This window comes from Lepisma saccharinum, chromosome 5, assembly GCF_977018435.1.
Source record: "Lepisma saccharinum chromosome 5, izLepSacc3.1, whole genome shotgun sequence".
Classification (NCBI taxonomy): Eukaryota; Metazoa; Arthropoda; class Insecta; order Zygentoma; family Lepismatidae; genus Lepisma; species Lepisma saccharinum.
Window position 1 is genome coordinate 51,313,941 of NC_139233.1, and position 72,089 is coordinate 51,386,029.

The window sequence follows — 72,089 nt, forward strand, 5'->3', positions numbered from 1 at the left end:
CCTTATCCCTCCTGAATCAACTAAACAGGCTGGAGACAGCTTTCATGATCACTATTTGGAAGGATATACTGCAGAGATTCCAGAGTGGCACCGTGAAATTACAAAGTGTCAACATAGATTTAACAATAGTAAAAAAAAAAGTAAAGTGCTCCTCTGTGCTTAGCACAACGCCATGAAGGTGTATAGGGGGTGTGGGGGTAACGCCCCACACTTTCTTGATCCGGTCGTGAGTGGGGGTGATGTGATCAGCATCACGCCCCTGACCGCCTTTACGCACCAGGGTTTCCCCCAGGTACCCATGTTATTCGACGCTGGGTGGGCGCCGGGGCCGCTTCCATCGTTAGAAAAGTTCCCGGATTTGAACCGGCCTACATGATTTATTTGAATCACTTGTGAACTTTATAACTTCTCTTAGTGACATGTTCGACACTTATGAGCAAAAATCCATGGAGAAAACTGATATGGATTACGAGTGTAGTTATAAAAGGTTTAGAAAACGTAATATTCAAGCCGATGAAGCAAGAGACAATGAGGTTGTTCTAACAGGAAGAGCAAAATTTAAAGTTGAGGTGTTTCTTCCTATTCTTGATAAATTGCACGCTGAATTAATTAGAAGAAAAGAAAGCTATAAATTAATGTCTGACAACTTCATGATTTTCAGTAAGTTTCTGCAAAGTTCTTCTTGTGTCATTTCTGAACGCGCAGCTAACCTTCAGGCTGCATATGAAACTGATCTGAAATCAACCTTTCCAAACGAATGTGTGCATTTTGCGGGGCTTCTGAAGACCAGAGGAATCTGTGACTCGCCAGCAGAAATGTTAGCCTTTATACGGAAAGAAAAGTTGCAGTCTGTGTTTCCAAATGTGGACATTGCATTAAGAATATTTGTGTGTACTGCTGTAACAAACTGTTCAGCTGAACGTTCGTTTTCGGCTCTAAAAAGACTGAAGACTTATCTCCTTTCAACCATGTGTAATAAAAGACTGAACGAGTTATTTATTCTCCACATCGAAGCAGACATCTTGACTGATGGACACATCAACTTTGAAGAACTTATACACGAGTTTACAGCAACCAAAGTGAGGTGGAAGCGGCTTCATTTATGACTGGTGAGTGGTGAATTTAATTTCTCAATACATAATTTTGGGTATAGCAGGTACAGAAAATGAATTGTTTGTTATTGATTTTTATCCTTTGTTTTTTATTTCAGTATGTTCACTAATTTTTATATTAGCCTGTAAAAATACTGCAAATAAGTTACTACTTTTCTTTTGAGAGGTCGCACATTAAGTTTGTGCCTAGGGCCGGCGAGGAAGCTTAATCCGCCACTGCATGGGACTACAACAAAAGAACCTGCGCAGAACAGCGTGTCTTTTGCATCGTACTCGTGCGTGGAGGGGAAGGGTATAGTGGACAGCACGTGGTGGACAGGCTTCTCCGTGGTCCGAGCCGAACAGATGAAGGGGAAGATGCACGAAGACTTCTCGCCGAAGGTTCTTTTGTTCGTGCCCCACCGCCACAGAGTTTGTACAATCTGTCACTTTTCCCGACGAAAGGATGACTTTGACGTCATCGCCTGTGTGGGTTCATTCATAATAAAGTTATTGGGCAATTCTTTTTTAATAAAGCAACCGTCACATCAAATGTGCATCTGGATACCTTGCAGTTGATTCTTGTTCCTCAGTTGCAAAAGTATAGTGGTTTTTAAACAAGATGGAGCACCACCGCATTGGGCTTTGGAAGTCCGTAATATCTTCATGCAACGTTCCCAACATTGGTCGGAACACCTTGGCCTCCTCGTTCTCCTGACATAACACTGCTGGACTTTTTCTGTGGGGTTACGTAAAGGACACCGTGCATACACATTTCCCGTGCCAGATATTGACAGGACATCTGCTTCAATTGCATCGATCCTTTAGAGATGTTGGTTAACACATCAGCAGAAGTGGAAATTCGCTTAGATGTGCTTCGTGCAACTAAACATGCTCACGTTGAGGTTTGTTTACTCATGACAGGCACGTATCTAGAAATATGTTTCGGGGGCGGGGATTCGAACCAAGTGTCTCAGGAATAATAAAATATAATAATAATGTTTAAATTAAAGTAATTATATTAAATCAAATTAATGATTGATTGATTTACTTTATTTTACTTCGCGTTTTGTGCCACTTGGCTAATTTGCGAAGATGGGGATGAGTGATGAAATTGATGAATGGACATTCACAAACAACCGAGCCCGAACGGGATTCGAACCCGGGACCTTGGCGTCGCAGCGCTATGTGCTAACCACTCGGCCACAGGGTCCGGCTAAATCAAATTAAATTAATACTAATTACAATACATAAATTAAAATTATATTGTAAGGAGTGCACTCACGGTCCCCGAAATGACGTGTCAATCATACCCCGGCACGGGGCCAAACGTCGTTATGTGTACGGGAAACCGGTCGTGACTCACGGTCCAGTTATCAAGTTCGGTACTGAGACGGTCGTTTATTGTCATACTATTGCGAAGCGGAGATTAATACCTTAAAAAGTTACACTGTTTTGTTTACCTTTGATTTGTAGATTCGAACAATCATAAAACACTAATAGCATAATATCTGGTACCTGAAAAACGTCAAATAACAACACTGACGAACGGTAAAAAAGTGAATATATATTGTAACAACAAAAATTATTGCAATCAACAACTGTTTACAAAGCCTCCTCACTCTCACAACATTCACTCTATCTCTCTTTCACACACATGAGGTATTTTTACATGTGAAGTATAGATACAAATCACGGATCTCATTAACACATCATTTCTCTTTAGTTTTAAACCTTAATGTGAATTTAGGGCATTTGCCTGCCAGCTCCTGTGCTCTTTTAAACTAACTTAAGTGCCAGCCCTCGGAAAGCGGTTAACTAAGACAATTGGGTCGGCGTGGTTAAATCTTTCGTTCGAATGAACGTGTGCATCGAGTCGTAAGCACGACATTATACAAGTTTCTCGGACGGGGGTATTACACATAAGCCTCTCTCGTCCAATGAGAACAACTACACAATTACATAGGGATGCAAAAACTTAATTGGCTCCAGCTGCCGGAATACACTAATCAATCGTCGGCGCGAGCAAAAATTGCCTTAAAAACCACTATGCAACAAATAATACTACGTCATGCGCACGACCTTGCAATAAAATTTACACTTTCCACAATTAAAAGGGACTCATCAGTCAAGTATTGGCAAATCAAATGGCGCGACGGGGCGGTCGGTTACACAAAAAATGGAGGACACATTGACAATTTATACTAAATATTAAAGAAATGAAATGGAGCTTCTAACCCTGAATGCAGACAATTAAATTAGCACATCTGAACATGAAAATATTATTATCACACGATTAGTTAAAAAGACTGTATAAGAATAGAGATATAACAGCGCATATACATTACGTAGCTGGGGCCTCCCCCATGGCGCAGTGGTAGCGTCATTGCCTTGTAATCAAGGGGTCCCGGGTTCGATACCCGGTGGAGGCATAAGTGGTTCGGATTCCACTTTAAACTGTAGGTTCCGTGCCGATTAGCATTACTTTGCGTAAAGTGGACTAAAAACAGTAACTCATTACGTAGCTTACCTGTAGTTAAGATCGGTATAACTTACATAAAAACAAGTGCCCTGGCAATGAAATTAATGTCAAATAGATGAATAATTGAATATTTATCGAATAACAAAATGATGTTACAGGTAGTTGGAGAAAAATAAGTTTCTGATTAAAATTTTATGCATATTATTTTGAGTAATAGTGTACATAAATAATCTATGTAATGTCATTCAAAGCCGTATGGTCCCGGGTTCGATACCCGATGGATGCACATAGTGGTTCGGATCGCACTTTAAACTGTAGGTCCAGTCCCGATTAGCTTTTACTGTGCATAAAGTGGACTAAAACACCAAATCAATCAATCAATCAAATCAAAGCCGTATGATCCCAATATAATCCTGGTCTTACATAAAATTCAGATGAATTTATATAACAACGGCTAAACTAATATATTTTTCATTATTTAATTTTAGTACTTGATAAATCTTTCGGGGGGGTCCAGACCCCCTGGACCCCCCTAAATACGTCCTTGACTTATGATGTTCAAAAAAGTTGGTGAGTTTCCCCGTACTTTGCAATAAGTTTCACTTCTCTATATTATAAACTTTAGATGGTACAAATGTTATTAATCGGGGGAACCTTGTTGAACCCTTTACATTATCCCCATTTACCATCCAATAACACAAATAGACTGCACGTACCAAAATGTACAGGCCAAGAAACGGTTTATAATGACTATGTTCTCTGGCAAGTCGTCTGGAATCAGCAGCAGCAAAATACACGGAGAGAAACTTACGAATTAGGGCTGAGCCGATACCGATGCCGATACTCTCAAAGATATCGATGACGATACTTGGATAATTCCAATTTAAAATAACAAAGGCTATTATTTATATATATATATATATATATATATATATATATATGTGTGTGTGTGTGTGTGTGTGTGTGTGTGTGTGTGTGTGTGTGTGCTCTGTTGCAACGATGCATCTCAAGTTTACAGTCTTTTCTAGATCAGTGACAATCGATCAGATGTTTCAAATATGAGGGAAATATCATAAGAAGCTAAGAGCGAGATAATCGTGTCGTCGTGCCCCACCCCCAATGTTGAAAAATAAGATCATGCATCTTAACCTCCTCTAAAACTAAGGGATCACTCTTCCGAAACTAACATTAAATTATCTGTGAACACAAGAATAATTAGCGATTTACCAGCCCCGGCTGGACACGACGTCTAACACTAACAGTACAGCTGTAATGTAAAATCCTTTAACAACAAGAATAAAAATTTGTAAACGAAATGTAAGGAGATAATGATAACTAACCAGTCTCTTGCTTCTGTATCAGGCGATTGACTTCAGTACAGTGATATTCCCACGTGACTTTGCTTTCGACATATATACTTTCGGCAAATTATTTCTAAAAAAAAAGTAATTGCATCACAGTTCTATCCATTGACGTGGAGAAAAATCCACCCATCACTACACGTTCCAGAAAGTACCTGCCATCATCTGTCATTTAAAAAACTTTATTCCCCTGCCGCTTCTCTGAGACGAAACACCCCTGCTGAAACCCAGTTATCCAGATCGGGACAAACAAAATTCTAAAGTTGGAAAGGAAAGGGTTAGCCCAGGTATTTGAATTTCCAGAAATATGCTATGTACTATGTCTGAGACACGTCCACCACGTGGACGATGACTGTTTTGACTGCGGGACAGTGTTGCCAATCACATTTCGGCAATGTCCCTACAGACGTAGTCAAAATGTCTCTACAACTGACCAAATGTCCCTACGCTAAGTAAGGCCACTAAAAAAAACAACAGCTCATGAGGCATGCAAAACAGAAGATAAAATATACACATTTACGATTTACTTATCAAATCTTTCTGCTCGATGCTTCCACAATTTATGAATAACGTTGAGTCGTTTATTGTTGATTATGTTTTGAAGTCATACATGCTGCTGCTGTGAAGAGATAGATGTTGGTTGGTGATGCTGTATTTCCTGTAGTCTTCTTCACGTGCCTCAAGGAAAGAATTTATCACTAGCGAAGAATTTAACAATTCTGGTCCCATTTTATTTCTCTTTTCTGTAAATATTATTTCCGTTTCCGCGTTAGAATGTGGTAATGTTATCACTATTTTTGCGAGAGTGGAAATGTTTTAAAAAAAGAACTTGCCTTCAAAGTTCTTGCCCAGTCAACAAGGTAATGTTACCAAAACGTTGTGGCAACATATACTGAACATTATGTAGCAACGTTAGGTATGTAAGGGGTTAACGTTGCCACAACTTTTTTGCAACATTACCTTGCTGCCTGTGTAATTTACGAATATAACAACAATGTATATTTAAGATATGGTTATTTCGCATGGTAAGCTATTAGCAATCTTGCCAAGGCATTTTTGTATATAATACATATGAGTCACAGTTTCTCTTTGCAGTTTATAAAAATTTTTCCTGCTCCACCAAAATAGACAATAGTTAGTCTGGAGATTTCGATGAATTAACCAATCTCTAACTTCACCCTGGTAATCAGTTTCTTTTTGCACTACTTAGCTCCTGATTATATAGTCTGGGATAAAAAAAATATCATGGGAGTTTCACTTGTATTCACATTCCATTTTCTGATCTTCCTTACAACTTCAATATTCACACATCTTTCGAAGGATAATGAAACACAGTTTTTCACTAATTACAATCGAAGTTATCTTTATTTGTGTTACTAAGACTTAAGTTTGTTTTGCATTTAAGTCGCACTGCCATCTAGTGTACGCTGTAGGAAATATAAGCTTTGGTGGACAGTGCACACATAAATTCCGATTAAACAAACACTCCGATCTGACGATTGTGGCGCTCATGGTGGTGACCCTCCAAACTAAAGCGCATTCAGTGGAATGTTTTCTTTGTAACGTTGGTGCAACGTTATCACAAAGTTGTTCCCCTACATACAACATTCATCATAAATACAACATGCACACAACGTTGTGGCAACGTTAGTGTGTTGACTGGGTGGTAACCGATAACATGTTCCTAAATTCTGATGAAAATGTATTAGTTAGTTCTTTGCACCTTTGCATAATAAAATGTTATTTTCCAACATTGAAAAAAGTTCCTACGTTTTCCCTCATTTGGCAAAATCTGTCCCTACGCGGGCAAGACATAGTGAAAAGTCCCTGTGCGTATGTCCCTACGATTGGCATCACTGCTGCGGAAGGTCTCTAAGGAGAGAGATGTCCAGGTGCCTTGTTGGCACCGGGACCTTATTGGGATTATTGTTACACGAGACCGCATCTGTGCGAACAAAGCCTGGTAGACTTTGAAGGTACTCCTATGGGGATAATTTTACGTTTCTAAGTGGGCTTAGAAACAAACTAACAAAATCGTATTCTGGATACTTCGTGACAAAACTTTTCTCTTTACTTCAGCTGCATCTACAGATTCTGTCGACATTTTCGGCTGATTCGTGTGGCAAAATTTATGTGTCGAACGAGGATTTCTAAATATGATAAGCCAGTCATTAGCAATTGAATAATTCTGTAGCTTTTTCCATACATAACTGGTTTATTAAAATTTATTCACTTCGGTATTGTAGTGATTATTGTGATTCGTTCTTATTAGTAGAACGAATATAAAATTGATATTTCGCATACCATAATGATATTTGAAGATGACAGGTATATAAAAATTGTAATGAAATAAATAAAAGGACATTTCTGGAATTTCAATGCAGAGCTAATTAAAACTATACTATACTCTCTAGCATACTTAAAGCCGAAGGTTTATGGCTGCAGCAACACAAGCCTTCCATCTGTTTCTATCCGAGGCAAGATCGATCCAATCTTTCCCATCCTTACCGATTTCTTTTAGGTCCATCTCAACGATATCCGTCCATCTTCGTCTTGGCCTTCCTACTGGTCTCTTACCATCAGGTTTCCCAACAAGAATCCTGTAAACTATTCTTTCCTCTGCCATTCGTGTCACATGGCCTGCCCATCTAGGTCTTCTTGATTAAATTATTCTAATAATAATAATTATTATAATTGAAAAGTCGAAATAATTTATTGTGTTGCTGGAGGAAGTAACGCTAAGATGATGTTTTTATTTGTTTATTTGGAGATTATTTTAACCTTTCGCAGGCCGGGATTTATATATACGTATGTGGAGGCACCAAGACCTCATTCGAATCCCCTCTACAGAGTTTCAGTTCTTTTAGTTAGAACTTCTCGCCAAGTTATATGGTGTGGTTTGTTATTATATTTTTACCACATCCAAAGTACCTAATTTTTTCATTATGTGGTACTTTCCAAAGCAGTCTTTCCCAGTGAAGGCCCGGAGTGTAGTCCTCAAGATCACCCTAAATTCTGATCTAATCTTGATCATACCCTGCATAATTTTGAGCTTCCTAAGCCTACTAGCTGTTTCTAATCATGATCACAGTTTTTGTTTCAATAGCTCTAGTAATTACTTTCACTTTCTAATGACAAAATTGGCTTTATTTGGGATGGTAATATGTGAACATTTCTAGCATGGATAATATTCACAAGTAAAATGTACATGTTATGAACACCAGAATACACGTATTTATTGAATCATTCATATATCCCCAAGTACAAGTGTACTTATTGAATTTGATTGGGTGGGCAATCGGGAGGGCACAGACATTTTTGGGTGGGCGCTTGCCCACCCGTGCCCACCCCTGTCGCCGTCCCTGCTTCAATTTCTTATATAACTTTTCCTAATTGTGTTATTGTCCATCTAATGCTACTTTTTTGTAAATTACTTTCGGTCATTTCTTTTATCTTGTACACACTACATACATTTTTAATGTAATCGTATAGCGTAATTCTTATACAGTTCGATATAAATATAAAGTTTATAAGGGAATAATAATAATGATGACAATAATGATACATTTTATGAAACAATAGCATGGGTACAATTGCAGGCCGCCATTGTCGATCGTTAAGGAAACATATAGTAAATGATCCTCGGGACTTTCGTTAGCAAGACACTAAGGTAAGACAGATATAGACCTAGGCCTACTGTTGAAATCAGAAATTTTTCCAAGGATAATATTATAACATTCTACCTTGTGATTTCCTTTACTTAGATGATTCTAAAAATACATATTTTGCTTTTTCTTTACATTTTTACCGTGCCTACGAACCTATTACAATTTAGTCTACATTCCATGTTTGATCCTTCAGTTATTAAATTTGCTTTCAGGTTTAGTTTAAGTTCTTCTCTTGGGCAGGGGCGGATCCAGGATTCAGTTTTTTTGGGGGGATCACCAATTTCCAAATATTAATGAAGATTGCAGTACTACTTTAAATTAAAGTTTACCATGGTGAAACAAGTCTTTTATATTTTAATATTTCTTTAAGTACTGATTCCAGTCATCTGTACATGCGGCCAAGTTATTAAGAACAAATATATTTCAAAATTACATTGTAAAAAAAAAACAATATATTAAAAATAGCGTATTCCTCGCGAACACAGAAACGCACAAGTTACAGAAGTATTTTCATATTATAAAGAGTCTGTTTTACTTCCTTTCTTAATTCTTTTTTGCTCTATAGTTAGCTTAATGTAGCACCTGAGTTCTTTTCAGTAACATGCATGATACATGATAAAGCTGCTAGTAATTTGGACACCAGTTTAACTTTTCAATCGTCAAATAATTGGAACTTACTAAAGACATTTAACTCACCCTACAAATACTGTAGCTGTAGTGTTCGTGAATGTTTCCTTGCAAATATGTCAATAACATCCTCTGGTTTCACTTGGTATTTGTCTTTATGGATGTTCAGGAGAGCCAAACCATTCTATCATTCATTACCCATTGTAGATCTAAGATAGGTCTTGATTTTTCGCAGATTGAAGAATGAACGCTCAGCTGTAGTCATTGTGACTGGAATCACACATAACAGGTGAAGCAAACTTCTAATGTTGGTATACAAGGAAGAAAATTTGTACGGCTCTGCTGGATAATATGGGGTAGATTTTTCCAATAACCAGAATTGTCTCCATAACTTGAGTTCCCCTTCTAATGCTAAAATAAACTGCACATCATCTTCATAAAATTTTGCTGCCTCAATTATATCTTTAGCTGGGTTATCTTCTTCAACACTGAATTTCGGAATTACTTTCTGTAGAGTGCTTAAGACTTCAATCTGGTTTCTTTGAAAAATATAATCAAATTCAGATATTAAATAATCCAGAAAAGAGATTACACAACACATCTGAAATAATGGATGACATTCTTTGAGGGAATATTTAACCTATGTCTTTGATTCTGTGCAATTCTTGGGATTTTTATATAAACATTCAGCTCTTCAGCAAGTGCTTTACTTTCCTGAAAGACTTTATCAAACACTTGAGCACTGTTCTTTCTTATATCCAATAGAGATGAGTAAACAAGCTGAACCAAGTTAAATCCATTTGCTTGCTCTGTAGTTGGATTGACAAAGGAAGAGTAAAGAACAGGAATTTTGCTAATACTTTCAAACTGATCAGAAACTCGAAATTTGAAATAGACTGGGCTAAAGAATGAGCTGTAGATGTTACCTTAGTGCTTCTTGCTTTGAAGTTTAGTTCATCAAGGACACAAAGCAAAGAAGGTAGTACTTCAAGGAAATGTAGTACCGCACATGGGCGTCCGGAAGGGGGGGCCATGCCCCCCCTGGAAAATGAAAGTCAACCAAAAATTATATATTTGTCACATATAATTTCATTACAGCCACAATAATGTGTGTTAATTATTGCATGAATATGATAAATTCAAATTTAAGCATTGTTTTTTGAGGGAACAACACTATTATTGAGGAAAATGTGACTTGTTTGCCCCCCCTGGAAATAAACACCTTCCTTGCCCCTCCCTGGAAAAAATCCTGCGGACGTCCATGGTACCGCATCATGGCGTTCTACCAGCGGGTTTCACACAAAGTCTTAATTGTTGTACTTTTAGTGCCAGGAAACATTTCTTCTATCGTTTGTTTTAAGAAATGAGTTCTTCCTGAAGATTCCCGTAGAAACTTAGGGATAATTGAAATAGCTTCCACAGCATTTTACCTCCCTTGTCCCCTCGACCCCCGCTGCAATGGTTGAAAGCCCAGGCTTTCAGGTCCCCCAGTATATCTCCTATAGACCAGATAGAGGATTGGTTTCTCATAGATTTTTTGTAAATCCTCTAAAGAACTCGGGGTAAAATTTTCTGCAGTACTTATGTTCTCTGTATTTACACAACCTTTTACACGTTGTACAATATGTATGTATAATATGGGTTGTAGTATTATTATTTATAAAATGGGAACGTGTTATGTGCAGACAATAATGTTATGCTTTCTTTCTTCTTCTTTTTCAAATATGGAATATATAATGATTAAATTACAAATATGTGCTCAGGCTCTCTCTGACTCTCGTTTTAGTAGTGTTTTATTTCAATATACTACTGTTGGCCTCTAACAGTCATAAATACTGATGTATTTATTTGGGCAAGAGAATGAGTGTTCATATTGTTGTTGGTTTGGTTTATTTTACTGTGCTTTTCTGCCAAATTTCGATATCGCGAAAATGAGGATGAGTGATGATATGATGAAATTGATGAAGGGACCTCATATGAACAATCCAGGCGAGGATTCGAACCCTTGATGAGTGCACATTCTTGTCCTATGTGTTGTACTCTGCAGTGAATAATGAAATAATTTGGAATGAAAATGTATCTCAGAACTCAAAAAGCCAAATGAATATTATTGAAGAAACTACAAAAAAAGTGTGTTTTGTTACCTGTTTTGTTTCTGTGCGTAAAGTGTACTTAAAACACCAAATCAACCAACCGTGGGGGAGTGGTTATCACAGCACGCTACGACACCAGGAGTTCCGAGTTCGAACCCCGACCTGGGCATGGGTGTTCTTTGTGTTTGTCCCTTCATTAATTTTATCGTATCATCTTCGCAATTAACCAAATGTGACAAAAAAGCGACGCTAAGTAACAAAAATGAAAACAAATAATTGTTTGATTGCTTGATTTGGTTTATTTTACTTCGTTTTTCCGCCACTTTTGGCTAATCGCGAAGATGATACGATAAAATTGATGAAGGGGGACAAAAAGAATACCCTTGGATCTCTGGCTTAGTAGTCAAATCAAATCGTTTTTTATTTTCGAATGTGGGTGGGTGTTACGTGTGCTTTTTGTTTAGTACTCATTCATCATTTTGCAATCTTTTCTTGTTATTGACATTCTTTTTTTAGGAATACTAGGCCCTAAAGGGGGAATGGTGTGCCCCCCCCTTGAGCATGCCACTGACTGCTACCCCAAGTGTCGACGTCACTGCACGTCACTGCATTTGGAATGCTACAAGCCTTGGTCAGAATTAAATTAAGTCTATGATTGGCACAATGTGTATACAGTGCTATTGGTTGTACTTGAAGAATACGAGCCTGAACACCCTTATAGATTCCGCTCATATTGGAACCTCCGTCATAATCTTGACCTCTGAGAAAAGCAATGTCTAAATTCAAATGTTTCATCTTCTCTATAATTGTCTGAGCTAGTCCTTCCACACTCAGATCTGTAACCTCTAGCCAAGGAAATCTTCCTCAACTCTACATTCACCTGTATTAAAGTAGCGAACACAAAACGTCAGCTGTTCTTTAGTGCTACAGTCTGTGGTTTCAACAGCAAGAACACTGAAGTATTTGTACTTCTTCACTTGTTCTACTATTTTGTTCGAAATTAAAGTTCAACAGCATTCAATTAAGTTATTTTGAGAGGTCTGGGAGGATAAACGTACCAATAATAATAATATTAATAAAAATAATGTTAATAATAATAATATATTATTATTATTGATTTTGTTACTATTGATTTGCTTTATTTTACTTCGCTTCTTGTGCCACTTTTAGCTAATTTGCGAAGATGGGGATGAGTGATGACATGATGAATGGATACTCGCAAACATCCATGTCCAAGCCGGGATTCGAACCCAGGACCAACATTATTATTACTATTAGTAGTGTCTGTAGTGGTAGTATCAAATACGTTATTATCCTCGTAAATTACGCAAAAAGGGGATAGAAGTTTGTGCTCAAGGGATTTGCTTTATTTCAATTATTTTCTTAACACGTTCAATTTCACATTAATACGGAAAACAAGCACACAAACTATTTTTGAAAGACAGAAAATGCTTGATAAATGCATTCCAAATATAATTATTTTTTACATTAACATAACTTTCATGCACGATATATGTTTCACATATATGCAACGTGGAGTGGCGTGGACACTAAATTGTGTACGTACCTATTCAAAGTTTATTTAATACATATTATATACAAGTTATATTATTTAAATACATCACACAACCAATTCATCCATCTCACAATAAACCAAAAGCAAAAATTACATAAATTGTCTCTCAAATTGCACGCTCTCTGATATGATCCACATTTTTATGTGACGTCACCAGTAGAAGATATGTCACTAATGTATTAATTTTTGTAAAAGAAAGCGTAATTTCTTTGTTATTATATGTAATATGGCACCCTGTTTGTGATATATATATCTTTTGTTTAATGTTTATTGTATTTTATGCTTTGTTATGAGTAGTTTAATGTATCTTCATGTTTGCAAGAGTGCACTATACGAATTCGTATTTCTAAAGATGTATATATGTCAGTTTTGTTGATAGTATCCTTTTGTATATAGTGAATGATTCATCTGTACTTTAATCTGTGTTCTCGAAAAGAGTATAAAAGCGACGATATCGCGTAAGAAATCATCACACTTTTTCGCCACGGATCGACGAAGCTTTTAAACTTAAAAAGAACTCCTCGGTGTTGTGCATACATCTTGGTATGGTAGTTCGGGGCGCAAGCTAGGCCTATGTGATCATAGGTACGCCGATAGCCATGCATTGATGATATGCACAATACTGCAACCATTCTACGTCAAATAATAAAGTTAGCCTAAGGATTAATTTGGAAATAAAAGGCTAAAGAGCAAATATTGGCTCAGTTATCATTGCATATCTCTTGGTGTGGTAGTTCGGGGCGCAGGCTAGGTCTATGTGATCATAGGCTTGCCGATAGCCACGCATTGAGTTTATGCGTTTTAATTTAGTCAATTCATCGACAAAGCGAAATCCTCGCCTTCGTCTCAAGTATATTTGCATTATAATTGCAATAAATAAAGAATAAAACCTTTCAGTTTATACATACTGCAGTAATGTGGTTTTATTTCTCTGTGCTGTGAATATTGTCTTTGCCTAACACTATCCCTGTACCTGAGAGGAGTCTGTGTACTTCACTTAGTCTCATCGTTTTTTTCTTGTTTTTTTTATAAAATATTTATTGGTTGTGGACAAAATCCATGCACCAGTTAACAATTTATCAATTGGTATTACATACATGCATGCACATAATATTTACTCACAATTATTCCTTTCATAATAAATAGTTTCCAAATTTCATTACACTTTTACAGAATTATATTAGACTTATTAAGATATTTTTTAAGAATATAGATTACCGAGGATGAAGGTGAAGTCAGTAAACAAGGCAGTGTCAGTGGCGCTTGATGTCCACTCCTGTACAATTCCTGTAAAAATGGTTCTCTGTAAGTTTCATAAAGTTTGCATTGAAATATAATGTGGTTTGGAATTGCAGTATATTCATTGCACAAACAAACTGGTGAAGTCACTAAATTCTTCTTGTAAAGGTGAGCTGCAGCGATAGTGTGATTTAACCTGCATCGCATTATAGTTGTGAGGGAACTCCGGGAGAGTTGAATCTGTTTAAACCAACATTCCTTTGGAAATCTTTCTTGTATAGAATAGTAGGCCTTACCGCATTGAGTGCCAGTATTTGTCCACAAGCTTTGCCAGTCAGTAAATAGTATTTTTCTAGTGTGTGATTCCAAAACTACGGACGGAATCTTTATTGAAAGCGGCCGTTGGATTGTTTGATTAGCTGCATATTTTGCCAAAGTATCTGCTATATTGTTCCCTTCTATTAAAGAATGTCCAAGTGTCCAAATAAAGTTGATATCATATCCCAATCTCGTTAATTTCAGTGTGAGTATTCTTATGTTAACAATGTACCATTCCGTATGACATGACCATGATGCAAACTGTAAAGAATTTAGCACAGAGGCTGAATCGGTTGCAATTAGAACTGAATTTAACTTCTTCTTTTGTACATAAAGCAATGCCTGTCGTATTGCAAAAGCTTCTGCAGTGTAAAATTTAGTAGCGGCTCGTGCCTAAAATAACAGGTGAAGAAGTACATTTATAGGCAATGAAAAACAAATAGTAAGTGTCAGTGCCCCCCAATTTAAAATGTCTTTTTTGTCTTCATCCGTCCATCTGGAAAATGGTGCCTGCAACAAATTACACACTGAGAGTAATTTACTGGATTCATTGCACAAACCACAGCTCAACACATGAACACAACACACGATAGAAAACGCGAAACACACACGCGGAACAAGATCTCGCGAGAACGCAACGATTTTGCCCAACCACTGTATGCAATGTTTTCTGTTGACGAGAGAACTGCTGCACCTAGATGGCGACACCCGTTTAATTCCAACGCTAGGTGACGTCACTGTTGCCATGACAACCGGCTAAAGTCTTCCGTAACCTGGCGGCGTCTGCTCTTGGTTTGTTTATGCTACGACGAATTCTTCACGTGCGTAGCGCCGAGCGGCGTATTATTTGAGTATTATCGTGGGCGTTCTGCTGGGAAATAGTTTAATTTAACAAGCAAATGAAAAATGTCAATATTAATTTGAAAATTAGGTGAAAACATCTGCACTTGTTGCACTTGGTCAGCCGCCACTGGTGTAAATGGACAGATACAATGGCAAAGGAAAAATTTTGAATTCTGCAGAATTATCACAGTAAAATGCTGCTCCTGTTTTTCCAGACGTTGATTTTGAAGCATCTGTATATATGTGATATTCACATTGTAATTTTGAATGTATGTAGTCTTGATATATATATTATTTGAAATTGTAGGGATTGTCTTCCTGAAAACTCTACTTGGGTAGGCAGGAAAATGAATCCTAATGGGAGATATCATATTAAAGTAGTCTGTCATGAAGCATAGTGCATTAGGTAAACGAATAATATTAGCTTGAAATTTATTAATGTCCTTATAAGCATAATATAGTATAGGTAATCTGGATTTATATTTTGCTGTACGTCTGTTGAGCATCAAAGAGTCTAACAATTGAAGTTTTGGTATGATCGGAGATGTCGTGTTGGCAATTTTCTTAAGTAAAAATTTGCTCGCAAGATATTTAACTCTAAGTTTGTATGGTGGATCTCCCACTTCTACGAAAGTTGCTTGTTTTGGAGTTCCTTTCCAAAGGCCATAAATCCTGGATAAACTGCTATATTGGATAGAAGATAGCGTGTTAAAAGCCCAACTTAAATTATCATTGTACATAAAGGAACCATACTCTAGTCTTGAGTTTAGCATCTGTTTATGGATCTGATGTAATAATTTAGGATCAGCAACCCACTTTTTCTTAACTGTCAACATTTTTATTATGTTAAACACTTGAGATCCCTTACATTGTGCCAGTTCTACTTGTGACTTCCATTTAAGTTTTTCATCTAATATAAGTCCCAAAAATGTATGGCTTCTTTGTTGACTAATAGTTTTTCCGTTTATATTTATTGATATGCATGAATGAGATCTCTTCTTATTAAAAACTACCACCGAAGACTTATCTGGATTTACTTCAATTCCATTGATATCACACCATGATGATAATTCATCCAGAGATTTTTGAATTTTTTGAGCCCCTTCTTGAATATTTTTACTACTAGTGTATATAATAATATCATCTGCATATTGTAATAGACGAGTGTGTTGAAGAATTTTTGAGCCTAAATCTGCCGTGTACATATTAAATAGCATGGGACTCAGCACTGCGCCTTGTGGTAGACCTTTATGTGTATAACGTGCGGTGGATAACTGTCCTCCATATCGAATGTACAACTTACGTGCCAATAATAATCCAAGAATACTTTTTATAAAATTACGTGGAACGTTCATTTTCTCCAATTTTTGTAACATTATATTTGGAAGGACAGAATCATAGGCGCTACTTAGATCGAGAAAAACTACGATACAAAATTCCCGCCGTATGAAAGATAGCCATATATCTAAAATTAGTGTCGCTAATACATCTACTGTTCCAGTTCCTTTCCTAAATCCCATCTGATGTTTCGGTAATTTCTGATTATATTCGACCCACCATGTGAGTCTGTTCAGTATTAAGTGTTCATATAATTTAGCAAGGCATGATGACATTGCAATAGGTCTATAGTTCGTATGTATTCCTGATTGTTTACCTGGTTTTAATATGGGTATTATCACCACTTCTTTCCACTGTGATGGAATTTCTCCACTATTACATATTGAATTGTATGTATTTAGTAACATTTCATATCCATTCAAAAGCCAGTGTTGAATACATTCGTATGTAATACCATCTAAACCCGGAGACGTTTTCTTTCGTTTATGAACAACATATTCTAATTCATCCATAGTGAATAGCGATTCTAACGTGGATGTTTCTGGATATTTCATAGAGTTTATCAATTGACAAAGATTAGTTTCAACCGTATCTGGTGTCAACTTGCGGTGAAATTCTTTTATCCAGGCTGAATTGATATCTCCTCCAAAATAATGACAAGTATTATTATTGGACATACTTCTTATTATTTTCCAAGTCACTGAAATAGAAGAATCTTTAGTTAATGTAGAGCAAAATGACTTCCAAAAGTATGATTTTGATTTCTTTAGGAACCTCTGAGTTTTTGCTGCAATTTCTTTATATCTAATAAAATGATTGATGGTAGGATTCTCCTTATAATTTATGTATGCTTTTTGTCGTTCGTTTACCCATTTCTGGCAATCCGTTGTCCACCACGGAGTCACTTTTCTTCTAGATCCAAAATTAGATACTGTTGCATTAATTTGTTCTTGTCGAATGAGAGACGCCAATGTGTCATACGATACTTCTTGTTTCAACAATTCATTCTTTATTGCATTGTTTACATTTCCGGAGAATTTCTGCCATTCAACTCTTCTTGATATATATTGACTATTGTTTTGTTCAGAGCGCATAGTAAACCACGTTATATTTTTATTATGTTGAAAGGTTATCATAATTGGCATGTGATTACTGTTGTAACACTTCTCTAATACACTCCAATGGATTTTTGAAGCTATATCATTTGAGGTAATAGTTATGTCTGGAGCACTCGGCTGTTCATTACGTCTTGAGATTATTGTAGGTGTTCCGTCGTTGAGTAATACAGCTGAGGAATCTTGCAAGTAATTATACAAATCTTTACCTGATCGATCAGTTAGAGAACAGCCCCACATAGGGTGGTGTGCATTAATGTCCCCTGCCAGCACAAATGAAGTGTTTGGTGGAAGCTGCCCAACGATATTCTGCCACACTGTAACAGGGAGGTGCACTGTGGGAGGGCAGTAAATTGATACATAAGACGTATCAGCAATCCGAACACCTGTAATCTGAATTTGACTGTTTACATTTTGAAACAAAATAATGTCATACTGTATATTTCTTTTAACACCTATAGCTGAACCACCATATCCATCTAAACGATCATCTCTTATCCAATTGTAACCTTTAAACTTCAATGTTGAGTCAGTTTTCAACCACGTTTCTTGTATAAGAAGGACATCTGCAGAAAAATAAGATAAAATATGTTGTAAATTATGTCTATTAGGAATTAAACTTCGTATATTCCATTGTAATATTTTCAAGACTTTGTCTGGCATGCTGGTTGTTGAAATAAGTATTGCAAAATACTTGTAGCAATGCAAGTCCAGTCCTGGTTAACGTTCAATGTCGAAGTCCCTGCTAGGCTACATAATTGTTCTATAAATAATGAAAAATTATTTAGGAATTTTGTAGAATTTTGTTCTTGTGCCCGATTTGGCTGGATAGCTTGAGCCGCCTCTGCAAGAACAAATAATATATTTTGTTGGCATGTTGTCGACAAATCCGGAGCATTGTCTTTTCGAGATCCTGACAAAGAATAATCAGGGTTTGTCATTCTCTTTTTATATTCATTTTGTCCAAATGGTTTCAATGTTTGAGAAGATTTCTGGCGTTTTCCTTGAGAAGACTCAGTCTCTTCCAAATATTTTCCAGCTTTCTTTGAACTGTACAATGGCCTTTTATTAGATACACTGTATTGATCTTGTATTATATTATTATGATATGAGGTGCTACTCGAATTGTTAGATATCGAAGCATATGTAAATGGCATTAGTGGCCGCGGTGGCTCAGTCGGTAACGCGTCTGACTACCATGCTCAAGGTCCCGGGTTCGATCCCCGGCCGGTTCAAATCCGGGAACTTTTCTAACGGTGGAAGCGGCCCCGGCGCCTACCCAGCGTCGAATAACGTGGGTACCTGGGGGAAACCCTGGGGGGTAAAGGCGGTCAGGGGCGTGATGCTGATCACATCACCCCCACTCACGACCGGATCAAGAAAGTGTGGGGCGTTACCCCCACACCCCCTATACGCCTTCAAGGCGTGGTGCTATGCACAGGGGAACACTTTACCTTTACCTTTTATGTAAATGGCATTACTGTCTTTTCTATTTCCTGAACATGGCCAGTAGATATCTGTTCATATCCATACATATAGTTAATTTTTGGGACTTTCTTCATAGCTTCGTTAAACGTAACATTCTGAACTGTCATAATTTTGATTATTTCCTTTTGGCGTTGTTTTTCAGGACAGTTTTTGTCAATTGCAGTGTGCTCCTGATTACAATGGAAACACTTGATCTTATTTGTGCAAGAGGACAATTCGTGATTCTCACCACAGCGTTTGCATTTTAATTTACTTTTGCAATTAGCCCTGAAGTGCCCATAATAAAAACAATTAGGGCACTGTTTAATCAAGGGAATGTGCCTATCAATATCAAACTTTTTGTAAAACAGTGTGACATATTGTGGTAAGGATTGCGAGTCGAATGTTACAATTACCGTTCGAGTTGGAACAGCAACGCGAGTACCCTCCTCGTACTTATACTTCACAATCCGTTTTACCTTTATTACTTTGGCTGTTGATGAAATTTCATCTTCACTTATTGACTGATGTACATCTTTCATAATTCCCATTCTTCGTACTCGGTGTGATGGAACAAAACCTTCCCAATTATTCTGTAACAATAATGGATTCGAAAGGAAATCATTTGCATAATTAGATGTCGTAAATGTAAGTCTAGCTAGATTTTTCCCAAGGCTATCTATCTCTTTCAAACCTCTAATATTTTCTTTGCTGACTATTTGGCCTAATTTTAAAATGTGAAGTTGACCAATGTTTCCTTTGCCATTTCCACCTGAGGCATCCTGATGTTTAGATTTCACAAATATTTCATACGGACCTAAATGATTACTTCTGTACTTCAATATCTGTTGCTCATAAACTTTTTTGGAACTTAATTTACTAATTTGTTGCGTGTAATCTATATTATTACACTGAGAATTCAACTTATTAACTTCTTCTACAGAAGTTATGATTTCCACGTTGCTGGAAAGTTCCATGGCACTAATGTCCGTGTCCATGTTGGATTCAGCTGGTTTTGTACCAGCAAATTTGGCTTTACGGCCTTTAGATTTTTTCATGAATTAATGTTCACATTGTCGCACATATATTTAGAACGACACTAATATTCAAACAGTAAACTATAAAGTCTCAAATTCTAACTTAGAACACAAAATTATCTTTGCAACAAATCACTTTCACAATCACATCTGTAACCCGAGTCTCATCGTTCACTTTCATTATTAAGTTAATATTAATAGTATAATAATACGACGCGTAAATAAAAACTAGAACGTGTCATCTCTTTCTTCCAAACAATTGTTCATGCATTTAAAACAAAATGAATTAAGACAAGTCTTATTTCTCTGTCTGGTGATTTACAATGTATTACAGCGAACAAGCAGAAATTGCGAGCGAAGCGAGCAAGACAATTTTTGGATTCAATTTTTTTGCAGGCTGAAATCAATATTAATTTAATAGGGCGCGAATAATTTCACGGAACGCCATGGCATTATATCATTTACAACTTTTGTGCCTCCCTTATGGTGTAGTGGTAACATCGTCGCCTTGTGATCAAATGATCCCGGGTTCGATACCCGGTGGAGGCACATGGCACAGTTGTTCGGATCCCACTTTAGCTATAGGCCCAGTCTCAATTAGCCTTTCTGTGCATAAAGTAGACTTAAAAAAAAACACCAATCAATCAATTTTACAACTTTTTTCCATTAGATCTTTCGGCACCCAGGGCCGTCTCTCGTCGTACCCTAGCTACGGTTCTGAACTTGATAAGACTAAGAAAAACAGGTATTCCGAGCGAAGCTAACAAGAAGATTTTATGAAAGGTATTTTTATTTGCATAAAATTTGAAGTTCTGGACGGTAATTGTCCCCTGCAGGTGTACTTGGCCGATCAATGTTTGCCAACCTTGCCCCCCTAGAACTCATTTCCGACCAAGGTTGGGGGGGGGGACAATGCCCCCATACTCACAAACTGTCAGAACATCATATTTTGACCCTTAGATACAAATAGTCACATCTAAGAAACTATTGCAAGCAAGATTGTCTTGTTTTCAATGCGGCAAGAATTCAAAAAACCTGACATAATACGCTACTCTGACTACAGCTAAGATATTGTGACAAAGGAACATCAAATCATCATATTTGTCCTTTGAAATCTTAGGATGTTCTGAGTACAATTTACATGCTAGTTGTCAATTGGGTTTAGCTTGCAGTCGTTGTTTCGGACTCAAGGATCTGAATGAATCCACCAGATGACTGATCCAGTCATCAGAATCTCCCTGATCAACTTTCCTGATGGATAGTATGCGAAGATCACGTGCCATGGTCTTGTAATCCAGGAAGTCAGAAGTCTGGAGTGTGTGCACAATATATGGTTTCTTTCTTCTCGCGAGGCGGAAGACTGGGATCAGTTTGGAAGTCACGTAGAGATCACCAGCATTATCTACGGCTGTGCTAATGGCACTATGTGCAGAATCTCCCTCGTTCTGCCCGTGGTAAGGTTAAAAAAAAACATTGATCTTCTCAATGTTTTCCAAGCTCGATACTGTGTGCAAAAGCATGGTTACTACAATGGAATTCTTATTTTGTCCAGGGCATCCATCCGTAAATAAAGTTACTTCATTCATATTATGTGCTGCATTGAGATTTTCGAGGTACATTCTCAAGCAAGTGGTGATTTCACATGATCCTCTTTTTCCCTGTCCTTCGTGCCACGTAAAACAGTGACACATCTGAGCTTTGAGGTCGTAAATAGTCAAGTTGTAGTTCGAATAACTCGAGTTACGCCCTTCTGTCTTGCGACAAATGCTTACTTTTTGAGATGCGTCGTAACTCATGGAGACCGCATCTTCGCATCCGTTGAGTTTTGCGATACGCCACTACGGCAGTTTGTAGATGTCACCAAGAGGAAAGCCCCGGTGGACTTATCTCAATTTACTTTTCTTGAGATACGCTCCTGTTTCTCGGTAGGGACGATATGTGTGCAATATAGGGTTATTAATGCAGCGTGTGTTATATGTTCTTTCGTGCCTCAAATTTATTTCTAAGTTCCTCGTGCATATAGTACCGTACCATGAAGGCACATTTTAGAGGATGTAGGGGATAGGGACCCACAAGGGGGATTATGGCGCAGGATGCGCCATCGAGATTTATTGGGGGAGAATTTTTTCCCTTCAAATAATATACAATTCAACATTTATATATTTTTCCAAAATATATGTAAAAATTTTACACCTTAAATGTACCATATTTAATCCTATTAGATGAAGAAAATAAAGTCTTTAAGGGTATTATCGAAGGGAGCGGTGGGTGGGAGAAATATCCACCTACAAAATATTAGGCCTTATTTTACACGTCGGTTGGGGGGGGGGGGTCTGAATTAAACGTTGGGGGACAGTATCCAACTCTAGGTCTTAGATTATGGCAGGTATTTTAGTTAGAGGGGATTGAGCATTAAATTGTGGGGGGTATCCAATTCTTGTGCATTACTATTGTCTTAGACTGTTGCGAAATTCTTGTGTGGAGACTGAGAATTAATGTTTTGGAGGAGGCAATATCCACTCACTCTTCAATATCAACAGTATGTCTAAAATTGGCTTGGAAATGATGGTGCTAGGATTGAGTATTAAATTTAAAGGGGGGGATAGGAAGCTTTTGATAATGTGTTAAATTTGAGGTTGTCAAGGGATTCTGTAGTGGAGAGAGAGAGTTCGAACATTAAATTTTGGAGACTGTATTTAGCAACTTTTAGACCCCGAACGTGCCAAAAGAGAAGCTGGAAAAGACTAATTATCTCGGTATCATAAGAAAGTATTTACACCCCATCAAATTAATATTCTTGAAAGCCTGCAAAGAAATGGATATAAAAATTTTCTTGCTCACTTCGCTCGCAATGATGTGTTGCAAGGACGCGTGTTTGTTTGACACTTTACTGAGGTGAATGTGAAGTTTTATACTATGTTACTCGCCTGCCCCCCACACTTTACCTCCGCACTCGAGGTTCGGTGCACTTCGTACTCGGCTCAGATTTGTCTAGGGGTATCTTTCTTTGTACGACAATGCACGTGGGTTGCTACAAGTCAACATAATTATATAATTAACTACAAGAGACAACGGAAAACCTTTGCGAAACCTTTATGATCAGGGGGATAAATTACCTTGTCCAGCATGTGTGAAATTAAAAACGGAAATTTTGGATAATTTCTATAGTTTAATTAACGGAAAATTTGAAGTATATACAAGTCGTATCCGAACGTTCATTTCTCTAATTATTATCGGGCCAAAACTCTAATTTTGATGTTGGAATCTCTATTGTTTGTACCTGGATGCTTTACATTTCATGAATTACATCTGAAGTACGCTTGTCACAAGGTAGACTCACGTTACTCCAAGAAACGTCTTAACAGGCGCTAGGCCGCCCGACGTGTACATTTCTCAACCTCCACGGTGACAAGGCACTAGGCTGCCCGGCGCACCGTAATTACTTCAAAATAACATCCAGTACAAACTACCTTTTTACCTGTAAATCGGACACCAAGGCACTAGCTTGCCCGGCAATCCAATTTCTTACAGCATCCGTTTCGGGAGATCTGTCCTCCGGTCCTAGCTAACCGAAGCAAAAACAACCTCTCCCTTCCATGTCTCAGTTCCAACAGCCGACCTCCCCTACTCTCATCTGGGAGTTTATATACGTTTGGTTGGCGTCTGTTGCCAACCGCCCTTCTTTCAAAATTTTTAATCTTTAACAGCTAAACTGCCCGCCTTTCTTCTGAACGTTCGAAACACCAAGAAAGAACAGAGAGCTACATGGTATTTATACATGGAATAGTACGAACCTAAAAATGCATAATAAATTGAGGTACACTTATCACATATACATAATTTTTATACACGTAATTACCCAATTAATTAACATATTAATAAATATTTCAATAAGAGAAAAAAAACACTGTTGCCCTGACACGGGGGCAGGGTAACAGATTCCCCCTCCCCAGCGTTACAATTCAATCTGAAATTTAAATTTCAGTCTGTGTGAATTGTCTTAAAGTCACTGAGAAAAGTTAAGCACTGTATCTGAAAAAAAAAAGAAAAAGTTCACTGAAAAAGTTATTTTCACTACACATCACAACCGTCTCTCTGAAAAGAAGAGTCTTGTTTTCACTTCACTAAATATCCTATTTCCACACTGTTTCTTCCTCCGGGAATCCTGGAACCTCCTCGACATCTCGGTCATCTGGTCATCAGAACAGCTCCCAGGTGCAGACGGATTCAGCTCCTCCACCTTCCAACGAACATGTCCACCTCCCGCTCTAGGGTCGACTCAGCCTCCTTCTCGGTCCATCCGAAGAACTCCCGGCTCCATAGTCCCCTAGTCCTTGCGTCTGGGACATACGCGGTACTTGGTTCGACTCCTGTCGAATTTCAGCTTCAAATGCTTTCCAAGGTTCTATCGTTCGATCACACTACCCGATTTTAAAATGGCTTTCCCATTTTTCCATCTATAAGGAAACTTTCCCTTCCTTTTCCGGGCATCGAACTGCCATCCTTCAGCATTCTCTTACCGATGAAATTCTCATGTCTTCATGTTGACAATTGTCAACACCCTTTATCGGCAAAAGGTTGACATAACATAAAATACAACAGTCCATAATTTTAAATCTTACATTCACAAGAAATGAATTTACCAGGACACTAATGTGTAGCGACAATAAATCAGGAACTTAATTACAACTGTACAAACAAGAAGTCGGTCACCCGGCTTCCTTTTCATCATTTTTCACAGCCCTTCTACCCCCTCCCCTTGAGATGGATTCTCAGGGTAGAATTTAGGGACGAGTGCTTTCCCTCACACTTCTCAAATTTCTTCTCGGAATGACCTTCAGCTGGTCAACGTTTTCCCTTCACCTTCCTTTTCCAAGACAACATTATTTGGAGTAGTGAAATTCAGAATTCTGTAGATCCCTTTGAATTTCGGGAAAAAGCACGCAGTTTGCTTATTAAAAGCAGACGAAATTCTGTGCTCTTGAAGCAGTACTCGATCTCCTACACGAAGATTAACCTTTCTTCTACCCTTATTGTAGGCCTTTGACGCCTTTTGCCTCGTCTTTTCCTCTTTTTCTCTTGCAAATTCAAAAGCCGCGCCCATTCTTTCCTTTAACTGTATGACGTAATCCATCTGTCTCCCCGCCGTGACGTCCTCCCCGGTTCCATCTTCCCTCTGAAGCTCCATTTTCCGAGTGTCATGCGGTGTGTACAAATCACGTCCAAAGAACAAGAATGACGGCTTCAATCCAGTCATCGAATTCGTTGCATTATTAATGGCAAAACTTATCGCGTCCAAGTTTTCAGCCCACGACGAGTGTTCCTTGCAGAACTTTCCAAGTGCTTGCTTGATTATCTTAATCGCTGCTTCTGATTTATTTCCCTTCGGTCTATATGGCGTAATATAGACAGGCTTGCAATTCACAGAACGCAACGTTTGTGAATACAGTTTGCTTCGAAATACACTCTGGTTGTCACTGACAACGTATTTCGGGAATCCTGATTGAAAACAGTACTTCAAGAATGCTTGCGAGATCGTCCTCGCCGTTGTAGTTCTAAGCGGTGTTAAGCTAATGTGCCTTGAGAACTCATCTTGAATGACTAAACAGTACTTGTATCTCCCCTTCGTACTTGTAGGCAGTGGTCCAAAAATGTCCAGAAACACTTTGTATCCAGGCGCAGTAGCTTTCCTCGAGTTCATAAATCCCATCTTTCTGCTGTTGTCAGGATTATACTGAAGACAAGTGATACAACTTTTGCAATAGTTACTGACATCTTTGACTACTCCGTCCCAAGTATAATTCTCTAGGACCTTAAACAATGTCTTTCCATGTCCTAAGTGCGCAGATAATAAATCATCATGCGAAGATTTAAGTACTTCACTCTTCAACTTCTCTGGTACCCACAGCTTCAATCTGGAGCTAAACGGTGGATAAAGTCCAGTGTTTTCGTCAACGAAACGGTAAAGCAGTCCATCATCGTCGAGACAGGAATGTTGCAGATAAAAGTCAAATTTTCTCTTCTCTCGAGAATCCTTTATTTCAACTTCTTCTCCATTTAAACATCCAATTAATTTAGATAAATAAGGATCACTCTGTTGTTCTCCTTTCCACATTTCTTTATCGTTACGATCTACGGGCGGCGAAGTTTCTTTCTGTCCGTCCGTCTGTCTTCCATTTACAGTGTTGCCAGCTGCATCTGTCAACACCGCTTCCGTTTTCCTTTTCTGCTTCCGGTCGAATTTCTGCTTCTGCTCAGAAAGTGGCCTAGGTTTCGCTCGGAAAGGCTTCTCGTTATTCACATCCAAACGAACCTCGTAATCCTTTGCTAATCCCGGTTTATCTTGAAAAACATCAATATGCCGTCTCAGTATGGCAATCAATTTCGGCTTGTTTTCCTCTGAGATATCGGTACCCTCCATCAGCATGGCAATCCTTCTCTCTTCGTCAACCCCTTCCCCTTTGATGTCGCTGCTACGTGTCTCCGCTCCGCAAGCAGAAACGTTCTCTCGGACTGCTTCGACTCCATCCGCGGTCGAACCCAGTCCCCTTGAACCAACAGCATCAACGCTGTCACGTGTCGGCGGCGAATCAAAAGGCACGATTTTCGAAAGATCAGGCTCAATTGCCCACCCGTTGCTGTTGTCAGGATTATACTGAAGACAAGTGATACAACTTTTGCAATAGTTACTGACATCTTTGACTACTCCGTCCCAAGTATAATTCTCTAGGACCTTAAACAATGTCTTTCCATGTCCTAAGTGCGCAGATAATAAATCATCATGCGAAGATTTAAGTACTTCACTCTTCAACTTCTCTGGTACCCACAGCTTCAATCTGGAGCTAAACGGTGGATAAAGTCCAGTGTTTTCGTCAACGAAACGGTAAAGCAGTCCATCATCGTCGAGACAGGAATGTTGCAGATAAAAGTCAAATTTTCTCTTCTCTCGAGAATCCTTTATTTCAACTTCTTCTCCATTTAAACATCCAATTAATTTAGATAAATAAGGATCACTCTGTTGTTCTCCTTTCCACATTTCTTTATCGTTACGATCTACGGGCGGCGAAGTTTCTTTCTGTCCGTCCGTCTGTCTTCCATTTACAGTGTTGCCAGCTGCATCTGTCAACACCGCTTCCGTTTTCCTTTTCTGCTTCCGGTCGAATTTCTGCTTCTGCTCAGAAAGTGGCCTAGGTTTCGCTCGGAAAGGCTTCTCGTTATTCACATCCAAACGAACCTCGTAATCCTTTGCTAATCCCGGTTTATCTTGAAAAACATCAATATGCCGTCTCAGTATGGCAATCAATTTCGGCTTGTTTTCCTCTGAGATATCGGTACCCTCCATCAGCATGGCAATCCTTCTCTCTTCGTCAACCCCTTCCCCTTTGATGTCGCTGCTACGTGTCTCCGCTCCGCAAGCAGAAACGTTCTCTCGGACTGCTTCGACTCCATCCGCGGTCGAACCCAGTCCCCTTGAACCAACAGCATCAACGCTGTCACGTGTCGGCGGCGAATCAAAAGGCACGATTTTCGAAAGATCAGGCTCAATTGCCCACCCGTTGCTGTTGTCAGGATTATACTGAAGACAAGTGATACAACTTTTGCAATAGTTACTGACATCTTTGACTACTCCGTCCCAAGTATAATTCTCTAGGACCTTAAACAATGTCTTTCCATGTCCTAAGTGCGCAGATAATAAATCATCATGCGAAGATTTAAGTACTTCACTCTTCAACTTCTCTGGTACCCACAGCTTCAATCTGGAGCTAAACGGTGGATAAAGTCCAGTGTTTTCGTCAACGAAACGGTAAAGCAGTCCATCATCGTCGAGACAGGAATGTTGCAGATAAAAGTCAAATTTTCTCTTCTCTCGAGAATCCTTTATTTCAACTTCTTCTCCATTTAAACATCCAATTAATTTAGATAAATAAGGATCACTCTGTTGTTCTCCTTTCCACATTTCTTTATCGTTACGATCTACGGGCGGCGAAGTTTCTTTCTGTCCGTCCGTCTGTCTTCCATTTACAGTGTTGCCAGCTGCATCTGTCAACACCGCTTCCGTTTTCCTTTTCTGCTTCCGGTCGAATTTCTGCTTCTGCTCAGAAAGTGGCCTAGGTTTCGCTCGGAAAGGCTTCTCGTTATTCACATCCAAACGAACCTCGTAATCCTTTGCTAATCCCGGTTTATCTTGAAAAACATCAATATGCCGTCTCAGTATGGCAATCAATTTCGGCTTGTTTTCCTCTGAGATATCGGTACCCTCCATCAGCATGGCAATCCTTCTCTCTTCGTCAACCCCCTCCCCTTTGATGTCGCTGCTACGTGTCTCCGCTCCGCAAGCAGAAACGTTCTCTCGGACTGCTTCGACTCCATCCGCGGTCGAACCCAGTCCCCTTGAACCAACAGCATCAACGCTGTCACGTGTCGGCGGCGAATCAAAAGGCACGATTTTCGAAAGATCAGGCTCAATTGCCCACCCGTTACGATGAATCATGGGTACAAGTCCCAGCTTAGCCATTAATGTCCTTCCCATTAACATTTCATGATTAGCATTTGATAGCACAAATATCTGATCCCTAGCCTTGTGTCCGTGAAACGTAATATTCACGTAAGCGCTCCCCAAAGATTCCACATTTCCTTCCGCAAGTATTACTTTAGTTTTAGAACCCTTCAATTTTACTCCATTTGTCTTCATCTTCTCGAAAACCTCCAAAGACACAAAGTTATTGGACGACGCCGTATCAATACATGCGTGTACTTCCACGTTAGCCACGTTGCATAAAACGATAGGTTCCCTTACGTCTTTTACATTTACATTGTGAGGTGAAAAATTTTCCTTCCGCGTAAAATTTGCAGTTTCCACGCCACGAACTTGACAAATTCGTGGCGACTCTACGAGTTTTTTGTTACTCCATTCCCACGTTCATTAATCTTGTTTTCCCTACGGTGATTTGAAGCTCTGCAACCTTTCTGTCCACAAGTGTAGCATAATTTATTTCTCTGGCAATCTTGCTTCGAAAAGCGGTTCTGTTTGTTTTCATTCCTCACCGCAAGCCGCGAGGGTGGAGGGCGTGAAACCACATGTTCAGCCCTCAAGCGCTCGACTTTCGGGCGGTCAAAACCAATGCTCACAGGGTCCAAGAAAATATCAGATTTCTTTCTCCCCCTCTCCTCTTCGCATTCCTGGTTAAATGACTTTCTCAAAGACCAGCTGTAAATTTCGTCTTCCGAAACGAAAGATTTGAATCTCTGCCTTTCCAAAAACTCCGCTTGTAGCTCTAGGGCGTACTCGCTCAATTCTCTCATAGAAGTGAATGTCTTGTTGTACAAATAATCCCTAAATACCGGATTGCAGTGCGACTTCACAAAGTCAATTCTCTCCTGCGCAGAAGCCGAATTCTTTATCCTACTAAAATGCCTGTCAACCTTGCGAACGTATTCCGCCAATCCCTCGTTAGCAAGTTGAAACCTCTGAGACAAAAATAACTCTGCTTCTCTCTGATAATCCAATCCGTGAAAAGCCTGCAAGAATTTATGCCTGAATTGTGAAAAATCACCGAACGGTTCCGTGAACAAAAACCACTCCCTCGCTTCATTTCGCAACGAAAGAGGAATAAACTGCTTCAGAAGATCATCTTCAGAAATTTTCAGCGTTCTCGCGTAATCTTGTATCCTATCCAGATACGAAAAAGCATCTTCCTTCCCTACATTTCCCTCGAATGTCGGAAGCGGCAAACGAATTTCCTCCGTTGTCACTCTCGGAACGCACCTCTGTTCCTCAACAACAGAAAGTTCTGACTCGGTCGGGCTGGACCTGCTCGAGTTACCAAGCCACATTCTTGTAACTTCCCCTTTTCTGTTTCGCAAGATCATCGGTTCGATCCTCGTCCGTTTCTCTCCTTAACTTTCAAAGCAAAAATCTCGTTCAATATCCTGCGACAAGACCTCAAATAACTAAGTTCAATCGAGGACAGAGCCCCCAAATAAATTTGTTATATCCCGGACGAGCCCACAAATAAATATGTTACTCGCCTGCCCCCCACACTTTACCTCCGCACTCGAGGTTCGGTGCACTTCGTACTCGGCTCAGATTTGTCTAGGGGTATCTTTCTTTGTACGACAATGCACGTGGGTTGCTACAAGTCAACATAATTATATAATTAACTACAAGAGACAACGGAAAACCTTTGCGAAACCTTTATGATCAGGGGGATAAATTACCTTGTCCAGCATGTGTGAAATTAAAAACGGAAATTTTGGATAATTTCTATAGTTCAATTAACGGAAAATTTGAAGTATATACAAGTCGTATCCGAACGTTCATTTCTCTAATTATTATCGGGCCAAAACTCTAATTTTGATGTTGGAATCTCTATTGTTTGTACCTGGATGCTTTACATTTCATGAATTACATCTGAAGTACGCTTGTCACAAGGTAGACTCACGTTACTCCAAGAAACGTCTTAACAGGCGCTAGGCCGCCCGACGTGTACATTTCTCAACCTCCACGGTGACAAGGCACTAGGCTGCCCGGCGCACCGTAATTACTTCAAAATAACATCCAGTACAAACTACCTTTTTACCTGTAAATCGGACACCAAGGCACTAGCTTGCCCGGCAATCCAATTTCTTACAGCATCCGTTTCGGGAGATCTGTCCTCCGGTCCTAGCTAACCGAAGCAAAAACAACCTCTCCCTTCCATGTCTCAGTTCCAACAGCCGACCTCCCCTACTCTCATCTGGGAGTTTATATACGTTTGGTTGGCGTCTGTTGCCAACCGCCCTTCTTTCAAAATTTTTAATCTTTAACAGCTAAACTGCCCGCCTTTCTTCTGAACGTTCGAAACACCAAGAAAGAACAGAGAGCTACATGGTATTTATACATGGAATAGTACGAACCTAAAAATGCAAGTAGTTAATTGTCACCAGCCACTCAAAGAAAGCTACTCAAAGAAAGGCGATAAAAGAGAGAGAACGATAAAAGAGGGGAATATAGAGAGACAGAGAGGATAAAGACAGTGAGAGATCATAGATGATGAACAGGAGGAAAAGAGAAGTGGATATAGAGAGATAGAGAGGATAAAGACAGTGCGAGATCATAGATGATGAACAAGAGAAAGAGATGAAGGGAATGAGAAAGAGAGAGAGAGAGAGAGAGGGAGAAAGAGGACATAAGAAAGAGAGAACACACACACACACACACACACACACACACACACACACAGAGGAAGAGAGAGAGGGAGAAAGAGGACATAAGAAAGAGAGAACACACACACACACACACACACACACACACACAGAGAGAGAGAGAGAGAGAGAGAGAGAGAGAGAGAGAGAGAGGGAGAGTTGAGTAAATGGTAATTAATGGAAGAATACTCACACAAAACATGTTTTGTTCGGGAGTCGAGCCCTGTGGTCAGTTTGAAGGCGAGAACGAAACCAAAGATGATTATTGAGAATATAGGAAGAATCAGCAAGAAAGTTGATCCCCCCGTGGAACTGTTGTTGTGTCCTGAATTTTTCCAAACAAGGAAATGCCCAATGTTGTTTTCAAAATGCTAGAATAGGACTGTGACACCCTTTCTCCAGTACATTAACTGGTTTCTAACAGGAAGGTGTTTCAAAGATAGCGTAATGACACACTTTCTTGGATGTATGACCGTTCATCGACAAGAAGTGTATTTTCTATTTTGATTGCGATTGTCTGTTAATATCCTGAAGTGTTAACGGGAGACGCACTATTTCGGAAGATTGACTTCCCCAAATTTGGTGTCGTCTGATTAATAATGGGGACAAACATGGACAATGTGTTTGCGGAAAATTTTGTGCACTGATGACGTTGAAGTAGCCACTGTATCGACAACAGTATAAAATTAGATGATTGTCACCATCTGTCACATTTCCGAAAGAAGCTCAAGAAGACGCAAGCTGTATTTGCCGACTTGCATCTCTAAATTAATAACAGGTAAGACTGCAGTAAATTGTTATAATTTTTACTGATTAATATTGAATTGCGTATTTGAGATAAAAGTTTAAATCGAATTTTGTGCATTTTGTTAACTTTTTATTAGACTAATCGCGATGATGATGATGATTATGACAATTTTAAAAATGGCTTATCGAGTTTATTTTATGTTCGGATAGGTTAATCAGGACTGTGTCTATATTTTAAATTAAGATCCGAACCAGTGCTGTTTCTAGACCGATATTTTAATATAAGACATCGGTCGCAGTGAGGGTCCACGAGTGGGAAACGCCACAAAGATGCGAACTTGGAACTTTCTGGCACTGTATTATGTTAACCAACCGCTACGATTCGGAGAATGGTAGCAAGACATCTGAATGTCTTTCAAAATAAAATTTGTAGTGATTTTATTGATTGATTGATTTGTTGTTTTAAGTCCACTTTATGTACAGGAAGGCTAATCGGGATTGGACCTACAGTTTAAAGTGGGATCCGAACCACAGTGCCATGTGCCTCCACCAGGTATCGAACCCGGGACCCCTTGATTACAAAGCGACGACGTTACCACTACGCCATCGGGGAGGCCTGTTGTGATTTTAGTTTAGAGCAAAGATGAATTGAAAAATTTACCGAAAACACTAATATTATTATTTTTTTCTTTTCAGATTAACACTGCAGAATCGCCCTTCTATTTTGTGTGAAGCATATTTGAAAATAAAAAATCGGTAAGTAAATTTTAAAAGAACACTATTTTATTTTAATTAATGATTCAGTGAACATTGCAATGAATATATTTATATTATTTCTATGCATTCATTACTGCTAAGTTGAAAAAGCGAGTCAGTATGCAATATTTTTCTACACAGAGATTTCCTTGAATACATCGCGACGATGAGGCTGAATGTTGACAAGATTAAAACTGTTTTATTAAGTTTATTTTATGCTCGCATAGGATAATTGTGACTGGATCTATATATATATATATTAAATGTAGATTGTATATAGTGTGTGCAATGTTTCTACGCCAAGAGACACAACACAACTATCACTGTATCATCGAGTATCAAGAGTCAAACATAAAATAGGATTTGAACTTAGATTCTTTTGGCATTGTAGCACGCTAACTATTTTTAACGATTTTGATTTTCATTGGTTGATTGATTTGCTTTATTTTATTTTGTGTTTTGTGCTTTTTGGCTAATTTACGATGATGGGGATGAGTGATGATGGGATGAAAAATTGATGAATGGACACTCACAAACATTTATGCCCAAGCGGGACAACTAGCGTCGGAGCGCGATGTGCTAACCACTCGACCACGGGGTCCGACATTTTTAACGATTTTGAATTCTATGCTTTGTAGCTAACTTCCCCGCCTGGAAGAATGTTGACAATGCATGTAAATAATTTTCAAATACAATTTGTTGCATACGATAATCTGTTTAAATTTATTAGAGTTTTGATTAATTGAACAATGTACCGAAAACACTAATATTATTTTTTTATTTTCAGATTACTTGTGCGGATCCTTTTTTCTATTTTGTTTGAAGTGCATTTGATAATACGAAGCGGTAAGTAATTTTTAAACAAGAACAATATTTTTTGTTTTATTTTTAATAGTTTCAGTTACAGCGTAGTGCATATAATTATTTTATTACTATGAAAACTAGTGATGTTGCTTCGGAGTTTACTACTGAGCGTATTGGGGGTGGGGGCGGTGGAAGATGAAATGTGTTAATTACATTTGCAATAGAACAGTATGTATTACAGTGAGGATTTTTTCTTTACTACCCAAGAAGCTAGCGTTATTTGAAAGAGATAGATATTTGTAATTAGCAAAACAGAGAAATTTGAAGAGAATTGCACATTTACGACTCGAACCTAAGATTTTTTTTATTTTGGTGTGTACCAAGATTTTTCTTTTTTAATTTCATGTTAGTTTTCTGCCATTTTTGGCTAAACGCGACGATGAGTGATGATGTGATGAAGGGATATTTACAAATATTATTTTTGCCTAATTTGGGGTTCGAACAAGGGACCCCTTTGGCGCGCCAGCATTGCTAAAAAATAACTTTTGTAATCTAATGTCGCTTCTTTCTACCGTTGGGTAACCGCGACGGTGAGGATAAGTGATGATTTGATGCAATTGATGAAAGAACAACAATACAAAAACCGGGAATTGAACCCAGGATCTCTGTGCTAATCATTTCACCAAACGGTAAGATATTTGGGAATCTTGTCTTCTGGCATAAGGTTATGTGCATCGGAATATAATATTGTGTCAACCATGTAAATGTATGTACCTTCACGGAAATTTCGAAGAGGGCGCCCCCTGCGGAAATTTTCGTGAGTATTTCTAAGCGTGTGTGGCGCTGTGGTTTCAATTTGCGCGGATCATCTTTTCTATTTTGTTTGCAGTGTATTTGATAATACGAAGCGGTAAGTAATTTTTAAACAAGAACAATATTTTTATTTTTATTTTTAATAGATTCAGTTACAGTGTAGTGCATATAATTATTTCACTACTATGAAAACGAGTGATGTTGCTTCGGAGTTAACTATTGAGGGGGCGGTGGAAGATGAAATGTGTTAGTTACATTCACAATAGAACAGTTTGTATTACAGTGAGGATTTTCTTAACTACCCAAGAAGCTAGCGTTATTTGAAAAAGTTTTTTTTTTTTTTACTACCCAAGAAGCTAGTGTTATTTGAAAGAGATAGATATTTGTATTTAGAAAAACAGAGAAATTTGAAGAAAATGGTGCTGGCGCATTTACGATTCGAACCTAAGACTTTTGATTTTGATGTGCACCAAGATTTTCTATTTTTATTTTATGTTATTTTTTCTACCACTGTTGGCTAAACGCGACGATGAGTGATCATGTGATGAAAGGATACTTACAAATAACATCTTTGCCTATTTCGGGATTCGAACAAGGGACCCCTTTGGCGCGCCAGCATTCTTAAAATATAACTTTTGTAATTTAATGTAACTTTTTCTACCGATGAATAACCGCGACGGTGAGGATAAGTGATGATATGATGCAATTGATGAAAGAACACACAGAAAAAACACCAATGCAAAAAAACAAACAAAAAAAAACAACAGGAATCGAACCTAGGATCTCTGGTGCTGTGCTAACCAATTCACCAAACGGTAGGATATTTGGGAATATGTTTTTTTGGTTATGTGCATCGGAATATAATATTGTGTCAACCATGTAAATGTATGTATCTTCACGATAACTTCGAAGAGGGCGCCCCTTTGAGGAAATTTTTGTGAGCTTTTTTCTAAGCGTGTGTGGCGATGTGGTTTCAACTTTTTATCCCATTTTAAATTGTAGGTCCAGTCCCAATTAGCCTTACTGTGCATAAAATGTGAGTGATGATGTGATTAAGGGATACTTACATATAATATTTTTGTCTAAGTCGAGATTCGAACAAGGAACCACTTTGGCCGCCAGAATTCTTAAAATATAACTTTTGTAATTTAATGTCGCTTTTTCTACCGTTGGGTAACCGCGACGGTGAGGATAAATGATGATATGATACAATTGATGAAAGAACACCAATGCAGAAAGCAGGAATCGAACCAATGATCTTTGGCACTGTCCTAACCACTTCACCAAGCGGTAGGATATTTGGGAATGTGGTCTTTTGGCATAAAGTTATGTGCATTGGAATATTATATTGTGTCAACAATGTAAATTTATGTACCTTCACGGAAATTTCGAAGAGGGGCCCCCCTGCGGAAATTTTCGTGAGTCTTTTAAGCGTGTGTGGCGCTGTGGTTTCAATTTGCATGCAAATTGAAACCAAATCGCCACACACGCATTATATTTGTGTGTCCACAAGTGTTAGAAGTTTGATTAGTGATTGTTACTTTGTATCGTTAAACAGGAACTTATTATTCTATGTTTGTAGGAGTTGAAGAAGAAGAAGAAGAAGAAATTTACAACATCCACTGCGTTCTATTGGGATATACTTTATATTCTAGCTGCAGAAACGGTCATAATAGAGAACAAAATGGATCTGCCTATAGAAATGTATGTAAAAATTTTCTCGCAGGTTATTGAAACTGAACCCCTGGAGTCAATTTTTACTCTAAAAACACTTAGTCCAGCATCAGAGATAGCTGTAGAGATGGTATTCTCCGACTACTGCTTTACCAATTTGGGATATCGTATACAAAATATCCAAGACTTTTACAAAGTGGGGAAAGCCCTGGATGATGAACTAGATGTTATAGAGAGGGATCGCCTCCCTTTTTTGACCCGATGGACTGAATCATGGTTTATGCGCAATGCTCAAATAGCTGGTTTAGTGACAAAAATCCTGCGTTTGTGTGAGTTGAGAAAATTATGTCAGAAATGGCGAGTGTTTGTGAAGTAGAAAAGTAGTGTGTTTTGATTTCTCAATTATGTCAGAAATTGTGAGTGTTGTAAAAATATGAAGTAGCATGTTTCTGATTTCCTGCAATTTGGTTTTCTGACTATTTTGTTTATGCATGTGGTATGTAATTTGGTGATTCATCTATATTAATCTCACCCAAATATTCAATAAAATATTAAAATATCGGTCTAGAAACACCAAGCACCAGTTCGAATCTTAATTTAAAATGTAGACCCAGTCCTGATTAATCTATCCGAACATAAAATAAACTAAAAAACAAAACATTTTTTAATTTTGTCATCATCATCACCACGATTAGTCTAATAAAAAAATTAACAAAATACACCAAATTCACAATAAACTTTTTATCTCAAATACACAATGCAATATTAATCAGTAAAAAATTGTAACAACTTACTGCAGTTTTATCTGGTATTAATTTACAGATACAAGTCGACAAATACAGCTTGCGTCTTTTTTAGCTTCTTTCGGAAATATGACAGCTGGTGACAATCATCTAATTGTATACTATTGTCGATACAGTGCCTACTTCAACGTCATTGGTGAACAAAATTTTCCGCAACCACATTGTGCATGTTTGTCTCTATTTTTAATCCGACAACAGCAAATTGGGGAACCTTTATGGAAGAATTCCAGCGTCGGCTAAAATGTAACGCCTATGTGATGTACAAACTTTGGTAGAGTATTTTTTATATATATGTATATATACATAATTCTGTTATATTCTATATTTGTATAACATATAAAAATAAACTTTTTTAAAAATACACCAACTCTTTCATTTGCTGTGTTGACCTATTCTCTGTAAGGTTTGTATTATTCTGTGATTAATCAATAAACAGCTTAAGCAACGCGCGCGCGCGCGCGTGTGTTTGTGTCGGTTCACAAGTGTTTAGAAGTTTGATTAGTGATTATTACTTTGTATTGTTAAACAGGAATTTATTATTCTCTGTTTGTAGGAGTTGAAGAAGAAGAAATTTACAACATCCACTGTGTTCTATTGGTATATATTTTATATTATAGCTGCAGAAACGGAGATAATAGAGAAGTTATTTGAACCAAATAGATACTTGTATTTAGTAAAACAGAGAAATTTGAAGAAAATGGCACATTTACGATTCGAACCTTAAATGTTTCTTATTTTTATTTTGATGTGCACCAAGATTTTTTATTTTATGTTATGTTTTTCTGTCATTTTTTGGCTAAACGCGACGATGAGTGATGATGTGATTAAAGGATACTTACATATAACATTTTTGTCTAAGTCCAACACCAATCATTTGTCGAGCAGATAACTGAACAGTAAACTGACTCTCGAAGACAAATTTGAAAAGGTCAAATTGTCCCTGGTTCGAGACTTGATGGAGCATTCGCCTACGAACATCTCAATTTCACCTCATATACCTATTTCATATTTTGATAAGAAAAACCGTTGGAACAATTTGTGGGTGTTTTTTTAAGTATGGTAGGGGAAAAATGTTGAGAATGGTAGAGAGTAAAGAAGTGGGTGATGGTTGGAATTGTACATTGAACAAACGTTTCACAAGGTTGAGAATTAAATAGTATCCAAGAATGTTCCAGGGTGTATTAGAATTTTGGAAATCTCTTAGATTATACCCTTCACTGCACTATTGCTTTTTTTCCCAAGAGAGAGAGAGAGAGAGAGAGAGAGAGAGAGAGAGAGAGAGAGAGAGAGAGAGAGAGAGAGAGAGAGAGAGAGAGAGAGAGAGGTATTTGATTGGCTTGCATGAACAATTTTTGGTCGTCAGTTGTATAAAAAGGCAATGATTTTTGTTGTATTTGCTCAGTGGTTAATAATGCTTCCGTTCAATCACCCGTGTACCATTATTATCAGTGGTCCGTCCAGGGCCGGAAAAACACAATTCACACATAAGTTGTTATCAAATTGTAATTCAATGTTCACCCAAAAATTTAACGAAATTATATGGTGCTATGGTGCTGTGATTCCGAAATTAACAAACAGTCAAAATATACGGTTCCATCCAGGAATTCCCAATATGGATAGCTTTGAAATTCAAAACAATAGTCTAATTATTCTTGACGACCTCATGGGTGAAACGAACGATGATGTGGCTAATCTCTTCACAAAATACGCTCATCATAAAAGTTTAACTGTTATTTTTATTTTGCAAAATTTGTTCCCAAAAAGTAAGCGAGCAAGAGATATTAGTCTAAATGCACATTATGTTATTTGCTTCAAAAATCCTAGGGATAAATTACAAATTCAATATCTTGCCCGTCAGATTATGCCACATCTTAGCAAATCTGTGGTTCAAGCATTTGAAGATGCTACGCGTGATCCTCACACATATTTACTATTCGATATGACGCAATCTACCCCTGATGCCTTGCGAATACGCAAAAATATTTTCCCTGGAGAAACTATGCATGTATATGCTCAACAAAAAGACATGTTCAAAGCCTTTAATATTCAGTTCTAGTAAAAATGCAGAAGTTGAAACATCACTTCCATGTGCTTCGCGCACTTTGTAAATGTAAGCCCAAAAAACGTAAAGTTATGCTACAACAGGCATCTGGAGATGTCATACGTACTATCTCTCAAGTTGCTAACAACACTATAAAAGGAAATGTTAAATTATCGGATCGTCAGAAACATAGATTGCGAAGACATAAAAACATCTTGCGTGCTTTAGCCCAAAAACGTGTGTCTCTGAAAAAGAAACGTAATCTATTGCTGCGTAAAGGTGCTGGTTTCTTACCTTTCTTGCTTGGACCTATTATTAGCGCTATTGCAAGTGCCGTCGCCGGTGGTGGTGGTGGATCATGAGTTCGCAATTAAGGAAACTTATACTTGTACCAGAAGATGTAGTAGGTCAAGTTCAAGCTTCTGTCCAATCAGTACAAAATTTTCAATCACTTCTCGATTCTGAAATGCACCATGTATTATCTAGAAACGATATAAATATTCATGAAAAATGGAAATTGTACCAACAAGCACTGGACAAATATTTAAAATCTGTACCTCATGCACAAAAACCTTTAGAAATACCTATTGTTGAACACGAAGCGGTTGAAACAAAGGAATACCAACCTATAAAAAGCAATCCCGGTACATTACCAATTTCTGAAATTATTGAAACAGTTCCAATAATGCTTCGAAAAAATACAGAGCTATTGCTAAAAAAAGTTTTAAGTTCACACAATATATCTTGGGATACAACGGGCACCGTAACTATGTACGGTAAAATATATCCCAATTCCAATATTGTAGATTTAGTGAATGATGTGGTTAGGCAACGAAGAAAAAGTCAAAATCCTGTTGGACTTGATCAGTTTGTCAGAATCCTTCGTTCAATGAACATTCCACACCAGTTTCTTGGACCTGCAGCACTATCGAAACTATCACCAAAAAGAAGGGAAGCTTTGTCACCATTATCTTTTTTTGAAAAGTGGAAAGAATATAAATATTAGTAGTAAACATGAAATTACATCAACTCTATTATGTGTATACAAATCCAGCTTCATTATCAAATGTGTCTAAATTGTATAAAGCAACCAAAGAAAAAATTTCCAAAGCTAAAATAAAACATTGGTTACAATCTCAAGATGCTTATACCTTGCATGCTCCTGCATATAAAAAGTTTCCCAGAAAACAATATTATGCTAGTGGTCCTTTCGAAACTGTGCAAATGGATTTAGCCGACATGCAGAATGTTGCAAAATTCAATCGTGGTTATAGATATATTTTGTGTGCTATAGACATATTTTCCAGACTAGCATTTTGCATTCCGGTAAAGAACAAAACTGGTCCCGTTATAGCAAAAGCAGTGGAGAAAGCTTTGCACATGTACAAAAATGTTCCGTTAAATTGTCAGACAGATTTCGGCAAAGAGTTTTACAATAAACATGTTAAAACTATATTTAAAAATTACAATGTAAATCACTACAGTGTTTATTCGGAAATGAAAGCTGCGATATGCGAACGGTTTATTCGTACAATAAAAGAAAAAATTTATAAGTATTTTACAGCAAATCATAGTTACAAATATATTCATATTTTGCAAGATTTAGTTCAAAGTTATAATAATTCTAAACATTCAACTATCAAAGTTGCACCAGCACAAGTTAGCGATGAAAATATGAATCAAGTATGGTATACATTATACGGATCAAAGAAAAACTTTCGAAAAAGTTGCAAATTTAAGCCGGGCGATTATGTGCGAATATCAAAAACAAAAATGAAATTTGAGAAAGGTTATTTAGCAAAATGGTCTCGGGAAATTTTTATTGTAGACAAATGCATAAAATCAAATCCGGTAACATATCACATTAAAGATTGGAACGGTGAAATGGTGAAAGGTATTTTTTACGAACAAGAGTTACAGAAAATTAACGTAAATAAAAATACTGTCCATAGAATCGAGAAAATTTTACGTAGAAAAGGTAATTGGCTCTATGTAAAATGGTTCGGTTACTCAAATAGCTTCAATTCTTGGGTTAAAAAGAGTGACACATTGTGTTTATAGTTCATTAGCTTTGTGATGGAGCGTGTGAATGAATTTTATCTCTCGCTCCCGTCTAATGCAAGCTCCGATATTTTCCAAAATAACACCTCGACCTGTTATACAACAAAATTAGCTCACCCTATTGATCTCACTGATTCTAAATGGGTGGTCGGTCTTGCCGAATGTAGTTGTACATGGAGTTTTTATAATGTGCCAACAGTTCAACAGATTATTATCAAAGCGGTGCGCGCAGACAACTCGGAAGTTATTCAAGAAAGAGTTGAAATTCCTGCTGGTTTTTATGCATCTATTCAACATATTCTGAATTGTGTTCCAGAAAAAATGAAACAATTTATACATTATGACGAGTACATAAACCGTGTATTTGTTAAAACTGACACGTCCATTCAGCAAATCATGATAGGTGTAACACCTGCTTTAATGTGTATTTTCGGATATGCTCAAAATATACCAAAAACAGAAGAACCTGTGGTAGTTGCGGTGAATCACGAACCCTTATTTTACAAAGAAGCACCTTATGTTTGTAATTTGAATTATTTTCTCCCCCAAGAGATTAATGTTTGCGTAGACATTGTGAAACCTCAACTGCATGGTCATATATTACGAAAAATCGGAATCAATCATTATACCTATGGTCGAAATAAGAACTTTGCATTCGATATACCACGATATATCAAAGTTGAAAAACACTACTTTGACACAATCGAGATAGACTTAAAGGGACATACATGGGAAAATCTACCATTTCGGTTCGGTTCATCGTACATTAAGCTACATTTCAAGCAAACAGGAAAATGATCAGTGAAGGCACAGAAAATGATTTTTACATTACTCTTACTTCGAATGGCTCGCACAAACATTTCCCTCACAACACAACATCACATTTTGTGAATATGGTGGAAAGCGAAGTTCGTCTCAAACAGTCTGATTGGAAAATTGCATTAGCCGAAATTCAAATACCCAATACATGTTATAATATTACCGAAGATCAAAATATCATCTGGTATAATTTGCGTCTCGAAGAAAATCTCTATGAGGCCCACAAATTCAAAATTCCTTCTGGGTATTATCACACTGTAGATAGTGTGCTGGAACAAATCAATAAAAAAACAGATCTTTTTCGATTCACATATCGCAAATTAGCAAACACTATACATTGTAGTTACGATTTCCGTGTAGAATCAATTAAATTTTCACCAGTTTTGAGTCTACAGTTGGGATATGAACCGTACACTAACATCACAAAATACATCAATGGATCGCGGAGTCCATACTTGAATATTGGATATCCTCAGCAGGTGTTTGTGTACACCGATATTATACAGTATCAACTGGTTGGAGACAGTAAAGTTCCATTATTGCGTATAGCCAGCATAGAAAATGTTAACTATGGTCGAACATACTCTGTTTGTTTCAATCCTATGCATTATTTACCATTGTCAAAATTTTGTTTCAATACAATAGAAATCCTTTTAAAGGACCATGCAGGTCGAAATTTATCATTTCAATCTGGTACAGTGAACATAACACTTCATTTTCAACGGTCATGAAACATCGACAAACAGGTCGTGGAATACCCTATTTTGCTGGTCCTGTGTACCAACAGGGTCACGGTCTTGGGGGATTTTTTCGCGGTCTTTTTAGATATGCTCTACCTATATTAAAACCTGTTGCTAAAACTGTGGGACGTCAGGTATTGCGTACCGGAATGCAAGTTGCTGGTGACATGTTGGAAAATAAACCTATCAAGGAATCAGTTCGTGTAAGAATAAAACAGGCCAAAGAAAATTTACGTGACAAAGCAGAACAAAAAATTAACCAGTTGTTATCAGGTAATGGAAAAACAAAAAGAAAAAAAACAGTCAAAAGAAAAGCTATAAAAATAGGGCCTCCTTCGCTACAGTCACACTCGGCTAAACGTCGTAGACATAGAAAGGACATATTTGATTGAGCGACCATGTCTCACATTCATCCTTGCAGTCAACCATGTTGCACAAGCGATTTTGATTTGTTTTCAGTTCCTATGACACAAACTATAATTGAGCATACAGATAATGTAGAGTATCGACCTATATCTACTTTAACTTCAGGGGGACCTGTAGAATTTCATATTCTAGGTGAAACTGGTGAATTTATTCATCCTGGATACCTTTATCTTTACGTAAAGTGTAAAATTACAAAATCTGATGGTGAGGATCTTGACGATTCAGACAATGTTGCACCTGTCAATAATTTTTTGCATTCTCTTTTCAATCAAGTTGATATTTCACTTAATGACAAACTGATCACATCGTCTTCAGGTTCATACCCCTACAGAGCATATTTTGAAACTTTATTGAATTTCTCTGATGACGCCAAAAAAACACATTTAACATCTTCGCTCTGGTTCAAAGATACACCTGGACAGTTTAACACTCTGGGAAATGGAAATACCGGATATACATCTCGTGCCCAGTTCGCTAAAAACAGTGCTACTTTTGACATGTATGGAAGAATACATGCAGATATTGTAGGACTGGACCGTGTTTTGCCCAATAAAGTGGGAATGCGCGTGAAACTTCATAGAAGTAAAGATTCCTTTTGTTTAATGAATGCTGAAAATTCGTCTTATCTTGTGCATTTAGAAGATGTGACTTTATGGGTTCGGAGAATAACTGTTTCTCCCGATATTGGAATGCAACTCAGTACTAGAATGGAGCGTGAAACAGCTAAATTACCTATCACAAGAGTAGAAACTCTTACTCACACCATTCCTCAAAATATAACTTCTTATAACATAGATAATCTATTTTTGGGTAATGTTCCAAAAGCTCTTGTTGTTGGCTTTGTTTCGAATGCTGCATACAATGGAAAAAACAACTTGAATCCATTTCATTTTGAACATTTCAACATTAACCGGCTACAGCTACAAGTCGGTTCCAAATTTTATCCCTCCACCCCTCTAACACCAAATTTTTCAAAAAATAACTACATTCAAAGCTACTATACATTGTTTTCTGGAACTGGAATGTATTATTGTAATAGTGGAAATTGTATTGCTAGAAAAGATTATCCTCTAGGCTATACCCTCTTCGCGTTTATTCTTTCGCCTACAAACTCTTTGAATGACAATACATGGGACATGGTACGTGATTCGCCTGTTACTCTCAAAATACAATTTGCAAATTCTTTGACGTCATCTGTCACATGTGTTATTTACGCACAATTTGATTCGCTATTTCAGGTGGACAAAAACAGAAATATATATCCCGACTTTACAAAATAGATTTTAGTATCTTTGTGAGTGTTTGCCAGGATGAGATTTGTTATTCATTTCACTGCCTTCCAGGGCAATCAAAGTGAAATTATAGTCAAGGAGCTTGCACTTGTCAATATTGATAACTTTAGTTCGGACTCCTGGATATTTTTACCACCATTTCCGTACTGTGAATTAGAATCGACCTCTACCCAGTTAAACAATTATGCATCTCAAAATTCACATGGTCTTGAATGGAATCATGGGTATATAAAATACAATCAAATAGCCAACATACTGACATCCTACACAGAACATGCTACAGCGTTGTATGCTCATGGCATCGAGCGCTGTGCCTTCCTGGGAGACCTTCTACATCGCACCATCATCAATTTAGAAGACTTGCTTTGTCCGAAGGCTTGCCTGCTTGGATTTCCAGCTGAAAATTGTTGTCATCCATCGCATAGATTCGTCGAATTTCGCTGTGCAGCAAAAGAGTGCAAAGTGTATGCCAAGTACATTCGTTGCTACGAACTAAGAGGCTACCAGTTAGGTGTCATCTCACCATATATACCAACGCCTAGTTTGAATAATATTTATTCAGATATACATACAGTTTGTTCCAGTGAAAAACCGCAAGAGCAAAAATATGTGGACTGACGACATAATTTATATTATACTTCAAGATTGTAAAACTGCTGTTCAATTCGTTGGTGTGTATGCTGATAACCAGTTACCGGTATCAGTAAAATTTCCAGCAGGTTTAATTATTAATACAAGCACAAGTGAAAATATTGATGGTCATTGGGTTGCTGTGTACATTAACAAAAATGGAATTGGTATATATTTCGACTCTTTTGGAGAACCACCCTCCGAAAATGTAAAACGTTTTCTCAACAGAAATACTTACCGTTGGATTTGGAACAATCAACAGATTCAACATTCAGAATCAGTGTTTTGTGGTGTATTTTGTATAATGTTTCTTTACTACTCTACCAATAATTACACAATATTGGATTTTGTCAATTTGTTCAGTAAAACAAACTTTGTAATCAACGACAACATTGTTTTAAATCAACTGAAAATATTGTTATGTTAAAATGTCTACATTTTTGTATATATTATTTTGGTGTTGTATGTACAATTGTAAATATATATATATAGTAGAATAATAAAAATTATATTTCACATATTTGTTTTTTATTTTATACTTTAAAATATTCTTGGAATGAAACAACAAAATTCACAATTAAACTTTATTTTGCATTCATTAATATATACATAAAATTCATTTGCATAAAATCTCAACATATCTGAGATTTGTTATTTCATATTGAACCAAGTAACAAGTCTTTGAACATTTCTAAAAGCACAGCCTGATTGAGAAAATGGTTCGTTTGATGTATGGTAACAACAACATCCACCCTGATACATAACAAGATTTTTTAATGATGGACAGCGCCTTGTATCGAGATCGACAATATTGTCAATATTAAATACATTTTGAATCAACTTTGATTTTTCCAACCCTTTACAGTAAAATATTGTATTTTTCCTCTTTAGCTCACTAAAAAACACCTTCACATGTTTGATATTATAACCTTTCGGTTCTGCAAATAACAAACCATGGTGGTTATATGTTAACCACTTACATTGTTTGTAATCTAAGTCAAACTTTCCAATATCAACAAAAGCATGATATACAATTGTTAAATCTGTTGAGCAAACACAAATTTCACGAATTAGAAAACTATTGTCTTTACTTCTAAAACCTTGCACATCAATTATAAAAGCCATTTTTTTTTTTTTTTCTTTAATGCAACTACTCACAGCAGAAATTGTCCCCGTGATGTATCTCGTTTTGATGTATACACCGAACTAAATTTTGCATTAAATCTCTCTCATCACTTAGAGTCCAAAGCAGCAAATAGGCGTCCGACTCTGTTTCAAGATCGTATTCAATCTCAGGGTGAGTATCCATAAAATGGTAGAAAATGTGAAAAAAATTATCCGGCTCCCTAAGATAAGTTTTTAGGTTGGAAATCTTCCATGTAAAACAACGTTCGCATTCGTCAGCACTTTCAACACTATCACACTCCAAATAATGCTTACTCAAGCACTGGTGAGCCAGTTGATTTGGTGCATTCGTAAAACAACCATCACAAATAACAGCATACTTAGGTACATAAGTATGTAGTCTTTTTAACAGACAATACTTGTCAATGAAGCCAGAAAAGCATCCACAACTTTCGAAAATAATATTTTCGATATCTTCTGTGTCAGCCAGAGCTGAAGCGTTGCGTATGTTCTGACTTGCCATAGTGATATAGTGGACATCTCACATCTTTTATATATATATACACACTAGGAACTTTCCACATAACTGTCTCTCGCAAATAACTTTCCAAGAAGAGAAAATTTTCAGGTCAATAAGCTCCCAACACCGTTACAAGTTGTCACAAATAACCTCCCAACACCATTACAACTTGAACTTTACCAAAAGTTCTCATCACTTGCTCAGTTTAGAAGTAATAACCTCCACACATACATCACGAAAAAATAGTCCCAACTCACATTTCACTCTTTCACTTAAAAATTCAACACAATTATCAAATATCGGCAGTTCATGTCGCTCTACTTGATCTTTTATATTGGTAATATCCTGACAATTATGATCATTTGAATTATTAGTACAACCATAACAAATATCCTTAATTGATCCAACACATAATGAAATATAAGACTGGTAATATTCACGTATTTGGGTCTGATATTCACAATACATTTTAGTTATCTTAGATATGCAATCAGACAATCGTAAAAGCTCTGTCCAGGTAGTTAACATCATTGTCATTGGTATTTCCGAATCAAAAATATCCACAAACTGAATAACTTTCTTATTGTACAATTTGCCAAAAGAAAGCATGTATTTTTCACCTAGCAACGCAGGCGACAAAACCAACTCTTCTTCACTAGATAAATAATTAGATATATTTCCCCCCAACTCCATCAGTGTACACCATTCTTCCATACACAACACAATTCCTTGGCTGTTGTGGCGAGCAATACGCACACACACAGAAAAATCGTTCTCCACATCAAATCCAACAGTTGCACTCTTGAATGCAGTTTTACTCAAAGGGTAACATACCTCCAACAAGTATTGCTTCCGTGGTTTCCATGTGGAAGAGGACTGGGCACCATTTTCCTCCATGCTGGTTCCAGAGAGCTGCTTTAGCATATTTAACTGCTGCTGCACATAACTATTCCCTTGAAAATTAAGTTTTCTTTTCGCATTCCAAACATTTCCTCCCTGTAGAGATGCAGGTGCTACAGCTGACGTTGCAGTAACTCCTCCCGAACGTGGTGTTGCAGATTTGGACACTACAGATACTTCGGCACCACCAGATCTTTGCACTCTTCTTGACTTGGCAGAACCGCTTTTCTCCATCTTGCTCTTCTCTTTCCTGCTACTTCACGATGAACGTACTAACTGTACAGAACATGTGGTACTTTATATACACCAACCCACATCACTCCCATCAACGTCATAGATTTTTAAATAGCACATAACGGAACATCTTGAGCAGAAAATCTCTCTCTCTCTCTCTCTCTCTCTCTCTCTCTCTCTCTCTCTGTGTGTGTGTGTGTGTGTGTGTTCTCTCTTTCTTATGTCCTCTTTCTCCCTCTCTCTCTTCCTCTGTGTGTGTGTGTGTGTTCTCTCTTTCTTATGTCCTCTTTCTCCCTCTCTCTCTCTCTCTCTCTCTCTCTGTCTTTCTCTCTGTGTGTGTGTGTGTGTGTGTGTCTCTCTGTGTGTGTGTGTGTGTGTGCTTTCTGTATCTCTGTCTTTCTCTGTGTGTGTGTGTGTGTGTGTGTGTGTGTGCTTTCTGTATCTCGGTTTCTCTCTCTCTCTCTCCATCTTTATCTACCTCTCTATATTCCCCTCTTTTATCGCTCTCTCTCTTTATTCCCTTTCTTTGAGTAGCTTTCTTTGAGTGGCTGGTGACAATTAACTACTAATGCATAATAAATTGAGGTACACTTATCACATATACATAATTTTTATACACGTAATTACCCAATTAATTAACATATTAATAAATATTTCAATAAGAGAAAAAAAACACTGTTGCCCTGACACGGGGGCAGGGTAACAACTATAGGTGCATTACAAGACATAAGATATTCTCGATCTTCATTAATAACATCACTCAATGCTTAGGGTTGGTATACTGCTTAATTTAAAGCAGGTGCATCATTTGGAACAATAATATATCGAATCCGCATTTCTAACTTCTTATCAGGAAAATTTTAATTTAACAAGTTATGAAAAAATAAACATATTTATTTTTTCATAATCATGGAAACAAGGCGTAATGGTGTTATAATTTAACAAGTCAAATTTGCACTGAAGATAAAATCCACGTAATTATTGTTATGGGTTACTAATATAAATATATTTACTCCAAGAACTTTGAAAGAGGAACCATATTATATTATCTTATATTACCTCCCTGAGCTTTACTTTGTGGGAATTACTATATGGTTTGAGTGCGCGAATAATATAATTTGGGGGAACGCATGACCGATTTTGGGGGGGATTGCGCCATTGGCCTTGGGGGGATGGGCACCCCTGCCCACACATTCTCGATCTCGGCCATTTTGGAGGTGATGTAATCAGTACCACCCTACAGCCGCCTTTACCCCCCCCCCCATGGTTGCCCCCAAGTACCCATTTATTTAAGGCTAGGTGAGCTCCAGAACCGCTTTATGCGGGTACAAGACCGGAAATATTCTGAACTTAGATCACTGACCCCGGGAATCGAACCCGGGTCTCCCGCGTACCAGTCAGATCCCCTACCGACTATTAAAATGTATTGTATACTCCATGTTCTCCTTGGAGAAAATCAGGTACACTAAGATACGCAACAACTTTCACTCCCCCAAATGAAAAACTGGTTCTGCACATTATGCACATAGAAATGCTCAGGAGGTGGCCTCCACTATTTCATATCTTGATGCAGTGGCTGGATCACCACCATAGGTTCAGAGAACGTATCACTGTACCAAGAGGATCGAACCCACGTTCCGTATGGAAACTACCAACTTGACCATCCGAAGTATGGCTGTTTCTTGGCTGTGAAGTGAAGACTATAATATTTTTTTCGCCTTTATTTTGCTTACTTTTACTGTCGACAAGTAGCCTGTGCAGCTGTAATGAGAGTAACACTACACGAAAAAAGGTTTCCAGTGCTTCATTTCTGTGTAGATACGAATGTGATGCTTTATTGTTGTTATTTAGTGTCGCTCATCTGTTACTTTTGGCTAATCGCGACGACATGGATGAGTGATAATTGGATGAGGTTGATGAAGGATAACTCACGAAGAACACCCATGCCCAGGCCGGAATTCGAACCAGTGACCTTTGGCGCCACAGCACGCTGTGCTAATCACTCCGCCACGGAGGTCAGTAGGTACAAATTTATGAAGAAATTGAAAAAAACTTGTATGATACCGTACATATTTTCTTGCTATGTAAATAATGTTAATGGACTCTAAAGTTGTTTTGTACTGTTAAAGATTTGTAAAAGCATCTCAATTTTCCATAAAATTCCTGCACTTCATTTTTTTGAACAAGCAGCAAATGTAACAATAACAAATTCTTCAGAAATATAAATTTAAAAGCTTAATTTTCCATTTACATATTGCTTTTCCGTTGTAATTTCTAATACTTTCTCTTTCGATTTTACTCATGTGGTTAAATAATGTTAAAGGACTCTAATGTTTTTTTGTACTGTTAAAGATTTGTAAAAGCTTCTCAATTTTCCATAAAATTCCTGTACTTCATTTCTTTGAACAAGCAGCAAATGTAACAATAACAAATTCTTCAGAAATATAAATTTAAAAGCTTAATTTTCCATTTACATATTGCTTTTCCTTTGTAGTTTCTAATACTTTCTCTTTCGATTCTACTCATGTGGTTGCAATAGCGTACCGAATAGTTTAGGGGAAGCTGAAGCTGGAGACTATTTTACCTGTAGGAAATGCTTGTAAAATTATCAAGTACGAATGAATTTCCCTATCCTCTCTCTCTCTTCCTCTTTCTGTGTGTTTTCTAGCCCTTAGAAAATCAGATAACAACTGTAATGGGATTCAATACGCTAATATGAAAAATTAAAACTACTTTTCCAAAAACAAAGAAGAAGAAATAAAGGTAAGACTATCATGATGAAGAGAATTAATTGATACATGAAATCCATGAGACAAAACACTGAATGGAGTGCCCAAGTCTGGACTGGATGTCGAAGCCTTCGCTAAGTCTGACACTCAACATGCTTGGACGCGAAGGTTCCTGTGTGTGTAAGACTAATAGAAAACACAGGAGAAAGCTATGCACTAGGCTCATGCTGACCAGTAAGGCTGAAAAGAGATTTATTACTAAACGACACCTTTTCACAACATTGTATTTGATATTTGCAAGATACCCACATTCTTAACTATTCCCTTAATTCTTTCTCATTTTTTTGGCTCGTGCATTTGGGGGGCTGTAACCCCATCACGCCCTCCACTCGGTACACTATTATATGGTTAAATTTGTTTCACTCAGAACGCTTCACTGCAAAGCGAACGGACTCCCCGTAGTCCTCTCCGGCAACGATGATGACGTCATGCGTCGCAAGGGAAAGATTTCAGGATCGGCTTGCATCCACCTCTTTATTCTTTTCACCATGAGTCCGCTCTGCTCTATGGGTCCTTGCATTATCGTCCATAAAGAAGAAATCAAGTGCCATTGCACCCCTGAATAGACGCAAATCACATCCCGGTATATCTAACCCGTGACGGAACTCCTATAGTCGTGCCGCCATAAGAACCAGCCTTCATTCACAGCGCAGAATGGCTATTTTGACAAAATCCTGTTTCCCAAGGGGGTAGCGGTGTGGTAGGCCTAATTGACTGTTTGACTGCAACTTTCTTCGTAGGCAATAGGGTCATTGCCATAAAGGCGTTCCCCGCGTCAGCTGTTACGGTGGCGAACTTTAGCAAAGACGTGGAGAGGTGTAAGAGAGCTCATCATAATGCCAGCCCACTCAAGGATTCTAGCACCACCGAATGCAGAAATGATCACTTTCAATGGTGTCGTCCTGGTTGTAACGACTTCCACGTGACCACCATACGTGTACACACACACACACAAACATGTATGTACTAAACCTATATTCTGGCTGATTGAATGAAATATTTAGGGGTGTAACAATGCATTCGTGTTTACAATGTTTGTTGTTGACCAGGGAAACGGACGTTGCTAAGTGACTTATAGAAAGGATATTTTCACCGCGAAAAGTACGGTGAGTGATATTTTAATTTTGGTATTTCAAAATATGAGCCTCAGAATTTTTTACAGAAGTAAACTAGGAATTTACAGAAATGACCGGAAATCTATAGGTTAATATTCAAATTGAAAAACAATTATTTTTCAATTATGTTTGGATTTTTTTTCTGATTGAATTCGTTATATAAAATATCTATTGTCAGTATTTACCCAGATTATTATTAAGAAATAGACAATAATAGTTTAGGCATTTTTACAATATTAGAACACGCACACACATAACGTTGCGTTCTAATCTTTTAAAATAGGCGAAGGTACTCACTTGTTTCCCCTCCTCCAGTACTACAATCCGTCATTTCCAAAGTCATAACGAGCATTGAGGCACCCAATCTCAACATGCAAGCGCACAAGACGTGGCCGAAGGTCAAGTGGAAAGTACGCGAGTTTTCTTCTGTTTTATTATTTAAACAATATCCTTTGAAAGTTTCTGTTACTGAACCACCTCTTATTAGTAGTGTCATAGGCGTGCGCACGGGAGGCAAATGCCCCCCCCCCCCCTAATCATGGATGTCCGCAGATTTTTTCCACGGAGGGACAAGCAAGGTATTTTTCCATGGGGCATATTACTCCCTCCAAAAACACCACTTGAATTCGAAATTATCGCATTCCTGCATCCCCCATTATAATAATTGATGCGAATTACTATGACTGAAATCAAATTATACGTGTGAAATATATACTTTTAGGTTGACATTCGTTTTCTAAAGGGGAGATGTGGCCGTCCATACCTCTATATTATTCCAGTTTCATCTAGAAATTTAGGGTAGAGGAATCTTATCGCCGTTATTAAACGATATTATCCTCTTAAAGAAAATAACTACAGGGGGGGGCATTGCCCCCAAACCTTGGACGGAAATCAATTCTGGGGGGGGGCAAACATTGAACTAAAGAAAGAAAGATTAGCAGGATCTAAGAGTAGCAGGACAAAAGGATTTTCAAGATGGAATTAGTTTTCACGTCTTTCTTGCATTATTTCTTCCAGACGGACAAGAGCACGTGCAAGGGGCAATTCCCCCCTTCCTCGATTTCAAATTTTATACAAATAAATACACATTTCGTAAAGTATTCTTGCTTCTTTCGCTCGCAATATCTGCTTTTCTTACCTTGTCAAGTTCAGAGCCGTATCTAGCATCTGTAAATTGTAAAAGAGAATGCCATGGCACTCCATGAATTCTTATGTGCCATATTAATAAATCAATATTGTTTTCATTTTGCGAAAATTTGGATCTAAAGATTTTCTTGCTCGCTTCGCTCCCAACATAATTATTTTCTGTAATACATTGTAAATTACCAGAGAATGAAGTAACAACAAAACTAAGTACTTCAGACTATTGCAAACAGTTCTGTCTTAAACACATGACAATTTTTTGAGGGAGAAGAAGCGCACACATTTCAGACAAAATTTGTATCATTTTTGCTGTTGGTTTGTTATGGGGCGGATGAATTTATTATGTAATGTATTTAAATAATATATTCATAAAAGTTGTGTACGTATAATAATAATAATGCCATTATTATTATTAGTAGTACGTTTTTCCTGGTACTTGTTCCCCCCCAGACAAAAATACGTGGTTACGCCTCTGAGGGGGTGCATTATTTTCTATGTAATTGAAAACTATGCCGCTTCGTTCTCTGGCAAATTTCAGTTATACTGCCTCTATGTTGCTGCATTATATATGTGCGCGCACACACACACACACACACACTCAGACAGAGAGAGAGAGAGAGAGAGAGAGAGAGTGTTCAGTAAGTAAAAGTACATTACGTGTAATATTTAACCAAGAGCACCTCGAAGCCTTACGTAGTTTGAAAGGTAATCTCAAAATGTTTTCTTTTTCCCGCGCTTGCAAAACGTCAGCACTCATTGGATTTCGCGCGTGCGTGCGCGAACAGAACTGAATTTTTGAAGAGACTCCGCAGCAGAAGGCGTGGTGTGTTCTTGTGTTCGTGACCTTCCTGATCTACGACATTGCATTTGTGCTGCAATCCGAAATGTGACTCCAGTAATGCTGAACAACACATGGGCGGAGCTTGAATACAGGTTGGATATCTGTAGAGCAACTAATGGTGCTCATATTGAGGTGCACTAGGCATGTAAAAAAACTTTTTGAGTTACTCTATAGGTAGAAGAAAACTCTACGGGAATATCTTAAAAAACTTACAACTTATAAAATTTTCTTTTATTGTACTTTTAAGCCGGACACACTGTATATATATGTCAGTGCCGTGGCGTGTATGTAGCCAGTGTTACCGCAGGTAACAGCAAAATGTAAAGAATTAAAAAGTTGTTTCAATAAAATAGCAACATTGTTAAATACGTTAATGAACACCGTTGCCGTCGAGTAGATATTGCCTAGGACATTTTTTCTGCAGCCGACAGAAGCGAAGAGGGAGGCCGTTCCGCTACCCTGAAGAGGCAACAAGGGAGAAGAGGGCGCCAATGCAAGGAAAGAGTGGGGAAGGACTTTATGGGGTTATTCATATGCCTGTTAAGGGGCCCTGTTGCCGGTCAGACCTACCGGGGCAGGCAGTGTTGTCACATCGGATTGGCAGAAAAGAGCTAAATCCATCCTAAAATAGGAATGCAATTTCTGTGAAGCAACTTAAAGCCAAGACTGGATTGAACTATAACTGAGGCCAGTTAGGTAATAGACGAGAATATAGTTCCTTGGTGTGATTCGTGATTTGGACAAACCTTGCTCCAAAAGACTAAGTTGGCAACAGTAGTACGTACAGCTGGGTTTCCCTTCCACGAAGGAGAGGAGTTCTGTCGTCTGCTACAGTGCTCACCACACAAACGTCAAACTGACCCGAGAAAAGTGTGGTTCTTCTTCTTCCCCTTCGCACCTCATTTCAAAGAAACGGAGACAGATGAAGAATTGACAAAGGTCTACCACTATTCATTGGATTTTTGTGGTAACTGTCTCATGAGTGGTAGTTCATTCTAGAATTGTTTGTGGCTAAATCAATGTGCTGATTGCAAAAAAAGAACGAAGTGAACAAATATCTAGCTCGAAGACATGTTTTCTTTGCCGAAGGGGGGGGGGGGTAATAACGTGTAGCAGGCATAATTGTCGTACTGATTGATAGCCGGTAACACTTTTTAAAAAGTCACGCCACGCCACTGATATATGTATAGATATATATACATACATATATACACACACACATATATGCGCGCAAAACAGTGAGATAAAATGAGATTTTTCTTTCCCGTTAAATTTTCATCAGGGCCTTTGCCCCTCTAACCCTAATCAGATGGTCTGCGCACGCCTATGAGTAGTGTGTGTTCAGATCTAGTCCCTTCTCTCTCCACTTATAATTGATTTATATTGCTACATTAAGTTATGAAACTATACAAAGCTCTTTTCTATATACTTACTGGGTTTTTGTATTTTTGTTCTTGGCTTCAGTTGAACAAAATTGACAGAAAATTATTATATAAATTTGTTCAAATAACGATTGATTGATTTAGTTTATTTTACGTCGCTTTTCTGCCATTTTTAGGTTAACTAATCTCGAAGACGAGGATGAGTGATGATACGATGAAATTGATGCACGGACACCCCAGGTCCCGGCTGGGATTCGTACCCGGGACCCCTGGCACCGTAGCAAGCTGTGCTCACCACTATGCCACTCCAAATGTCGGCTTCAAATGATGATTTTTCCATTTTGTCTCCAAAGCATTATATTTCCTGCTTGTCATTGTGGCTGAAGAGACACATGAAGAGGGGTAAAAACGGATGGGAAAAATTACTAGATCGAAAGAGAGAAAGGAAAAGGACACAAAGAGAAAGATATGTAGAACACAGGAGAAAAGAATATAGAAAGGTAGAATAAAGAAAGAGGCAGAGAAAAGAGTGCGGGAATAGAAAGAACGAAAAAGAGGAACAGAGGAAGAAAGATTGATTGATTTGATTTTGCTGTTTTAAGTCCACTTTATGCACAGCAAGGCCCATTGATTACAAGGCGACGACGCTACAGAGAGGAAGAAAGAGAAACAGACAAAGAAAAGCGAGAGAAGAAATAAACAGAAAGGGGGAGAAACAGATAACAAAGGTACAGAATAAAAAGAAAATACAAGCAGAAAAAGGAAGAGTGAAACATAGAGATACGAAGGGAGGAATGAAGAAAGAGCATTAGAGAGAATTTATGCAGCCACGACCACCGAAACAGCGTCACGTGAAAATGTTTCGTGTCCACCCTTGAGGACAACCAACTTAAAATTATCTGACGATGCCACTGCTAGACGTATGGACATCTACTACACCAAAGCGTCTGAAAATAGGTTCCTGCAAAAGTTTTCTCACTCCCCATCGCTTACTGTAATCTAACTAAATATTAATACATTACTGACCATAACATTCCGTGTTTAAATTTCAGGGGAATCCGACTGCTCCAACTTTGGGAAGGGAATATGGCTGAGAAGCGATTGCATGATGCTGTGGACATCAACAACAATCAGGCTATGGAGATGGACGAAGGTGAGTGGAAACCAGTTGTTTCATCCTAACGTTTTTAGCACCCTCGTTTGGAGGCGTGATCTTTTTATCAAGTCTGTCCTATTTTGCCATCATTTGCTGGATTAGCCACGCCTTTTTAAAAATACAGACAGGGCAGGTCCAATAGGAATTAGAAACCCCAAAACAACACGTCTTAGGTATGTCTCTAGTTCTTAGAAACTAGAGCCACTATTTCTAGAAAACAAAAATCCACGAGTGGTAAATTCACAATATTCAGGTAGACTAATCGGGACTCGACCTACAGTTAAAAATGGAGTATGAACCAATTTCTGGCCTGTCGGAAATCGAACCCGGGTCTCCGTGATTACGCTGCGATAACTTGTAGACCACAAACATTTTCTAGTTTGGATTTTATTCAGTTGCCCGTACTTCTCAGATTTATTTTGTCAGTTTTCTTGCAGGTTATGTGGTCGTCCATAAATACTAAAAATATGCATATTCGTATGAATAAATTGGCTTGCTTTTCAGTGTAATTTTCAAAAATAAATACTGGAATAGAAATGAAACTTTGTGCTACTTTTCCACATGTCAAAAATACCATTTGTTATCAGTACATAAAAATCAAGATTTAAGTCTACTAGGCTAATGGGACCTGGGCCTTCAGCTTAAAGTGGGATCCGAACCACTGTCTCTCTCCACCGGGTATCGAACTTGAGACCCTTCATTACAAGGCGACGACATTACCACTAAACCGTCGGGAAGGCTCTATGTTGTCAGTACATGTAATTGTACTATGTTTACTTCAAAATATATCTCTAGAACTTCATGCTCCTCCAGCTAATGGCACCTTCTAGCCTCTCGAGGGGTCATTTACTGCAGTTGTCTACTGTTTAGCTGTTGTTGACACACATGCCCCTCCCTCCTATAAACCAATTTTCAGTCTTGAGGCTTCTTTACATGCATTTTAGCTTACATTAAGAAATTATGCATTTTCAGCAAAGTTCTAAGTTTTCTCTTCCATTTTCATAAATGCGAGTTTATCTTGCCCGCAGGTGATGCAGACGACAACCCTGAGAAAAGGTTCCGGGCCCAAGCTGACGAAGATGGCATGCTACTGAAGGTAGATTTTAATCGTAAACTATAAATATAAAACTTATTCTGGAAAATAAAATGTGCAGTAGTAAAATATTATTTTGATTCGTATGAATTAAATTTTATCACAAAGTAATGTTAATTAGAAGGATGGCACATTGAGAAAACAAAAACATGGGGTCGGGCCACTGATAAAACTTAATAGAAATAATAATGATAATAATTATTACCACGGTCATAATTGTAATTTTACAATAAAAACTATTATAAGTTATTATTATTATATAAATGGAGAGACTTTGCTACTTGATCCACTGTATGAATGAATATCCAACACAAGTGTTGTCCATTATTTTTCTTACATTTTGTACAGTTAGTGTACTGAAATTCATAGTTATTGTATTTTGTTATTAACTTTTACTCATTCTGTTAAAAAATAGCTTTAAAAGTTATGGCCAAATTTTACTCAAAGTTTACAGTGTGTGCACTCTCACAAAGAAAACTATACATTTTGAGAGCTGTGGATCCATTAATTCTTTGGATTAAATGGTGGAATATAAAAATATAACCTGAATCCTCCATTATACACTAAACTTTCTTCTATCTAATGTTTAATCCTGCTAAGGAAGTAAAATTAATTACCACTATACACTATTTAAATTAGATATTTGTATGATTTTGGGGGAGGCTTCAGCACCCTTAGCCCTCACCCTGGCTACTTGCCTGCAAGAATGCAAATTCAGTGGTCACCAAATAATTAGGCTTTTTCTAATACCACCCCTAGTTCCGGATTAATCAAAATCGTTTGTAGAAATCATAGGTGTGAGTTGAGTTACTGATAACTGACTATGTAGATACCATCTTAACCAAATGGTGTTTATGGTAGATATTTTGGATCAACCTACCAAACATTTTGGTGAAAATGTCTGAGATCTGAGGCTACAAATGTTAAGATTTTTTTTTTAGACACATTCCGATATGGCTCAATTCTTTAAAAACTGAAATTTTATTCCACCACAGCCCGACGATCCAGATTTCAATGATGATAAGACCTGGTGCAAGGTATGGGACACCATAAAATGTCCCATATGTTTGGACGTCTGCAACCCGCCTATCCACCAGTGCCAAAGAGGCCACAACATATGCAACAGCTGCAAGGTGGAGGTGCAAGCCTGCCCCCTGTGTGGGAACAGGTACTCGGAAACCCGAAACTTTGCGGTGGAGGACCTGATAAACACTATTCCCCTGCCCTGCAGGTACAGGGTCGAAGGGTGCACCTTCAAGGGAGACCAACAGAAGAAGGAGGAACATGAAAAGACATGCGAGTGCCAGCCCTACAACTGCCCAGCCGAAAAGTGCGGTGCATCCGTAAGTGAAGACGACATCATCAACCACCTGGTCACTCAGCACAATTGGAAGTTATTAAATGTAACAAACAACGTGAAGGATGGTGAGTACGAGGACATGTTGACAGTTCGGATTCCGCCACCAGAGAATGGAAGCTACAACTGCGTCCTGCAGATCCTCGAGATAGAGCAGTGGGGAGTGTTTCTGCTAGTCGCTTCCATTGATACCAACGAGACTGTTACCTGGGTGATGCAGACCATAGCTTCAAAGTCTCGGGCGAAGAACTATGAGTACGAGATGAAGTTCTGCAGCCTCGAGGAACAACGGAGGAAGGTTGAATATGCTGGATATGTTTCGTCCCTGCTGTCGACTGTCGACTCTGTGATCAAGGAAGGGTCGTGTCTCAAGACCATGGCAATGTTACTGCGTGCAACTTGCCCCCCAGAGGAGGACGGGAGATGCAAAATGTGTCTGAAAATTAGGAAAGTCGCCTGACTCTCTTCCCATGGATCGATGTTTCAAAATCTCAATTTCAGTAATAATTTGTTATTAGTTATTGACAATTCCAAATTTTTGTTCAGTATGAGAGTTTCAGTCAATTTTCTTGTTTTGGAAAAATATTGAAAAGGATGTTTTGATTACACTTACAATGCTAAAGTAACTCTACAAATGTGATATACGTAGTTAAATTGTAGCTCAGTTCAAATTAACTTGTTGCTTCTCAGATTTAAATTGCATGTGTCTATGCAACTGAGGAATAAAAGCTAAACCATTAATTATTTTAATCATTTTAAGATCTAATTAAACAATAAAGTTAAAATTTGTGGTTACAAAGCTTCGAGATAACATGAAAATTGAATTTTGAAAAACAAACCTCGAAGTTCAATATAAAGCAGAGCTACACTCCAACATTAGAAATCATCTCGTTAATATTTGCTGTGTAATTGTGTAAAATGAATACATGATTCACCAAATCTTTTAATAAAAAAAAAAAATGATTTGACGTAATATAACCAGAACGAATTACACATTATCTGCTAATGCAATTATAGAATTTAAAAGGATGTTAAAAATTAACGTTAAAAACTGTACTTACGTATGCGAGCATGTTGTTCCTATTTTTTTTTTGTTTCCTTTCGGAGATTAACTATCCCCTTCTTCAGGTTCGTATGAAAAAACTAGGTACTTAGCATAGTGCCACGTTGAAATGTAATAAAAGGATTGTGGACAAGGGTTGGTGTGGATACATTCAAGACATTATATCCCCGCCCCAGATGTATATAAAAGCTCGTCGTTCACTAAAAACTTGCACAATTAACCTATTCTCATGTTAAAAACGTTAAAAAACTAAAAAAACCTGTGTGTATCACTATATACAACTTGCAGGTTCGGCCTTTCCTGCTCAACTGTGCTTCCTAATCTACATGAAGGTCACTCCTCCAGGAACAATTTCCTCCCCCCTTTATTTTCTTATTTCCCCTTATCAAGTCACAAATCCAACGTAAATTCTTCTCGAGCAGCTTGGATAACTTCCGGAGTGACGTAGAAACCGATGGGTGTAATCTTCCAAACCTACAAAATGCTAATGCAATTAGAATAAGAAATGGAAAATAAATGTTACCAGTTTTGAGCTATGAAGTTTAGGACCAGTTTGGAAAAATACAGGAACCTCTAAGGACATTGCTTTGCTGCACAGATTGAAGAAAGGTAAAAACAAAGACATTTTGCACAGAAGTTACCCATTTCGTCAAGAATACCTTGCACTCTGTAGGGTGATCAGTGGTTGTTGACTCATACTGATTCATTTGGACTTTCGACCACTGAACTTTTACTCCAATCTGTCGAAGATTCAAATAGAAAAATCCATTACAAATTTTTCATCTTTGCACATATCATTACAAAGTCTTCCTTTTCAACCTGGTCTTGGAATAATAGTTGTTCTAGGTGATCCCCTCTTGAAACACATCAACCTGCAGTTTTAAAGTATTTTGTTGCATTACTTGCAATGTGCATTATATTTATTCCTTTAACTGCAGGTGAAAATCTTCCACCAACCACAAGTTGCAAAATATATAAAGTAATATATATAGTAGTTTTGTCTTCTTTGTATTGAAAGACTGCATTTACCACTCATCTTAAAACACATTGAACAGAATTTGCAACAGCACCCAAACACCCAGCTTGCTGAGAAAAACTAGAAATACTACAGAAGAGGTAGCAGCCACAAGACGTGAAAAAGATAGGAAAGTGGAATTGTCTAACAGTGTCCTGCCACCTACAGGTGAAAGGAAATGAAAGAAAAGTTGATGATAAGCGTTCAGAAGAACGGATACAACCAGAAAAAATGTAATTATCAAATATGAGATAATTCACGTCACGTGAAGTGAGCCATATTATATATTAAAGAACTGTCCCATATAATCCCACATGCCTGAAAACCCTGCATATAATCATTGGTAATCCTTATCCTTGGCATTAGCCTAAACTGGTAGAAAATGGGCATAAAAATTATAAAATAAAAATTGCAAACAAGTCATAACAAAAAAATGTATCAGTTTCAAATCTGATTTTTTTTAAAAAAATCACTCTTCGATCCAGCATATTTCATCGAATTGCAGTTGAGCAGTACCAGGTGTTTGTGAATGTGGTGGTTTTAATTTAATATTTTTACTGGGATCTTTTTCTTCGAGGAAAATAGCGTCAACAGTGGCATTCATTTGTGAAAACATGGTGGGAATACGTATATTAGAGAAATGTATGTTCAAATTATTTATATCAAACTTATCAGTTTATTTGTGCCAATGTTGCTTCTTGAAGCAACTTGTCTTTCAAAAATGATTATAAAAGCTCCCAGTTTAGGTAGGCCAATGGTCATAGAATTGAATCGAGAGTATGCATTTGTTCGATTGTTTGTTGTGTCCATTGTCATACGCCTTCACCTTTTAAATGATCAATAAGGTAGAAATGCAGGTTTACCATATTTTGTGAAGTGCAACAATTTAAACAACTGTCGAATCACTCAGTTTTCACACAAATCTATTTGACAAAATATTTTAAGAACAACTGCACTGGTTACTTCTGTAAATTTACATTTTTGTTTCGGCATGTTCAATTGCCCAATGGAAGAGATAACTTGCGTAGAATTTTCCATACTTATTAGTTGCCATGGACAGTGTTTGAGAATCAATTTTAGCTATGTTTACTTTTAACGTTTTAAATTTTTGTTAAGGATTTGTACAAAACCTGCACTTTCTTACTCTGAAAAGAAAATCCAACTGGATGTTCTCTTTATCTAAAAAGACAAAGGGTTTGCTGATGTTGTGCCCCACTGGCACATGAAAACTGTGCAGATGAACATGACCAAGGTGAGACAACACTTCTTCATATCAAATCACACACAAAGTAATAAATGGGTAATTCCATGTCAAATCAACAAGAAAAATAAATTTTGCAATTTGAAGTCATGGATTTGACTAATTTTTGGTATACACGTTTCTTATCTGAAATATAGAGAATTATTTTTTTAATTTTCCATGTTGCCGATTTTTGAGTTATTGAATTTTGAAAATTGACAAATTTGTCCAAAAACCGCTCACAGCTGAGACTTTAAATACAATTTGCAAGAGACCTGTTTCAACCAGAGGTGGTCACCCTCCGGAGGGCGACCCTCATGAGGGCAGACCTCACTCTCACCCTCCGAAGACTTGTGAGTTAAAGTAATTCTCGGAGAAATAACTCGAGCTAACGATTGGTACGTGAATAATTGTTCTGAAGTGATGAAAAAACGATTTGCACCATTTTAACAAAAAAAATATTTTAAAGGATGTTCCGATTAAAATTTCTACGGAGAAATGAATTTCTGTTACCCACTGTACTAATTGCGCACATATGTTTCACAAAGAATTGACAATAGTTTGAATCAAATCATCATTTGCAGGGAAGCCAGGATAACACAACCTGGTTAATTTATTTATTTGAATGTATTTTACTTGCACTTTTTGCACGAGTAGATGAGCTGTTCATCTGTGTATGCGCATAACATTTTAGAATAAATAATATCGTTTGACTTAGTGTCAGTGCTCGAAGTGAGTCGGGGGGTGTAAGGGGTACCTTCCACGTAGGCGCCCAAAAGTCAACCTCACTTCCACGTAGTGCACCCTGGACTAAAGACTAACGAGGCTCTGGCGACTGGCACTATGGCCAGTATAATTTTGTGTGTGTTGTCCTGTTTTTTGTCCTTGTGTGTGCTGAGTGCGCGTTTGCGGCCTCAGCTTTTAACAGAAGTCAGAACATTTTAAGATTTTTAGTTACGCAACGTTCGAGTTGTTATTTGTAATGATAAGGGGCTGGCCCCCGTATAATGTGACGGGAGCAAAATAGCCTAAGTGCTGACGCTCCCAAAATTTTAAATTCAAATTCAAAATTTCGAAGTGAGTCGGCATGCGAGCGGATGGCATCCTCGCAACTAGCGCCAAGACACGCTATTAGTGTAATTCTCCATATTCAACACAAAGCCACTAAACGAAGTTTGTCACATAACATAGCATTGTTACATTTAGAACTGAGGTAATGTAAGCTGAAGGCTCGTCACAGTGTGCATTGTTCACCATTTATCATTGTTCCCAAACAACACGAGAGGTAGAAAAATATTTTCTGAGGAGTGGAAATTTATACGTGAGCAGCTCAGAGTTTTGAACAAGTGCAAAACATAAAACTATACATATGTACGTAGTACCTAGGTGATATTTCCCATGTGAAAGAAAATCTTTATTTGGAAGTAATTTAACAGTTGAAGATGTCTGCTTCATACAAGCTTGAGAGAAAATTACTTTTCCGTGTGGGGACGACCTCCGTGGCGGAGTTGTTAGTACAACAAGGCTACAACTCAGGGGTCCCGGGTTGGAATCCCGGCCTGTGCATGGGTGTTCCTTGTGAGCAGTCTCGTGCCCAGGATTTTCGATAGGGAGGAGTTATGTATATTTTTTCTTGGTAGTCAGCCCTCATTTTGTCATATTTTCCTACCTTTGACGTTCTTTTTTTTTTTAGGAATACTGGGCGAAAGGGGGATTATAACCCCCATCAAGCCCCCCTTGTGCACGCCACTGCTTCTGAGTGTCTCTTCATCAGTTTCATCATATCACTCATCCTCATCGATGCGATTAGCCAAACGTGGAGAAAAGCGGCGCTAAATAACAAAAAATAAGTTTTGAGCCGTAAAACAACCTTCTGCATCAATCCATTTTTGATTAATACACTTCTGACTGCCTTGTGCTTTGGCATTTTTAAACATATGAACACGATATCTCCACACATAACTGCCTATCTCCTATCACACGCTCAACAAAGCAGATGAGTACTGGTTGACACCAGAGGCTTTCTGGTGGAAAAAAGGAAGTAGTGGGTTCAAATTTGGCGAATACCATATTTCAGTCAGTTCAATGTAACTAATGGCTTACCTTCTTCAATGTAGGGAAAGCCAAAGACGCATAAAACAAGCTGAAGTTATCAAAAAAGGCAGAATAGGCATGTTTAGGCACGATTAAGCAAAATAGACACTAACCCTTTAAATAGGCATTTATACGCACTAAATGCGTTTTCGGACTATAAACACCATGAAACGAACTTTAAACATTAAAGCCTATGTTTTTCTGCAAAGGAATAAAGAAGGCAAATAAGCAAAAATCCGCACCCAAGTGATGATACTTTAAAACTGTAGAAGGGACACTCACAAAGAACATCTATCCAGGCCAGGATTCCAACCCGAGACTTGTGCCATCGTAGCGCGCAGTGCTAACTACTCCGCCGCGGAGTATAGTTCTCTTAGAAGAAGATGAAAACGGTTGTAGCAGCAATACCGACCTAGTTTAACTTTAATGTGGTGACATGATGACAGTGTGGCAGCGGGGGGGATGATCTGTGAATATGTTGCTAACTCGGGGAAACCATGCCCCCTCACTTCGAGCACTGCTTATCCTCTTTTTTTTTTAAAGTGATAGGTAGAAAAACAAACCCTGTCCTGGATACGTTTTCGGAGTAGCCGAAAATCACGTAACCAGCTGATAGTTTTAAACAAGGCCATTACATAAAATTACATATTTTTCCCATATGGGAAATAAATATTAATCTGTCTTTTGATTTTAGGGTGTTTTTGAAGTGCTTATTTTTCTTTATCTTTGTGCCCATATGTCTGCCTATTTGAGGGCTATTTAGTGCTTTTAAATCCGCACCCTCATTGTTAGACATTATACACGTACACAGTAATATCTACTGTTTTCCGGGCTCGGTTTAAAAACTGAAAAGTGGAGTTTGATCTTTCCAATTTCCCTTCAATTATGTCCATGGAATGATAACTACCAATTTTATTGTATTGTCTTCACACATGCATATTTCTCAACACTTATCCCTTAATAATCAAGTAATGTAATTTTATCATAAATCGATTGTGTTTTAAATAAAAATGAGAACTTAGCAATATTCCATTGGTTTCGAGGCCAAATATGTGACGCATACATAAAACATAAAAACTTTCACTGTCAAATGGGAGGAAAGCAATGTAACAAGAGGAGAAAAAATAACGGATCCTGGTGTGTATTACAGTACCAAGTTTAGTTTTAAGGAACATATGTATCCACTATGTCGTAAACCAAGGGTACGAAAAATTCTGTTTTTGTCAGTTGTCGTGGATATTTGGCTGGCCAAGTGCAACAAGTGCAAATGTTTTCACCTAATTTTCAAATTAATATTGACATTTTTCATTTGCTTGTTAAATTAAACTATTTCCCAGCAGAACGCACACGATAATACTCAAATAACACGCCGCTCGGCGCTACGCACGTATTGAGTTCGTCCCAACCCAAGAGCAAACACCGCTAGGTTGCGGAAAACTTAGCCGGTTGTCATGGCAACGGTGACGTCACCTAGCGTTGGCCTTGAACGGGTGTCGCCTTCTAGATGAAGCAGTTCTCTCGTCGGAGAAAACATCGCATCCAGTGCTTGTGGCAAAATCTTCGCGTTCTCGCGAGATCTTGTTCCGCGTGTGTGTTTCGCGTTTCCTATCGTGTGTTGTGTTCATGTGTTGAGCTGTGGTTTCTACAATGAACCCAGTAAATGACTTAGTGTGTAATTTGTTGCAGACACCATTTTCCAGATGGACGGATGAAGACAAAAAAGACGTTTTAAATTGGGGGGGGGGGCACTGGCACTTACTATTTGTTTTCATTGCCTATAAATATACTTCTTCACCTGTTATTTTAGGCACGAGCCGCTACGGATAAGATCTGACAAGCGTAAAAATATTAGAAGTTGTTGATTGATGTGATGAATAAAGATAGAACTCTAAAAGTAGTCTGCCAATGTTTTCGACATTGTGAAACAAAACATGCCAATCGTATATTTCTTTAACTTTCCTATTGTTTTTTTGGCACTTGACAATTAATTAATTAAATATTTCCTCAATTATAGTATCAGTTACATTTCTTATATATATATATCTCTCTCTCTCTCTGTGTGTGTGTGTGTGTGTGTGTGTGTGCGTGCGTGCGTGCGTGCGTGTGTGTGTGTGTATTTGCATGCATTCTTTTACAACATACTTGTTTCTCTTAACATATTGCCCTCTCACCCCACATCAGTCCTTTTTATTCCTCTTCTTATCTATGTTCCTCGTTTTTTAATTTACTTGTTGTTGCTATTCCCTCATACTACCCAGGTCTTGTGAAATATATGCCGTCAAATATTTCTCAGTGTTCACATTATGTATAGATACGTATGTAGACAGAGGCAAAGGGATTGAGAATGGGAAAGAAATAATTTAATAATTCCCATTCAGTATCGATGCCTCATATGCAAACAGGTAGGAGCAAGCGAGTACTCGACTGTTTCCATTATTGACAATGACGTTACTGTAACCACATTCGTTAAAAGAACAGCATTCATATCATGACGATCAGATTTCCATTTACCTGGTAGAGGTTAAATCAACAAATTTTCTTGACAGAAAATAAACTAAACTAAATGTTTGGTAATTGCAACGTTGTGTTCTCTTAAAATCGAGACGAATTACATGGGGTGTGGGCAGCAGTAGTATATGATATTCGTAGTATTTTTGCCATAACCCACTCTGTTAAACGCAGGAAGGAACCATGTGATTATTTATTAATCGAAACACTGACCGTGTATTATGACGGATTTCTTCCGAAAAAAATTGAAGTGAAATAGTTTTTTGGGGAGAGAAAATTAAATGAAAAGTTTCATGTGCCCAGATATGGGTTTTTCTTTGTGTTCCCTCGCCTATTCCTTATTCATGTATCTTTATCGTTGCTATTCTAGAGAAGTATAATTGGAACGTGCAGAAACCAAAATACGATTTGATTGATTGATTGATTTGCTTTATTGTACTCATCTTTTGTGCCAATTTTGGCTAATTGCGAAGATGGGATGAGTGATGAGATGATATGATGAAATTAATGAATGGTGACTCAGAAACATTCATGCACAAGCTGACAGTCGAACGCGGCACCCCTTGCGTCGTAACGCGATGTGCTAACCACTCCGCATCAGGGGCCGGTTCACAATAAGAAGAAAAAGAAGCAATGTACATTGCCCATCAACAAGGTAGTAATATTTTATATTCGTTATCAAGGGATGTAGTTTGTTAGACGTAAACTTTATGCTCAAATAAGCTAATATCTACTGCACCTACAATTAAAATGGGAGAAGTACTAAATTGTACACCAGCTAGAAGTGGAATCCTTGGATTCCAAAACGCAGAGGTGCAACAACGAATTTTTGTCGGGGGGGGGAGTACCAGGGTAAAAGTACCAATAGTAGTAGTAGTAGTAAAAAATGACATTATTATTATTATTATTAGTAGTAGTAGTAGTAGTAGCAGCTTCAAAAACGTTATTATCCTCTTAAATTATGCATAAAGGGGGTAGAAGTCGGTGCTAAAGTATTTGTTTGGTCAAACGATTTGAAAAATCTTTTCAACACGTTCAATTTCACATTAGCTAATAATGGAAAACAATCACACAAACTGTATTTTTGAATGGCAGAAAATGCACGATAAATGCATTCCGATTATAATTCTTTTCGTACACATGACATGTATAACTTTCATGTACATCATATTTGTACACATATGCAACATGGAGCGACATAAAATAAGAAAATACATATGCAACATGCTGCCACTAAATTCTGTACAAATTCAAAATTTATTCAATACATATATGTACAACAGATGTATACTGCCTAAATATATTACATTACAGAAAACAATTGTATTGCGAGCAAAGCGTAACAGTTGGGCTGAAAAGTTCGTAGTCTGACTTATAGATGGCGTTACTAGAATTAAATCCATGTGATTTTTACTTAGTACTAACCTTCAAAAGATACGTGTATAAATTTTACAGCTGCCGGATAATTAGTTCGTGAGATATAGCATTGTGAGTGAAGCAGCTTTTGTTATTGTGAAAAAATGGATAAAAAAGAATTTCGTGTGTTAATAAAGCATTGCTTTTTGGCAAAAAAAAAATACTGTTGAAGCCAAGGCTTGGCTTGATAAACATTATTCGGACTCTGCACCAGGAAAATCAACCGTTGAGAAGTGGTTTGCTAAATTTAAACGAGGCGAAATGAGCATCGAAGACGATGCACGCAGTGGACGCCCCAAAGAGGCTGTTACCGACGAAAACATCAAAAAAGTCCACAAAATAATTTTAAATGATCGTAAAGTGAAGTTGATCGAGATAGCTGAGACTTTAAAAATATCAAAGGAACGTGTTGGACATATTGTACATGAATATTTGAACATGCGAAAGCTGTGTGCAAAATGGGTGCCGCGCGTGCTCACAATCGATCAAAAGCAACAACGTTTTGATGATTCGGAGCAATGTTTAGCGATATTCAACCGTAATAAAATTGCTTCCCCATCCACCATATTCTCCAGATCTGGCCCCCAGTGACTTTTTCCTGTTTGCAGACCTTAAAAGAATGCTCGCTGGAAAGAAATTTAGCACTGATGAAGAGGTAATCGCCGAAACTGAGGCCTATTTTGAGGCTAAAGAGAAATCGTACTATAAAAATGGCATCGAAAAATTGTATGACCGCTATAATCGTTGTACCGCCCTCGAAGGCAACTATATTGAATAATAAAATCGAATTTTGTCAAAAAAATATTTTTTACTATGTTAGCCTACGAACTTTTCAGCCAAACTGTTATATGAAAATTTTTAGATCCAATTTTTCCAAACTGAAAAGAATATTGATTTAATATGGCCAAATAATTTCACGGGGCGCCATAGCATTCTCTCTTTTATAACTTTTTTTAATTTAGATCGCTCAGCGTCCATGGCCGACTCCCGCCGCCCCCTAACTACGGCTCTGAACTTGACGAGATTGAGAAAAGCAGGCAGTGCGAGAGAAGCGTGCAAGAAAATTTTACGAAATGTATTTTTATTTGCACAAAATTTGAAATCAAGGGGGGGGGGGCAATTGCTCCAATGTGCCCCCTGGAAATGCCCTTGGACGTCAACGTTTGCCCCCTTAGAATTGACTTTCGTCGAAGGTTTGGGGGGCAATGCCTCCCTGCTCCCCTGTAGTTGCGCCACTGTCAAAACGACAGCGTGGGCACTAGTCTGTTTGACAAAGGAAAGTTTATTTAACCACGACACGATACAATCAGCGATTCGCGAATCAATGAAAAATATTTTTTGAAATTGACTGACATATTCAAAATTGTAGCACAGTACTATTGTACTTGTGATTGTTCTGTCTTCATAATCACGAAATTTATGCCTCGTCAATATATTTCCCCGTTTTAAAAGCTTCTACCTTCTATTTAGTGAACATATTTCCATTTCCAAGCTGACTTCAAGCTACTCTAAATACTCCTGTTCGCGGTGCAGATTTCCATCACGGTTTCCAAGAAGATCAGTGAATGGAATGTAGTTTTCCAAATCCAAACTGTCCTTGCAGACAAGAGGGTGGGGGTAGGGGCTTTGAACGCCTGCGGGGCAAGTCTTTCTCATCTATGGAATTCCGGTAATTGTGACGTAGTGAGATCGAGTCCAACATCTCTGGGCAGAGAATGAATTGATACAACTCAGATGCTTGTATATTATCATTGTTATAGTGTGATAAACAACAAGAAATAAAGACGGAGCAGTTGCATCTTCCATTGATAAGGTGTTTATAAAGTGAACGCTACTGTCAGTGGCCCACCCACAATACTGTATATGACACGATTTTTGTGACAACGTATAGTTAAAAATAATAAATATATTAAAAATAATAATTATACTCAGGGACGTAGCTAGGTTCATCAGTTTGGGGGGGCCCAAATGTCAGAAATTTATCGATCAAACCATTAAGAAATTTAACAACAAACAACATTATATATGTATGTGGGTGTGTGTGTGTGTGTGTGTGTGTATATATATATATATATATATATATATATATATATATATATATATATATATATATATATATATATGTCGGACCCTGTGGCTGAGTGGTTAGCACATCACGCTGCGACGCCAGGGGTCCTGGGTTCGAATCCCGCTAGGGCATGGTTTTTTGTGAATGTCCTTTCATCTGTGAGTAATGATTCATTGACTTGCTTTATTTCACTTTTTGTGCCACTTTTGGCTAATTTGCTAGGATGAGTGATGATGATATGATGAAATTGATGAATGAACACTCACAAACATCCATGCTCAGGCCAGGATTCGGACGCAGAACCCCTGGCGTCGTATCGCAATGTGCTAACCACTCTGCCATCTTCCTTGTGTAATTATACAAATGATAACAGAAACCGCTTTAGAATTTTAAAAGTTAATGTATCTAAAGCGTGTAGATCATTGTTAATAATTTAGTACATACCTCGTTATCTTTCATAAATGAGGGTTGGCTTATTCTTCATTATAGCCATGTGTTAGCGGCAGTCCCCCTCCCCCTGAAGTTTTATCTTGCAACATCTATCACGCACCGCACTATGACTGTCTCCGTAATATGAGACAGGAATGAAAATTGTTTCCAAAGAGCTCCGGAAGGAGTAACGTCGATCCCGAGGGACATTTGTTACCGCTTACCAGTCAATCGGCCGAATTTTGACCTGGCAAGGATGAAAAGTACATTTTCAAAAGACCTCCGAATTCCCTTAACGCGACGGGCTATAAGATCATTAGCGGCAGCTCCTGCGTTGCATCTGTTTTCGACAGGAAAGCAGTAGAAAAGTGAGTGCAAGTCTTGCTTTGGCGTTCATGCCGCAGAAAATTTGGGACCAGTGTTTCAAACTGTAAGCAAAATTTACTGAAGAACAATTTTGCAATATTTGCCATCAAATCAAAATTTCCAGTAAAATACAGAAACATTTGCCGGGCCACATCGGCGTTTGCGGGGGCCAGTGCCCCCCGTGCCCCCTCTAACGACGTCCCTGATTATACTTGATGTAAATTAATTATGCAATATATAACTCAAATAATCTTAGTCCAAAATGATACTCATTGTTAAACCTTATTGCTTAATAAAGAAAATTTAATATTATTATCATTATTATTAACTTCCTTCACATGAATGAGTTAACAATTTCGTGTCATTTCAATGTATGAAATGCACGGGGTAAAGGAACTAGTTTTTTCTTCAAACATCGCGAACTCTCTACGGAGGGCAACCCTCATGAGGGCAGACCTCACCCTCACCCTCCGAAGACTTGTGAGGGTGAGGGTGTGTGAGGGCGAGATCGATCCGTGAGGGTGAGGGCGAAAGGAGAGTTGTGAGGGTGAGGGCGTGTGAGGGTGAGGGCGAAAGGAGAGTTGTGAGGGTGAGGGCGAGGTCGAAAGGCAAATCGTGAGGGTGAGGGCGTGTGAGGGTGAGGGCGAATCCGAGCCGTGAGGGTGAGGGCGAATCCGAGCCGTGAGGGTGAGGGCGACCTGTGAGCCGTGAGGGCGAGAGGCAAGTCGTGCGGGTGAGGGCGTGTGAGGGTGAAGGCGAGTCGGGAGGGTGAAAGGCAAATCGTGAGGGTGAGGGCGAAGTCGAGCCGTGAGGGTGAGGGCGTGTGAGGGTGAGGGCGACTGGTGAGTCGTGAGGGTGAGGGCCTGTGAGGGTGAGGGCGACTGGTGAGTCGTGAGGGTGAGGGCGAAAGGCAAATCGTGAGGGTGAGGGCGAAGCCGAGCCGTGAGGGTGAGGGCGAAACCGAGCCGTGAGGGTGAGGGAGGTTGAACGAAAATGACCACCTCTGGTTTCAACTACAGGGCTGGGCATGGTCTCATTTTAAAGCTTATGAAGATGGATTTCATTTGATATACAACATGCTTGGTATTTTGCGAAAAACAAATTTTGAAAGTTGTTTCAAAATTTTGTTCTACAATTTCCAAAAATTTTACACATATTGGTACACATCTACTGAAGGTTCAGTCAAAGTT

At 38.0% G+C, this 72,089-nt stretch overlaps 1 protein-coding gene across 4 annotated transcripts; it reads left to right on the forward strand.

The window, feature by feature from the left end:
• Window positions 1-8,526: 8,526 nt before the first annotated feature.
• Window positions 8,527-59,428, forward strand: LOC145988362 (E3 ubiquitin-protein ligase SIAH1B-like). 4 transcript variants are annotated; one of them, XM_083123239.1, is made up of 5 exons: window positions 8,566-8,604; window positions 53,622-53,804; window positions 56,147-56,247; window positions 57,279-57,346; window positions 58,339-59,428. In XM_083123239.1, the coding sequence occupies exons 2-5, from the start codon at window positions 53,770-53,772 to the stop codon at window positions 59,158-59,160; spliced, it is 1,026 nt and encodes a 341-aa protein (XP_082979365.1). In that variant the 5' UTR covers window positions 8,566-8,604; window positions 53,622-53,769; the 3' UTR covers window positions 59,161-59,428. The 4 variants fall into 4 exon arrangements, with proteins under 4 accessions (XP_082979364.1, XP_082979365.1, XP_082979367.1 ...); XM_083123238.1 differs by lacking the exon at window positions 53,622-53,804 and having other exon boundaries at window positions 8,527-8,604; XM_083123241.1 differs by lacking the exons at window positions 8,566-8,604; window positions 53,622-53,804 and adding an exon at window positions 21,018-21,038.
• Window positions 59,429-72,089: the final 12,661 nt, after the last annotated feature.

What these genes read in the sequence shown, in the direction of transcription:
- LOC145988362 (XM_083123238.1), top strand. Translation starts at nt 8,570, where the DNA reads ATGATCCTCGGGACTTTCGTTAGCAAGACACTAAG. An exon ending in TTCGTTAGCAAGACACTAAG is followed by an intron (nt 8,605 to 56,146) that starts GTAAGACAGATA and finishes TTTAAATTTCAG; the next exon opens with GGGAATCCGACTGCTCCAAC. An exon ending in GGCTATGGAGATGGACGAAG is followed by an intron (nt 56,248 to 57,278) that starts GTGAGTGGAAAC and finishes TCTTGCCCGCAG; the next exon opens with GTGATGCAGACGACAACCCT.